General features: G+C 36.6%; 4 protein-coding genes across 4 annotated transcripts; 2 read left to right on the forward strand and 2 right to left on the reverse strand.

Moving 5' to 3' along the window:
- Positions 1 to 21259: 21259 nt before the first annotated feature.
- Positions 21260 to 26094, forward strand: LOC107798576 (glutathione hydrolase 3). The gene is made up of 7 exons (XM_016621589.2): positions 21260 to 21464; positions 22506 to 22840; positions 23679 to 24197; positions 24323 to 24549; positions 24629 to 24893; positions 25000 to 25137; positions 25476 to 26094. The coding sequence occupies exons 1-7, from the start codon at positions 21350 to 21352 to the stop codon at positions 25749 to 25751; spliced, it is 1875 nt and encodes a 624-aa protein (XP_016477075.1). The 5' UTR covers positions 21260 to 21349; the 3' UTR covers positions 25752 to 26094.
- A 6108-nt stretch (positions 26095 to 32202) lies between these two features.
- Positions 32203 to 40969, forward strand: LOC107801938 (mitochondrial-processing peptidase subunit alpha-like). Its single transcript, XM_075242402.1, has 13 exons — positions 32203 to 32466; positions 33645 to 33881; positions 33990 to 34286; positions 34369 to 34536; positions 34646 to 34813; positions 34968 to 35048; positions 35874 to 35940; positions 37484 to 37581; positions 39000 to 39072; positions 39277 to 39347; positions 39448 to 39497; positions 40230 to 40342; positions 40634 to 40969. The coding sequence occupies exons 1-13, from the start codon at positions 32428 to 32430 to the stop codon at positions 40684 to 40686; spliced, it is 1515 nt and encodes a 504-aa protein (XP_075098503.1). The 5' UTR covers positions 32203 to 32427; the 3' UTR covers positions 40687 to 40969.
- A 2487-nt stretch (positions 40970 to 43456) lies between these two features.
- Positions 43457 to 47440, reverse strand: LOC107801940 (phosphatidylglycerophosphate phosphatase PTPMT2). Its single transcript, XM_016625357.2, has 6 exons — positions 47034 to 47440; positions 45549 to 45671; positions 44656 to 44749; positions 44499 to 44581; positions 44060 to 44149; positions 43457 to 43972 (listed from the first exon to the last, which is right to left on the reverse strand). The coding sequence occupies exons 1-6, from the start codon at positions 47238 to 47240 to the stop codon at positions 43718 to 43720; spliced, it is 852 nt and encodes a 283-aa protein (XP_016480843.2). The 5' UTR covers positions 47241 to 47440; the 3' UTR covers positions 43457 to 43717.
- Positions 47441 to 51866: 4426 nt separating this feature from the next.
- LOC107801941 (uncharacterized) lies at positions 51867 to 58642 on the reverse strand. Its single transcript, XM_016625358.2, has 2 exons — positions 57917 to 58642; positions 51867 to 53164 (listed from the first exon to the last, which is right to left on the reverse strand). Exons 1-2 carry the CDS (start codon positions 58513 to 58515, stop codon positions 52504 to 52506), a joined length of 1260 nt encoding a protein of 419 aa, XP_016480844.2. The 5' UTR covers positions 58516 to 58642; the 3' UTR covers positions 51867 to 52503.
- Between the last annotated feature and the right edge of the window lie 13447 nt (positions 58643 to 72089).

Genomic DNA, 72089 nt, shown 5'->3' on the forward strand with positions numbered 1-72089 from the left:
ACGTGCCTTAACTCTTATTTTCAATTTGTGCAACATGCTTAGTTGAATTACCTGTTTTTCCTTGATTTGAATTAAATCTTTAACTGTAAGATCTTTGCTGTAAATTCGTGTTTCCTACGATTACCTATTGCATATTTACTTTGGGACTACGAGGCGTTTACTCGGGAAATCCCTCTGTACTGCATATTTACTTTGGGACTACGAGCTAGTTCCTCAGGAGATCCCCTTGTACTGCATATTTACTTTGGGACTACTAGGTGGTTCCTCGGGAGATCCTCATGTATTGCATATTTACTTTGGGACTACGAGACGTTTACTCAGGAGATCCCCATGTCTTGCATATTTACTTAGGACTACGAGGCGGTACCTCGGGACTGCCCCTATTGTTACTTCTATTAATTGTGCTGATATTTTCTAAAACTTCTTATGCCTTACTTTCTTTTAAACCAGTAGGGCCCTGACCTGACTTCGTCACTACTCTACCGAGGTTAGGCTTGGCACTTACTCGGTATCATTGTGGTATACTCATACTACACTTCTGCATATCTTTTTGTGCAGATCCAGGTTCTTCCCACCAGACTAGATACTAGTGAGTTGGACCGCACATGGAGACTTCAAGGTATATCTGCCAGCGTCCACAGACCTCGGAGTCCCCCTCTATCCTTAATATATTATTTTCCTTATCTTTCTTTAGACTCTGACGTATAGAGACACTTAGTATTTGCTCTTAGAAGCTAGTGACTTGTTTCCACCGGGTTTTGGGAGTTGTAATTATTGAATGGCAGTTTTATATTTATATTTCATGTGTAGAGATTATAGTTTAGTTTATTATTCATTGATTCCGAGAAGACGAAGAAAATAGTATCAAGTTAATACAAGCCAAATGTCTCAGAATTATCAAATAAGATCAAATAACTGAATAAAAATAAGCATCGTCCCCAATGCTTAACAAAATAAGAGTAAAGGTAGGAAAAGAGTGAAGAAGACTCCCCATGTCTCCTTGGACATCTTTGTGTCCCCAGCAATGTCACCACCCTCAGTCTCTTCCAACTAGATCTCATCATCCTCAACTCTGGGAGTGACTGGGTTGGTGAATATCTGACGCACTACCTCGATAGTGTCGGCAGCAGAGTCTGGCTCCTCAGACTGGCCAGCTGGTGCCACCGGTGCTGTTGGTGTTGTAGGATCTGGGCTTGGGTGGTGTGGGTCAATCAACATGTCGAATGGAATATCTCCAGCTGCAACAAGCTTAGTAACCTGTCTCCGGAGCTTGTCCACTGACTTCTTGGAGGCCTGGGACTTTCTCATCTTCTTTACTTCGTTGCCTAGCTCTTCGATCACTGACCCATGCTGCACCAATATAGCCATGATTATGTTTTGGTTCTCCGGGAGCTTCTTCAGAGTTTCTTCCACTGATAGGGGCATCTGAGGGGCCGAAATAGAAGACTGCACTGCAACAGTACTGGATAAGTCAGACAGCTTTGCAGTGGTTGTCTGCATCTAGTTGTTGAGGCTCGCCAATATCTAGGAGACTCACAGCGTAGAAAGTGGAGCGATAGGCATGGACACCGGCTTCAAAGCCAAGGTGGAACCTGTGGCAGGAATTGCTGTGGGAACTGAGGATAGTGGTGGAGGCATGGTTGCAGCACTAGATGAAGGCTCGACCAAAGTGGATAGAATATCAATTGCCTCTGTAACTACCACCGACGGCTCATTAGACAGGCATGTGGTGGTAAACAGCTGACCCTTTTTCGTAGGGTTGTGTACATCCATCAGTGAGTACCATGAGAAGAGTTTCTTCGGCCGCACCTTTGTGTCAAAATCCCTCGGCTCTACCCTCGCATATGTGAGATACTCTACAATGGTGTTGGGATACGGGTAGGATGTGTCAGCTTGTCGAGCGACCACAGAGATGTTGGCCGACATCACGGCACCTACATTGATAGAGTACCTGGCCATGATGGAAGCAACTAGAACAACTCGAGGGATCGGAAGATATGTCTCGTTCTGGCACGGGTCTAGTCTGTTGCATACAAAGGTTTGCCACCCCTTTGCCTCAAAGCTCAGCGTACTCCTGTGAATGGAAACCCCTGTTGTGATCCATGGTGGTGGTGGCCCAGGAGATGCTAGAATCTCTGCTAGCCAAGGACGAGTTGCATCCCCAAGTGCACATTTATCTAAGTACTATGTGGGCTCGACGTCACCAAACCCCAAGTAAGTGTTCAATGTGTGCTGATCAAATTGCACCTTGAGGTTCCTCACTTTAGTTACCTTTGTCCCTTTCTTGATATGCGCCACATTGGCGTAGAATTCTCGGACAAGGTAATCCTTCGCATCCACTATGCTCTGGGTAAACCACATCCATCCTTTGCGTTCCCGAAACTGCTCAGGGTTATACTTTTCTAAATCTTTCAACTAAAATTGTCGCTCAAGAGTGAGTGACCTCACTGGCCACCAATCACGGAAACTGGAGAAAGCATCCAAACCGACAAACTGGTCCTCCCACACCTCTTTATTCTTAGACCGCTCAAAGCCGTCAACTGTAGCATCTCCCTCTCTGCCATTATCGGGGATGTCCTGAACTGATGTCTCCGATACCTAGGGGACAGGTGTAGTAGAAGGCTCAGAAGCCTGAATGGCACTCTCCGAACCCTCGGAAGTGTTGTGTGATGTGGATGTCTCATCACTGAGCTGATACCTCTCTGGCAGCTTTGACCAGACAGTCGGATGCTCATGTACAGAGGCTGAGTTGCCCTTTGATGCTTCCCTAGATGGGGCATAAGAACTGGTCTCGGAAAGGTCTACACCTCTCCCTCTACCGGCTGTTGTTTTCTTTCTGATTTCAAGTTGTTGGGCACTAGGTAATGGTCTCTTCCCTCGTCCCCGAGAAGGGTCAGCTCTGCCTCTAGATCGAACTATTTTCTGTACCAAGCAAAGGCAATTGTTAGATGCAATTCAAGTTCAGACATGCAATGAATGTAAGGATACACTATAAGATACAATGAGGAACATAGTTGAAACATGTTTGCAGAGTAGGAATTTGCGGTCCGCATATTTTTCATTGTGGCCGCAGAATGGGACTTACGGACCGCATAATTTTCATTTGTGGCCGCAGAATTAGATAGCGGTCCGCACATTTCTCATTGCAGTCGCAACTCGGATACCACCAATATGTCAACTCTCTGATAACAGATAATTGACTCTTTTGCGGCCGCAATTTATTTTTTGCAGTCCGCACAAATTGTTTTGCGGCCGCACATGTGAGTCAACAATTTTGACAACTCTTTCATAACAGGAAATAGGCTGTTCTGCGGCCGCAATGGGATTTCTGCGGTCCGCACAAATTTCTTGCGGCCGTAGACCCATTCCTTACTAAAGTACCCTAGACTCAACTTCTGCGGACCGCACAATTTCTTATGCGGCCACATATTTCAAACAATGACGAACACGTGGTGCGTTTATTTAGGGCTTGCAATTTTTGCACAGTTTTGACATGGAAACAACATATAAGCATGAAAATCTATTGACACATTCCCCCTAGAGCATTTTCCAGGTTACCCACTACAAATTTACCCCACATGGTGGTTCAATTAGACTCAACAGTCAAATGGTCTAAGTTTTTACTAAAAATCTAAAAATTAAAAGAAATTAACAAGATTATGAAGCACACCAGATATGAATGAGTGCAAGAAATGAGTAATCAATAGTTGTTAGGTGTGTAAGCAGACAATTTAAGATGAAATTTCAAATTTGTACATGGTGTGAGCTTAGAGAGGGAAAAGGGGAACAATGCCCTAGCCTCTCTATTTATATTGTTCGATGTTTTCCAAGGGAAGGGGAAGTGAGTGCGGACGCAAAATTCCAATTGCAGTCCACACTCCGTTATCTGGGGGCTCAGTTTCCCTTTCATTTTGCGGTCCGCATAATTGTGCATGCGGCCGCAGATTTTGTTGCGGACTGCAGAATATTTGGTGCGGCTGCAGAATGGCCATTTTTCTGACGGACCAACTTCATATAGTTGTCATTTTCCACCTTCAATTTGTGCGGTCCACAGTGTAATTGTGCGGCCGCATAGCACCTTTTGCTATAGCAACCATAATTGTGTTGTCCGCACAATACAATTGCGGTCCACAATCCTTTTCACAGTTAACCAAATTTCTGGGCACAATTCATGTAAAGTGCACTCATACCTGCAACACACTTCAAATCCAGTTATCACAAAAATAACACCTAACTACAAAAGAAGAAAAGAAAAGAAAAAGAAACATGGGTTGCCTCCCAAGAAGCGCTTGATTTAACATCGTGGCACGACGCAGATTACCATCATTTGAAATGAATCACCACCACGACGTGACCATCACCAATTTTTCCCAAATTGTGCTTCACCCGGTGACCATTGACTCAGAATACCTCATTGATTTTGTTCTTCAAGTCCAATACACTAAAAAGTGTCACACCCACAATTTCAAAGGGACCACTCCATTTAGATTTTAGCTTTTCGGGAAACATCCTCAATCGTGAGTTGAACAACAATACAAGATCACACACCTTGAACTCTTTATTCCCAATGTATTTGTCATGAATATATTTCATCTTTTATTTGTACAAGGATGAACTTGCATAAGCATGGTACCGGAACTCATCCAATTTATTCAAATGTGCAACCCTCAAGTTAGCGGCTACATCCCAATCTAGATTCAACTTCTTTAGAGCCCACATGGCTTTGTGCTCAAGTTCCGCTGGAAGATGACAAACTTTGCCGAACACCAACCGGTATGGAGACATTCCGATCGGAGTTTTGAAAGCATTCTGATAAGCCCATAATGCATCATCATGCTTCTTGGACCAATCCGTCTGGTTAGCATTCACTGTTTTGGACAGGATATTCTTTATCTCCCGGTTGGAGACTTCCACTTGACCGCTAGCTTGTGGATGATAAGGAGTCATAACTTTATGAGTAACATTGTACTTGCTAAGTAAAGTGTCAAAAGTATTGTTGCAAAAATGCGACCCCCCATCGCTTATGATAGCCCGCGGAGTACCAAACCTGGTGAAAATATTCTTCTTCAAGAATGCCACCACACTCCTCACTTCGTTATTAGGTAGAGCAATTGCCTCAATCCATTTAGACACATAATCAACCACGGCCAAGATGTAGGTGTTTCCACAAGAACTCACAAAAAGACCCATGAAGTCAATACCCCACACATCAAAGATATCAATCTCCAAAATGGTAGTGAGAGGCATTTCATTCTTCTTCGAGATTCCACCGGCCCTTTGACATTCATCACATCTTTTCACTAAATCACTTGCATCCTTGTAAAGATTAGGCCAATAGAAACCGCAACTTAGCACTTTGGTCGTTGTTCTTGCTCCACCATGGTGACCACCATATGGCGAATAATGACAAGCCCCAAGAATATCACTTTGCTCTTCTTCCGATGCACATCTTCTAATTACCCCATTCGTACAAATCCGTAAAAGATATGGCTCATCCTAATAATAATCTTGACAATCCCGTTTGAGCTTCTTCCATTGGTTTGAAGAGAACTCATCCGAGATAATTCCACACACAAAGAAGTTTGCTAGATCCACAAACCATGGCACCTCCTTCATTGAAATATCCAAGAGTTGCTCATCGGGGAAGGAGTCATTGATTTCAAGTCCATCTTGCGGCCTCCCCTCCTCCTCCAAACGAGACAAGTGGACTGCCACATGATTTTCACTCCTTTTTCTATCTTGGATGTCAATATCAAACTCTTGCAACAAAAACACTCATCTCATCAACTGAGCTTTAGAATCTTTCTTACTCATAAGATAACGAAGTGTTGCATGATCCATGGGGACAATAACTTTCGCACCCATCAAATATGGGCAGAACTTCTCAATTGCGAACACAATGGCAAGGAGCTCTTTCTCTGTAATGGTGTAGTTGACTTGGGCACCATTCACGGTCTTACTAGCATAGTAGATCGGATGAAAAATCTTGTTGATGCGTTGTCCCAAAACAGCTCCAACTGCTACATCACTAGCATTGCACATGAGCTTAAAAGGGATACTCCAATTAGGAGCGGTGATAATGGGAGTGGTTGTCAACTTGAAATTTAACAATTCAAAGGCTCTCATGCAATCATCATTGAAGTGAAACTTAGCATATTTCTCTAAAAGCTTGCACAACGGGTTCACCACTTTAGAGAAATCCTTAATGAAGCGCCGGTAAAACCCCACGTGGCCTTGTCGACTTCAATGCCATTCTTTGAAATCCTGTGGCCAAGGACAATGCCTTCCTCGACCATGAAATGACATTTCTCCCAATTTAGCACCAAATTCATTTCTTTACATCTTGCCAATACTTTATCTAAATTTGCCAAGAAATCATCAAAGGAATCCCCAACCACCGAGAAGTCATCCATGAAAACTTCAAGGTAGTCCTCCACCATGTCCGTGAAGATAGTCATCATACACCTTTGAAAAGTCGCAGGTGCATTACATAAACCAAATGGCATCCGCTTGAATGTGAAAGTATCATAGGGACATATAAAAGTTGCTTTCTCTTGATCTTCCGGAGCAATAAGGATTTGATTGTAGCCCGAATATCCATCTAGAAAGCAATAGAAAGCACGGCTGGCCAACCTATCAAGCATTTGGTCAAGGAAGGGAAGTGGAAAATGATCATTCCTTGTAACTTTGTTGAGCTTGCGATAGTCCATACACACTCTCCACTCGGTCACTGTTCTTTTGGGAATCAACTCATTCTTGCCATTTGTGACCACCGACATGCCCCCCTTCTTTAGGACACACTTCACCGGAGAAGTCTACGAACTATCGAAAATGGGGAAGACAACCCTGGCATCCAACCACTTAATATTCTCCTTTTTGACCACTTCTTGCATAGACTCATTGAGTCTCATTTGATGTTCAATAGATGGCTTGGCGTCTTCCTCCAAGTTGATCTTGTGCATGCAAAATGCGGGGCTTATTCCCCGAATATCCGCCAATGTCCATCCAATAGACTTCTTCCTCTTATGTAGCATCGCCAATGTAGAGTCAACTTGCACGTTAGTCAAACAAGAGGAAACAATAACCGGTAAAGTAGAACAAGGGCCGAGAAATTCATACTGAAGATGTGGAGGCAATGGCTTCAACTCCAAGGTCGAAGGCTCTTCAATTGAAGGCTTTGTAGGAGGAGTTTTTCTATTTTCAATATCCAAGAAGAGTTTTCGGGGTGCATAGTTGTACGACCCCATTCCTTGCAAAGAGTTCACACATTCCATGATGCCATCCATCTCGTCATCATCAAAGTTGAGCAAGACGGCCTCCAACATATCACCCACATTGATCGTGGCCCTTGTATCATCAACAATCACATCGGTCACCAAGTCCACAAAAGAACACACTTCATTGCTATTTGGTTGCCGCATAGATTTGCACACGTGGAATACCACATTTTCATCACCCACCCGGAAGGTGAGTTCCGACTTCCACATCAACAAGAGCCTTCCCCGTAGCAAGGAAAGGTCTTCCAAGAATAATCGACACCTCATAGTCCACTTCACAATCAAGAATGACAAAATTCACTGGAAGAATAAATTTATCAACACGAACCAATACATCTTCAATCACTCCCAACGGTCTCTTCATGGTACGATCGGCCATTTGTAATCTCATAGATGTGGGTTTTGGTTGCCCAATTCCCAAGGTCTTGTAAATCGAATAGGGCATCAAATTGATACTTTCCCCAAGATCATAAAGAGCTTTAGCAAACTCGGCACTTCTAATGGTAAAAGGGATTGTGAAAGCACCGGGATCTTCCAATTTAGAAGCCATTGAATGCATAATTGCACTCAGTTGATGAGTGACTGATAGTTTCAAAATTCATCGACTGCTTCTTTATCACCAAATCCTTCATAAACTTTGCATAATCAGGAATTTGTTCCAAAACTTCAATTAATGTCACATTGATCGAGAGACTCTTCATCATGTCAATGAACTTTTTGAATCGATTCTCATCATTTTGCTTTACAAGCCTTTAAGGATATGGAGGAGGAGTCTTAGGCAATGGTGCCTTAGCTTTTTACACTAGCAGTTCTGGTATCTCAATAACTTGATCCCTAGACGGGTTCACTTCCTCTTGAGTCTCTTCCACATTGTCATCAATATTAATCTGAACTTCATCATTTGATTGCATCACATTTCTCGGGACTTCTTCTTCTTGTACCACTTTCTCATCATCCACAAGTTTCCTTTGACTTGAGGTGGGTTCATTCCCACCCCTTCAACTTCTTGTAGTAACGGCCATGTCATGCCCCGTATTGTTCCCACCCTTTAGGTTCACCACTGTGTCACTTGGTAGTACCCCCTTAGAACGAGAATTTAGAGCTTGAGAGATTTGCCCCATTTGAACTTCTAAGTTGCGGATCGATGTGTTGTGTGAGGCAAGTTGGGCATCGAAATCGAAATTCTTTTCCATCATTTGCTTGAACATGTTCTCAATATGCCTCATCTCATTGGTTGAAGAACTAGGACCATGGGAAGAATAAGGAGGCAGATTGCTCAGTTGTTGATACATTGGGGGCCTTTGAAAACCCGACCCCCCGGTTGCCTTGATTATTGTTCCATCCACCTTGATTGTTACCTCCCCAATTACCTTGATTATTGCCATTTCAATTTCCTTGATTGTAGTTATCCAATTCCCTTGATTGTTTCCATCACTCCAATTACCTTGGTTGTTAGAATTCCAATTGCCTTGATTGTTTTGAGGTTGCCATTGTTGTTAATTTAGGCCTTGTAAATTGTTTCGTTGTCCTTGAAAGTTGTTCACATATTGCACTTCCTCTTCTTGGTCATTGTAAGAATCATCTTGATCAAACCCACTATCTTCTTGTACAAAATTGTCCACTCGTTGTTGAACTTGTGGACCCTTGGTTTTCTGTTTGTTCACCATCATGTTTACTCCCTCCATGGAATTGACTTGCCTAGAATTTTGCACTTGTTGTAGTTGAGCCTTTGCTAGTTGATTCATGGTGGTAGTCAATTAGGCTATGGCTTGCTCGTGGTCATGCAACAATTTGTGGAGGTGAATCACATTAGGATCACCTTGTGGAATATTAGCCCGAGATTGCCATGCCGATGACGTGTATGTCATTTTATCTAAGATCTCGCACGCCTCCGCACAAGGCGTAGTCATGAAGTTCCCACCGGCAAGTTGATTCACTACACATTGATTGATTATGTTGATCCCACGATAAAAAGTTTGTTGAATCATGTTCTCCGTCATATCATTGTTGGGATATTCTTTAACCATTGTTCAATATCGCTCTCATATCTCATGTAGTGGTTCATTGGGCTCTTGCTTGAATGCCAGAATCTCATCCCTAAATGTAGCCATGGGACCTGGAGAGAAGTACTTAGAAATAAACTTTTCCGCCAATTCATCCCAAGTGTGAATGGAATGGTTCGGCAAACGCTCCAACCAATCAAAAGCTTTACCCCATAAAGAGAAGGGAAAAAGCCTTAGCCTCAAAGCATCCTCGGAGACATTTGTTTGTTTACTCTCCCAACACGTGTCTGTAAACCCCTTCAAATGTTTGTATGCATTTTGACCTAGAGCACCGATAAAGAAGCCTCGTTGCTCTAGCAAAGTGAGCATCACATTGATTATTTGAAAGTTGCCCGCCCTAATACGGGGAGGGATTATTGCACTTGCATATCCTTCATTGTGCAACACCCGGTGTGGAGCCGCTCGTGGTGGAGGTGGGGGTGGAACGGGTACATTGTCATGAGGCACTCGGCCTCTTCTATTGGCTTGAGGTTTAAGAGAAACCCCATCCACTTGATCATCCTCAATGTCCAGATCCCCCAAAGTAATATTTCAAAGCTCATTGTTTGCCATGGTTGCACTTACAATTTCTCAAACTCATTAATGACATGAAAGGAAAAGAAGATATTCCAAAAACACACCCAAATATATAGCTAACACCATTTTTAACTCCCCGGCAACGGCGTCAAAAATTGATCGCGTCCAAATGAACACCTCTAAACAGGGTATGAAACGGTCAATTGCAATTATAGTAACCTAACAAAGAGTCGGCGTCAAATCCACAGGGAGCTAGATGGGAGTTTAGGGTATATATTCTAATGCGTGAAATTGAATTATCTTAATTTGCACTTCCACAAAAAAGGTTTTGTTTCTAATTCTAATTTTTACACTTAAGTTTGGAGAATAAAGAAATAAGACTAGGATGATTGTTTTTTATTTTTTTCAAATTGGTAAAAAGCCTAGGGATGTGACCATTACCTAGGTATTTGCCTAATGGAATAAAAATCTTAATGCTTGTTTTACTGATTAGGGTGTATTATAGCTATCAACTCTCAATTACCCACTCAATACCTCTCGGTCAGAGAATAGTTTTGCCTAATTTGGCTTTCTCAAGACCAAATGGGTATCACACAATACAGTTGATAACAGCTCAAATCGGGTTATTACTATCTCTTAGTTGAACCCTTTAATTGGGTTAATCAATCGCTCGATTGACCCAATTCCTTGTTAGCCAAGTTTTCCTAGACTAAGTCTCTCTTTCTCAAGTAGAGACTAAGTCAAATAGGCATGAACTAATATTTGCAATCATTAATTCCACAAATTAAAGTATAAACTAGGCTAAATAATAAACACTCAATCATAAACAACCACTAATTTAATTACCTATAAGGTGAACACACTAGGGTTGGGTCACAACCCTAGAAAAAATCAAGCTACTCATGCTTGAAATTGAATAAAGAGAAGAAGGAATAATAATTAAACTCATAATGTAAAGTTAAAATGATAAAATCTTTAGTAAAATACACCGAAGTATAGAAAACTTCCAAAAGAGGTAAATAAAAATGGCTACAGTACTTGTTGATGTCAAAGCTTGACCTAATTTTGTGAAACGCGTCTATTTATACAAGGCTGGAAATTTCGGATAAAAATGCCCTTCGGGAGGTTCTGCGGACGCACAATTCCATGTGCGGTCCGTAGATTTAGCATTGCGGCCGCAAGGCCCTCTTCTGTGGTCCGCAATAGTATGATTGCGGCCGCAAGAAAATCTTATGCGGTATCAGAAATCTTATGCGGACCTCAATTCAATGAAGCTCTGGACTTGGCTGTTTTATCATCTCTCTGATCTTGGTCTTGAGCCCTTCTTTGCGTCCGCACAATTCATGTGCAGTCCGCAATTTACACGAAAGTCGGCTGGGTTTTTCTTCTTTGGTTGCGGACCGCAATTTCTTTTGCAGCTGCAGAATTTCTTCTGCGGGCCGCACTTTGTATGCGTTTGTGCCTTTTGTGGCCTTGTGCTCGTACTACCTCTCTTTGAGCCGGATTTCATCTCGGGAGTCCAACTTCCAATATTCCTGCAATTTTTCACATTTCATTAGTTTCGGGAACACAATTCGATGTTTTTAGACTAAAACAAAAGCTAAAAAGAGCTAATAAGTAGTCAAAATCCCACTTATCAGTTAGCACATTCCATCCAGGTGCAATAGCTTTTGCAATCCTTTGAGCATTCCGTTCCTTCACTTTAGTTTCTATGAGTCCCACCAGCTTAATTTTATTTCCTCTAATATACTCTCTTACCTCCTTTTGTTTATACCTTTTATTTATACCCTTTATGTTCCAAAACAACCAATTCATCATAGTTGCATGGTATTTCCACCTCTATCCTCGGGTGGCATATGATCCTCATATCTATTTGTTGACACAACTTCAAATCTATTCTTCACTCGGATAGGGGTCAAAGTTGGGAAGTTGATGAAGTTAAGTTCAGTGTTATTCTGCATTGCTTTGCCTCTGTCATCCTGTTTCTCCTTTGCAGCTACAGGTACTGTTGTGTTGTGTTGAGATGGCTTATTAGGCTCCCTAGGATCAGGTAACCTTGTTATTCCTGTTTGGCCTGCAACTTCCATATTATTACACTCTAGTTGTTGTTCAGCAGGTGCAGTTTGCTTTGGATTTTGAGGTTTAGTTGCAACATATATAGGACCTTTGGTTCTCTATTCTTGTGTGATATTTTTGTTACCCATTGCTCTCCTTATCTGATTTGGTTGTTGCATAACATGGTGTGTCTGGGTAGTGCATTTATGTCCCACAACCAAATATTTGTCAATAAGCAGGTTTCCAGTCATGGGTTACAGACTGTTGAAACTTCTTTCCATAAGGGTCCATAACCATGATTTCAGTGGGCAATTCTTTGGTAACATTAACTTCAATAAGAATTCGAGCGTAGGATACTCGAGTCTTCTTAGTAGTGCACTCATCAGCAAAGACAAGGGTCCCAATTACACTAGCAATCCTCCTTAAAGAGCCAACTCCCCAGCACGACATAGGCAATTTAGGAAACTTTACCCACAGTGGCATAACAGTAGGGAATTCCTCTGTGAAATCAAAGTCTGGAGTTCATGGTTTTAGAATGATGGGCCTTTTAGCAATTGAGTAAGGTCCAGCACATAATATCTCTAGTACATCTGCTGCAGATTGGAATTTGATGATATAATAGCCTTCATTATGATAGAACAGTTCAGGTTTAGTAACATGTGCCCAATACAACTTGATGTATCGTTTCATTGCATTGTACCCTGGGCCATCACCTATAATATATGCTATCAATGCACATCTCCATTTGTTCTCCTCCTCTTCTACTTCTAGCTTATCTAATTGAACCACAGGTTGACCATCAACAATTTGTGGAAGAATATAGGATAGTGACATACCATTGGTGGCAAACCTATTCTTCTGAAACAAAGTTGTCCATGATTCTTTAGGTCTAGTAGGCTCACCAGCAATCGCCATCTCTACCACTGTTGATTTCTCCGAATTTTCTTGGCTACTTGATTTTGAGCTTGATTTACTGTTCCATTGACTAGCACTAGCGGGGAAGGGGCTAATTGACCAATTGTCACTGGGGTGTTCAGATCTAGCCTCTTTGAGATAACAGAGTTCGTCAATGAAGAACCAATTTCACATGCAGTGCCTCCGATAGTAGCTGGATCTACAATGGGGATGGATGTTGGTGTAGTTATCTCTTGCGTAATTTCTCCATCGATGGTTGGTTACGAGTTACCACCGAGCTTACAAAGTTAGCTAGGGGTTGCGTCTTAGGTCTGCCGCGTCCTCTACCTCTCCGTTTCGCCATGGCTGACACAGGCGGCGTATCTTAATTAACGTGCGCCGAGAGCATGAGGAAGGAAGCAATTTCACTTGTATTAGAAATTCTTTAGGATTATTGTGAAGTTGTTACATAAACATAACTAGGTATATATAATATGATAAATTAAAAGGGTTAAATAATAAATAAAAATAATAATAGGGAATAGTGATGGAGTAGATGAATAGTGTCACTCCAAATTTGAAAGTGACACTATTCACCATCCAAAATGGAGGCAAATTTGGAAGTGGGTTGGAGCAAAATTCCTTCATTTTTTACTCCAAAATGGAGTTTGGAGGCAAAAATGGAGGAGGAAAAAACATAAATAGCAAAATTTAAGAAAAAACTTCACAAATCCAGCAGTAAAAGGTATTTTACATATGTGGCAATTAAATAAATACATTCCCTAGCATATAGCTTTAAATCATGGACCCATAATCACGTGACCCAAGCATTAATTTCCTTAAAAAAAGAATTAAGTTACACTATAAAAAAGACTTTTACTTATTTATTATTCACATTTACATTATCTGTTCGGTCTCATTTACAAAAAAAAATGAAAGTATGAGACTAAAAAATCTGGAATATGATGTATAACAATATACATATAGAAGCCTAGAACACAATCTCATAATTGTGATAATATACGTTGTATAATTCATGTATAAATTATAATAAACTATGTATAAATTACAATAGATAACTTATATATGATATAAACCATGTAAAAATTACACCGGATAATATACTAAGTATAAATCACATATATATTTATATTATAGTTGATACATTATTTACAGTAAGTGTATTATTGGACATACTATGTTTCTAGTGAAAATATTGTACAAGTGGTGTTTATATACACTTATACCATATTATATAATACGTATAATTATGTACAAATGTGTATATTTGTGTATAATGTTGTATAATTATATATTTTTTCAGTTTATAAGGATGTATATACATTTTTAGTGTGTAAGAGGCCTCTACGGAAGTTTGACACTTCTTTTTCACAATACTAATGGTAGTTAGTAGTGTATAAATCACAATACTATTTCTTTTGGAAAAAGATAGGCATAAATCAGCGAAATAGAGGAAATATTCTTTGAGATTTTTGGGATTTTTTGGTTTATGGAAAGAGAGACGGAAACGGTACATCAAGATTGTCTAATGGCGGAGATGGCAACGGTTATCTTAATTATTGGTTATTTACATCAAGATTGTTTAATGAAAAAGGTATCCTTAATGTTGGCCTTAAATGGGATTCTCATTGTAGCGGCATTTAATAATTGCCGATAATGCTATATCTGTAATAGAATTTGCCATCTCTACAATAAAAGAATAGTACTATTAGTTATGAGAATAATTTTTATAAAGAGATCATTCGCGTAACAAAACTCAAAATGGAGTGTGGCTGGAGATGGCCTAAGTGAGCTTTATTAGGGTCCAACTAGCCCGTGAAAATCAACTATTTGGTTGGTTTAAATATTTTAAAAAATATTTTTCTCGTGAACTCATTTTCCTCCAATTGAAGGAAAATATTTTCCCTATTAAGAGAAGAGAAATATTTTTCAAAACTCTTTTTCAACCTTATCCACCCTATTCCCTATCTCCACCATCCCACCCCCACCCACCACCCACCCAAAATAAAATATTATTAATAGTTTTTTTTATGTTATAGATATGGTACTTTTTTTCATTTCAACAAATGAGTTTTTTTTTTTCATGGTATAATTTTAACAAAAAAAAGTACTTTCTTTTCATGATGTGGACAAAGTATTTTCTTTCATTTCAACAAAATAATGTAGTAAAAACTATTTTCTTTTATTTCAACAAGAAAAGTACTTTCTTTTCATGATGTAGAAAAAATATTTTCTTTCATTTCAACAAAATGATGTAGTAAAAAGTATTTTCTTTCATTTCAACAAAAAAAGAATATTTTCTTTTCATGATATCGAAAAAGTATTTTCTTTCATTTCAACAAAATGAGTACTTTATTTTCATGTTGTAAAAAGAGTATTATTTTTCAACTAAAAAAAGAGTATTTTCTTTCAGTTATGGAGGATAAGTTTCAACGTTATTTTTTGCATAAAAAAGTAAAGCAACACATTAGTTCATTTGGGTTTGTGTGAATTTTTAAAAGAATAATTAAATTCTTGATTTAAATAGAGCCCTGAAAATATTGGGTCTTTGTTGTTGGGGGGGGGGGGGGGGGATTCACAGGAAATATGGGGACTTGGAGGAAGAGGGTGAGGAAAGTAGTATAAAAAATTATTTTTCTAAAAAAAATTCTACTCTCTAACCAAACACTATAAAATATTTTTCGAAAAACGTTTTTCACTCACCAATCAAATAAAGGAAAATAACTGATAAAGCGACTCATTTTCCATGAAAACATGATCTAGGAAAATATTTTGCCTCGTACCAAACACACCCTTAATCACCTCGTAAAATGAAGGGATCTTTACACTAAATAGCCATCCATATTAATTATTAAAGTTTCTAGCCGGTACACGAATTATACACTGATTATATATAATTACATATATATATTATACCCTGATTGTTTATATATTATACATCAATCGGCTATTTTAAGTTTAAATAGTTGTGTGGATGGCTATTTAGGTTAATTTTCTAAAATGAAGTCCTAATTTGAACTTTTAGTGGGTTAATGGGCTGAGAGCTAAAGGGGATTTTGGCATAGTATGAGAACGTGCCCACATAATTAGCAGAAAAAACTTTATTTATAGATATTGGCATTAGTTGGACAATAAATATATATCACAATAATAACATGTGTATCAAAATGTATATCACAACTTTATTTTCTTCTTTGTCTATATTAAAATATATATTAAAATTTCATTTTCCTTCTTTGTATACCTAAAATATAAAATTATAAAATTAGTTATTTAAAATTTATTGTTGTCTCTAGATCAATGTATATCACAATAAAAATAATTATATTTTTTTGTATATCCAAGTGTATAACAGATCAAATAATGTGTATACCAAAATATATATAACAAGTTTATTTTCTTTCTTTGTGTATACCAAAATGTGTGTGTGTGTGTGTATATATATATAATTTATTTTTCTTCTTTGTATATCAAAATTAATTTTTTTTCTTTGTATATCCCAGTGTATTGCACATAAGTTCTTGTAAATATACACAAATATATATGCTAGAAATACATTGATATATAAGATGAGAATTAGAACTATTTTTTAATTAAAAAAATAAAAAAGAGGAAAGAAAAAAGAATGAGGATGAATTCACCCATCAACACCAAGAATTGGCTGTGTGACAAATAACACAAGAAAACATTTATTTTCAAATTAGTTGGAGGAAATTTCTATTCATTTAATTTGGGTTGTATTGGAGACACGAGAAATCAAATGGGTTCACTTTAGGATTGTGTCTATTATGGCAGCGTCAATCGGTCCCTTTACTACCCGCAAAAGCGTTCGCTCCCCGCTTCTCTTCATCTGCATGAACCCGTAATATTTTTCTAAAAATTATATCAACAATTACAACTTCCCAATCATTATCAAGAACACATGCCCTTCCAAATCCAGATTGAAGAAGAAAATTTGCTAGATTGAAGAAGAAGAAAAAAAGAAAAGATTGGAGAAGAAAATTGAAGAAGAAATATGGGGAGAGAGAATAAATAAGAAACTAATGTTATTTAGATTTTGGCTATATAATGCTAATTTTTTGGGATTACCTTTGCCAAACCTAATATACGGCTAATATTGTCAATTCTCTTTATGTGTTGTCATGCCATTTTTTCAAGCTAAAGTCCAACTTTTTTCCTCTTTTCGGCCCATATTTTGTTTTGGACCTCTGAAAACAAATCCAAAACAAAGCAGGCGAGCCCAGTCAGTTAGGTTGAGGCCCATCAGGAACCGGATTAAGCCCGACTGGACCAATTGGGCGGGCTCTCAGCGAGTTAGGCCCAATTGTCAGGTGTAATTTCGGCTATTCGCTAAATAAAAGTAGCGTTAACACGTACAAATACAATACAATAACTTGTCTTTAATTTTGTGTTGCGTCTCAAGGGACAACAAAGGTTGAAGAGGCAAAAGAAAGAAAATTAATATGACCAAAACTGATCAATAATATAAAGTTGATAGATTCGATTTTAAAGCTTGACTAAACTTGTAAAACAGTTAAAATTATGAGTTTAGAATTTAATATATATTAAAATATTATATATAAGCTTCTTGTTCGCCCCCTGTTCGCTGCTTGCCCATCAATTCTTTTATTTCTCTGCTAATCTCTCAATTAATGATTCAAGGTTGCCGTCTCTGGTTTTCCAAATATACTATTCAGTTTTAATTTGGGCAAATATTCATCAGTTTTAGCTTTTTGTGACAAAATAATGCCTTGACTAATATTCTTCAAATAATTACGTTTAGTTAGTCTGCTAAGGAAAAGTTTATCACTAGTACAGTGGTATTTTTTTGTATAATAATCGGTTAATGTCTAGATTGTATTTTCAAAAAAATAAATTACTTCGTGTTGATTCAACTTCAAAACGTCGTGTTTGATATTTCTAGCATATATATTTGTGTGTATCCATAAAAAATTATGTGTTATACACTGAAATATCCAATGAAGAAAACTATATTTTTGATATACATTTTAATATACACAAAAAAGAAAACTAAAGTTGTGATATGCATTTTGGTATATACGTCATTTGATATGTTATACACGGTGAGATATAAAAAAATATATATTTATTTTTGTGTTATACACTTGGATATACAGACAACAATAAATTATAGACAACTATATTTATAATTTTATATTTTAGATATACAAAGTAGAAAAATAAAGTTGTGATATACATTTTGATATACACAAAGAAATTGTGATATATATTTTGATATACATATTATTGTTATGATATACATTGATTTGCTACCTATTGCCAAAATCTATAAGTAGGACTTTTTCTGCTAATTATGTGAGTAAGTTTGCTGCTAATAAATAAACAGTTATTAGGATTTAAAGGATTAGTTGAAATATAATCGCCTTGATTGTGTTTGTTCTAGAAGATTACTTAAAAAATGATTTAATTTAGACAATTATTGAGTACAATCAAGTTAATATCAAACATAATTGACAGACTTATGAAAGAAACCGCCTTGGAAATACTTCTCGCATCCGTCTTTTAGTCTTTACACAAACTTCAATAATTTAACTATAGGAATTAAATACCAAAATGAGAATACATATTATTTATAATCATAATTGAATCATAAAAAATTATATATAATAATAAATATTTTTTACTGATTTAATGCAACATATATATAAAAATATTCTCAGTCTACTCCAAAGGGAAAATGTCTATTTTTCCTTTGAGGGCAACAACATAAAATATTGATATTCCTAAAAGACAACCTTAGGAAAAGTAATTAAAGCAACAAAAGAAATAAATGGACATAGCCGTAATACTATATTAGATTCCAATAGTATAGACGAATCGTATAGGGAAGATATTTTTGAAAAAGGAACAAGACTAGCCAATCATGTAAATTTACGTCTTTACAATTTTTATTGTTGGATAATAGATTCCTTATTGTCGTTTTCACCAAAATATAACATCAAGTCATCTTTAACTAAAAAAAGTGCAGCTCGGTGCACTAAACTCCCGGTATATGTGGAGTCCGGGGAAGAACAAGACCACAATGATCTATTGTACGTTATACGAGAGTTAAATTTTGAAATATATATGTAATTTTGAACAAGGATTTTGTTACTACTTATGTTACTGTTTCCTCTTTTTTTTTGAGCCGAACGTTTATCGAAAATAGTATATATACCTTTTCAAAGATAGGGGTAAAGTCTGCATATACATTACCCTTTTCAGACTCACTTATGAGATTTCACTAATTTTATTGTTATTGTTATTGTTATTGTTATTGTTGTATCGATAATTATTTGTGTTTTGTATTTACATATATAGAGTTCGATTTGCAATTTTGATTCTTGTCGAACTCACGAATTTGCTGTTAAATCCCTTAGTATTTTGCAAGAGAGACGGGAAAGCAAATATTGGAAGCTCCACTCTTGGACTATTGTCAGGATTTCAACAGAAAGAAATGGGTTTTCGTTCTTTGCTTTCCCTTTCACGTCTTTACACTTTCCTTTTAAATTAAATAATTAATGGAAAAAGGAAACATGTTAAAATATATTATAATTTTCTTAATACAGCATAAAGTTTTTCAAATCAGCCTGTTTGGATAATTGGATCACCTAACGTAATTTTAATTATATCAATGAGCAATTATTAAAGGATTAATTTATTAATTAAGGCACACCTCAATCACCTTCATCGTGCTAGCTAGTTAAAGAAAAATAATTTCTTTTATTATAATAAAGTAGGTATGATAATAAATAAATTTATTAACCTTTTAGAGTGGAAGTCCACCAAAACTCCCAAGAAAAACATGTCATTTCCATTTAGTATGAGGTTGACAACTTAAAATATTAATAAAATCACATAAAGACAAACTTAGAGAGAGAATTGCCAAAAAGAAAAAAACTTAGAGAGAGATGAATGAAAGAAGATAAATGGAAAATGCCGCAATTCCATAGTATTTCTTTTCTGAGCTTATTTGGATATATTTTTGGAAAAGACTAAGAATTGGATAGGCCTATCATGGGATTTTTTGTGCCCCACGTAGAAATGTGAACTTGCACCAAAGAGATCTTTTACAAAATGTAGAGCCCGTTTGGCCATGGATTTTTTTTTTATTTTTTTTTCGAAATCAGTGTTTGGTCATAAAATTTTCAAATTTAACTTAAAAATAAATTTTGAAATTTTTCGAAAATTTAAAAAATTCCAAAAAATAGTTTTCCAAAATTCACTCAGATCATTCACAAAAATTCAAAAACAACCCAAATTATATTCATGTCCAGACACAACTCTAATTTTCACACTTGAATTTTGTTTCTTCACTTTTTTTGGAATTTTACAATTCTTAGGTCCAAACGCCACTTATTTTATTTAAATTGTAATAGGTTATGCTCCTTAACTACTTGGCTCCTATTTGTCTCTAATTTTTATTTTTATTTTTTGGTATTTTTTTTTCAAAAACGTGTTTGTCCATGAATTTTTGTAATATTTTGGAGATTTTTAGGAAATGAGTTTTTCAAATATCAAATAGTAGTTTTGATCACTTTTTCATTTTTTTCGGGAAAACTTTTTCCCCCCTCATAAAAATGTAATATTTTTTTTAAGTGAAATGTATGTTCAAATATAATTTCAAATTCCAAATATAAATTTTCAATTCAACTTCAAATTGTACTATTTTTTTTTTCAAAAATTATAATTTTATATCCAAACGCCAGCTTAATCAGATATCTTTTCTATCCCCATAATTTTGCCCAACAAAATGGAATCATCTATATAATTCCAAATATGTTTGAACCCTTCATCTTAATTGTGAAAGGCAAAAACCTCACTAGTTGAACTAGCTCTCAACCTGTTCATTCACGATAATTATTGAATATTTGACCTAGCTAACTTTTTACACCTACATTAACATTAGTAAATAAATAACATAAATGGACACTGCCGCGATTCTTTATTAAATCCGGTAATCCTACAATGACTCCCAAAAATTCAAAACTAAAGGCAAAAATCCCAACTATCTAAGGTCCCGTTTGTCCATAAAAAAAATTTCCTTTTTTTTTTCAATTTTTTTTGTTAAAAATATGTTTGTCCATAAAATTTTACAAGTTTTTAAAAAATTTTCCCCATTCATAGAACTGTAATATTTTTTCAAGTGAAATTTATTTTCAAACATAATTTCAAATTTAAAATACTATTTTTCAACTTAACTCTAAATACTACATTCCTTTTTTGATTTTTCGCTAGTGTCTGATATAATAAATTCCGACTAAATTCATATTCATACGTGTAAAGCTCATTAAAAATATAGATTCCTTTTGCTATCTAATTTTTTTTATAAAAAAAGATGTACCCGTAACATCAAGTGAAGTCATCATCAACAAACAAAAGCACACTCAACCAAAACGTATAAGCAATTATATAAGCATTGGACCTTTGAGTTTTCTCTCACCTACTCCCCCCCACCCCCCCCCACCCCCCACCCCCCGCCATTCTGTTAGTCGTAGAGAGATGAGGAAACAGAATTTGGAAGCTCCATTGTTGGACCCTTCTCCTGCTAGTTTCAATAGAAGAAAGAAATGGAGTTTTGCTCTTTGCTTTTTATTTGCACTCACTGCCATTTCATGTGAGTTTTTCACCTTTTACTTTTTCTTCGTCTTCTTCTTTGTTTTCTTAGTAAATGCAATTCTGTTAACAGATTATTCAGTTGAATTCTGAAGGAATTTCGTTAATTGGTCTTTAAAAAGCTATGAAAAATGAAGTTAATTAACACCATGATCATGGAATTTCACTCTTTAGCTTTACTTAAGAGAAGTGAAGTGTCATGTTATAATTCTTGAAATTGTGAAAGAATTTGTTGAGTAATTACTGTAGAGGGTAAAATTCTGCTGACCCTTTATTGATTCTGGGTTTTTGCCTAAAAATTGTCAAATTTACAGGCTTTCTTGAATTGAATAATATTTGACCTGGCAAATTGGCACGTACAAGCTTGTGGGGGGGGGGGGGGGGGGGGTTGGTCTAGTGGTAAAAGCGCAACTTGTGATGTGTGAGTTAGGCGCATTTCATAGGTTCCAACCTTATCATACGCAAAATGCCTAGTATTTAAGTGAGAATTTAGAGGAGCGGACCCATTATCCATGTAGTTTAGAACGATACGCTATAGGGTCAATATTGTTAAGGGCAGCTCGATGCACTAAGCTCTCGCTATGCGCGGGATTCGGGAAAGGGCCGGACCACAAGGGCACTTCTCCGGACCCGCGCATAGCGGAAGCTTAGTGCACCGGGCTGCACTTTTCTGATAATTGCTTGTCGGTTATCAAAAAATAAAATTTGGCATGTACATTCCTACTTTTTTTTAACCAAAATTAGCAGTGGAACATTGTTATAGACAAAAATCCTACTAGTATTTAAGTGAGAATTAGAGGAGCGGGCCCACTATCCATTGAGTTTCGAACTATGCGCCATTAGCTCTCGGGGATTTTTCGATTATAAAAAAAATAAAAAATTGGCATGTATATTCTTACCTTTAAAATTAACATTGATTGTCTAATTATCTTCTGAAATAAATTTCAAGAAGCTGATTGAGTTTACACAATTATTTTAGCACATCCATTTTGCACTTCTTTCATTTGATTTTGTAGTTCTTTTTTTTTTCATCTTAATGTAGTTATAGGCCTCAGACACCATGGACACATTGGTATTTGGCTAGTTGGAGATGTTGAGAGATATAATGGAAGACTGCAGCAAAATGCTGACATTGTTGAATCAGAGCAAGCAGTTGTTGCTGCTGATGATGGCCGGTGCTCGGAAATCGGTATATCCATACTTAAAATTGGTGGACATGCAGTTGATGCTGCAGTTGCCACAGCACTTTGCCTTGGAGTTGTCAATCCAATGGCCAGTGGACTTGGCGGTGGAGGTTTTATGGTTGTTAGATCTTCATCAACATCAGAAGTTCAAGCTATTGATATGAGGGAAACTGCTCCTTTAGCTTCTTCACAGGTTCATAATTCTCTTTTTTAGCATTACTTTGTCTCATTCAAGTTTCAACTCATCCAAACTTCATCAAATAACTATTTAATTTAGAGTTTAACTTCTATACATAATTGAAATGAATTTTTATAGTATCAGGCCACCTAACAGAAAATTACATGCAATCGTCCATAAATAGTGGGAATACTAATGTGGAAATTAAGACACGCTGCCTATTACACCAAGTTAAGATATACTGATATTGTACAAAAAATTACATTGTCAGTGTATATAAGTTAAATTCTTTAATTTGTATCTACATGAGTAAACTGTGGCTTAAATGGAGCGACATGAACATTGAGGATTCATATAGCGGATCTCAACTTGCTCTGGATTGAAGTACTGATATTGTAAAAAGACAATTAGGTTGTTAGTGTACATACGTTAAATTCTTTAATTTGTATCGACATAAGTAAATTGTGGCTTAAATGGAGCGATATGAACACTGAGGATTCTTATAACCGATCCCAACTTGCTTTGGATTGAAGCACTGATATTGTAAAAAACAATTTGGTTTGTTAGTGTATATAAGTTAAATTCTTTAATTTGTATCGGCATAAGTAAACTGTGGCTTGATGAAGTGAAATGGACAGTGAGGATTCATGTAGCTGACCCCAACTTCCTTGGAATTGAGGCATAGCAGTAGTAGTTGTTGTACTTGTCTACATGAACAAACTGTTGTTCTGTTCTTATTGGGAATTGGAATTAGTATTTAGTACCTAAACATAGACAACTCGAAGTTGCAAGTTCTGAATTTGATTGGTTTGTCCTCTCTGATTAAATTGACAATGAAATTATACTCAAACAGAACATGTATGATAATAATGGAAACTCCAAGTTAGAGGGAGCATTGTCCATGGGAGTTCCCGGTGAGCTAGCTGGTCTTCACGCCGCTTGGTCAAAACATGGCAGGTTGCCATGGAAGACCCTATTTCAACCAGCGATTAAACTTGCTAGAGATGGATTCGTGGTTGCTCCATATCTTGCACATCATATTGCTTCAAAAGCAAAGGTGATACTTAAAGATCCTGGCTTGCGACAAGTAATTGCACCAGAGGGGAAGTTGTTACGGGCAGGTGAAATTTGCCATAACGTAGAGCTTAGCCACAGCTTAGAGCTTATTGCTGAACAAGGGCCTGAGGCATTTTATAATGGAGAGGTTGGTAAAAGGCTTATCGAAGATGTGAAAAGAGCAGGTGGAATTTTAACAATGGACGATTTGAGGAATTACAAAGTGGAAATTCCAGAAGCAGTTACCGTTAATGCTATGGGCTATACCATCGTTGGAATGCCACCTCCGTCCAGTGGAACACTCGGGATTTCTCTGGTATGTATATAAACCAGCTTAGCCTGTACACACATAGACATATTGGTTCCAATCCTTCCTCAAATATGTCTAAACGTAATATAGCACGATTGTCCGACTAAACTATTGTGATTGGGGAAATGCAGATTCTTAAAATCCTTGAATGCTATAATGCTGCAGAAGGTTCTTTAGGTCTGCATCGACTAATTGAGGCGATGAAACACATGTTTGCAGTTCGAATGGACCTTGGTGATCCTGACTTTGTAAATATCAGTAAAACTGTATCTGACATGCTTTCCCCATCTTTTGCCAAAGAAATTCAACGGAAGATTTTCGACAATACCACCTTTCCTCCTGAATACTATATGCCCAGGTTAGATAAATTCTAGAACTAACGAGCCTATTGATTGCATACCAATGGCTCTAAAGCGCTTTTGGTCCTTGATTCGTAGGTGGAGTCAGCTAAGAGATCACGGAACAAGTCACTTTTGCATTGTAGATTCCGATCGAAATGCTGTATCAGTGACTACCACAGTAAACTATCCATTTGGAGCTGGTGTGCTCTCTCCTTCAACTGGTATTGTACTCAACGACGAAATGGGAGATTTTTCAACACCTAGTGAAATATCCCCTGATGAACTCCCTCCTGCTCCGGCTAATTTTATTCAACCAAAAAAGAGACCGTTGTCGTCTATGGCCCCAATCATTGTTCTAAAGGTATCCAATCCAGAATATAGACGATCCGAACTTGCTCGGGATTGAGGCGTAGTAGTTGCTTAGTATATCTTGTATTGATTGTTTCTTCTTCTTGGAAATTTAACAGGATAATCAGTTGGCTGGTGTAATTGGTGGTAGTGGTGGCCTGAAAATAATCCCCGCGGTCGTCCAGGTTTTCATCAACCATTTCATCTTGGGGATGGATCCTTTAGCAGCAGTTCAGAGTCCAAGAGTCTACCACGAGGTCGGTCCCTTTACCTGATTAGCAATGTACACTACTCCCTCTGTTCCACTTTATGTGAACCTATTACTATTTGGGGAGTCATACAGTTTTCTTTGACCACGTTTTTTGCAAATATTGTGGTTAACTATTAGTATGACTTATAGTACTTTTTATATAGTTTCTAATATGTAAATTTTATTTTAAATTTTTTGAAAATTCTATGTCCAAATTCACACTGTAAATTAGTTAATTTGAATCTCGTACTCCGAAGAGGTTCACATAAAATGGAACGGAGGAAGTATCTTTAACGATCAATTCTGAAACCCCAAGTATTGATTCGTGTTCCTTTCTTTTTGCAGCTAATTCCGAATGTAGTTCTGTACGAGAACTGGACGTGCATCGATGGCGATCATATTGAACTCTCGGACGAGAAAAAGCATTTCTTGGAAGAGAGGGGTCATCAACTCGAGGCACATAACGGAGGAGCCATCTGTCAGCTAATTGTTCAAAACCTTCCAAATTCTCCCTTAAAGTTGGGAAGGAGGAGTGGGAAAGAATATAAAAACGGGGTTTTTCGTGGGATGCTTGTGGCAGTAAGTGATCCTAGGAAAGATGGAAGACCTGCAGCAATCTGATGGACTCATCCTGCGCGATTTATGAGTATGAATCAGTCTATTGTTTGTATATAAGGTTCAAAAAATGGCTAAAAGCCACAGTTTCTGGAGACATAATATAGAAAGGGAAATTCAAGATTTGCCCGAATCAGGCAAATGCTCTCTTCTGTGTGCAACATGATCAAGAAACTACCCTCTCGAGTAATTTTATGTTGATGTAAAAGTTTAGTCTTAAGTCATAAGTTAACAGGAAACATACTGTTTCTCTCCTTTGCTAGGAAGTAAATATTGGGGCAAAGTGAATTAACTTATGATGATTTGCTCATGAGTTTAATCGGAGTCAAACTGTTTGTCTTGCTTGTGTCAACAATAGAACCATTCATGACCATCTCCTTTAGCATGTAGTGTGCTTTCTCAAGATACAACAACTACTACATACGCAGTGTGATCTCACAAGTGGGGTTCGGGGAGGGTGTAAGTGTACACAGACCTTACCCCTACCTTACGTGAGGTAGAGAGATTGTTTTTAATAGACCTTCGGCTCAAGAGTGTGCTATTTCAAAATGAAACATAATATTGAGCTTAAAAACATTAGACAATAAAATCACAAAGAAAAGGATATTTAAGATATTTGCAGATGACTGAAGGAAGTTATGACAATTTATCAACTTGATACTGAACTTAACACATTACCAAAATGAGGATAGGTGGATGAAATTAAAAAAAAGAAAATGGTCAAATTTGCTCATATACTTACTATTTGAAGTTGAGCAGCTTTACCCATTCATAAAAAAAATTCTAATTCTGTCCTCGTCATTAAGGAAAAAGTTTCATCTTTGCTCTAGATCCCTAATGTAGTTCCAACCTCCCATGTAATTTTAAACTAGGGATGGCAATTTGAGCCCAAAATCGCCCAACTCGCCCAGAGATTAATGAGTTGGACTACAACATTTTAGCTCATGAGTCTATTTGGGTCAAGTCTAAGTTAACCTATTATTTTTTATAATCCATTTTGACCCATGAAGTAGACCAAATACAACTCATGAAGCTCACCCCAAAACAAAGGAATATCAACCCAACAACAACATACCTAGTAATATCACACACCGTGAGGTCTGGGGAGGATAGTGTGTACGCAGACCTTACCCCTACCTTGTAAGGATAGAGAGGTTGTTTCCAATAGATCCTCGTCTCAGGAAAGTATAAGCACCACATTAATGAAAATATATACAAGAAGGGACAGTACCAAGAAGCCATATAGAGCAGAATAAAAATAATCAGATAGTAAGGCGATCAACAATGAAAGAAAATAACGGTTAGCCATAAAAACCTACTACTAACAGAAAGCGAGAGTGCGTGCCAATACTACTGCTATGAACACTCTAGACTACCTACTCCACTATCCTAATCATCGACCTCCATACCTTCCTATCAAGGGGCATATCCTCGATCAGCTGAAGTTACGTCATGTCTTGCCTAATCACCTCTCCCCACCTCTTATTTGGCCTACCTCTATCTTTCCGTAGGACCTCCAATGTCAACCTATCACACCTCCTCACCGGGGCATTTGTGCTCCTCCTCCTCACATGACCAAACTACCTAAATCGTGTTTCCCGCATCTTGTCCTCAATCCCACACCCACCTTGTCACGAATAACCTCATTTCTGATCATATCTAACGTGGTGTGCCTGCACATCCATCTCAACATCCTCATCTATGCTACCTTCTTCTTCTGGACATGAGCGATTTTGACTGGTCAACACTCAGCTCCATACAATATTGTTGGTCTGACCACCACTTTGTAGAACTTACCCTTATATTTCGGTGGAACCTTCTTGTCACACAAAACACCGGAAGCGAGTCTCCATTTCATTCATCCTGCCCCAATACAATATGTGACTTCTTCATCAATCTCCCCACCCTCCTGAATAATAGACCCAAGGTACTTAAAACTCCCTCTCCTGGGGATGACCTGCGAGTCCAGCCTCACCTCCCCTTCCCCTCCTTGAGTCTCGCCACTAAACTCACACTCTAAATATTTTGTCTTGGTCCTTCTCAACTTGAAACCTTTAGATTCCAGAGTCTGCCTCAATACCTCTAATTGTGCATTCACACCGTCTCGCGTCTCGCCAATCAATACAATATCATATTCAAATAGCATGCACCACGGCACCTCCCCTTGGATGTGGCGCGTCAGTATATCCATCACTAGAGCAAATAAAAAAAGGCTGAGTGTTGACCCCTGATGCGACCCCATCATAATCAGAAAACGGTCTGAGTCCCCACCCACCGTCCTCACTTGGGTCTTTATTCTATCATACATGTCCTTAATCAACCTGACGCGGGCAACAGGTACACCTCTAGCCTCCAAATATCTCCACAAAACCTCCCTCGGAACTTTATCGTATGCCTTTTCTAAGTAGATGAACACTATATGCAAGTCCTTTTTTCTCTCCCTATATTGCTCCATCAATCTCCTAACAAGGTGGATGACTTCTGTTGTCAAACGCTCCGGCATAAACCCAAACTAGTTCATAGAAATAGACACACTCCTTCTCGCCCTTAGCTCTACCACTCTCTCCCAAACTTTCAAAGTATGGCTAAGCAGCTTGATACCCCGATAGTTATTGCAATTTTGGATATCACCCTTGTTCTTGTATACAGGAACTATCGTGCTCCACCTCCACTCTCTGGGCATCTTCTTCGTTCTAAAAATAATATTAAATAACCTAGTGAGCCACTCCAAGCATGCCTTGCCCGCACTCTTCTAAAACTCCACCGGGATTCATCCGACCTGATCGTTTTGCCCTTGCTCATCTTACGCATAGCCCCATCAACTTCATCAACTCTAATCTGCCTACAATACCTAAAGTCACAACGATTCTCGGAGAGTTCCAAATCACCCAGGACAATGCTCATGTCCCCCTCATCGTTCCAGAGACTATGGAAGTAGGTCTGCCATCTTCGACGGATAAGCCCCATAATCGAACAAAACTCTACCTTCTTCGTCTTTGATGCACTTCACTTGGTCCAAGTCTCGCGCCTTTCTTTCTCGCGCCTTGGCTAACCTGAACAACCTTTTATCCCCACCTCGGCCCTCGAGTTCCTCATACAAACAACTAAAAGCTGCAGTTTTGGCTGCCGTAACTATTAACTTTGCCTCTTTCTTAGCAAGCTTATAATGCTCCCTATTCACCCTCTCCTCCTTCTCGTCTACACTTTTCACTAACTTCAGATACATTGCTTTACTTGATTTTTACTTTTCCTTGCACCTCTCCATTCCACCACCAGTCTCTCTTGTGACCACCAGAGTAAACCTTTGAGACCCTTAATACCTCTCTCGCGGCTTTCCTACTGCATTGCGCAGTCGTAGTCCACATAGTGCTTGCGTCCCCACTGCACCTCCAAGCCCCCATAGTCACCACCTTGGCCCCCAACTCATGCGTTTTAGCTTGCGTCAAGGCTCCCCACTTGATCCTATGTTGGCTATACATCGCCCTCTTCATCCTCTTCCTCGTGATCTCAAGGTCCACGACTATGGGCGTATGAAGGGTCGAGAGGTTCTCACTCGGGATGACCTTTCAATCTGTGCAAAGATCTCTATCGGACTTCCTGCAGAGTAAATAATCAATCTGAGTCTCGACCACCGAACTCCAGAAGGTGACCAAGTACTCCCTCTTATTCGGGAAACTCGAGTTTGCTATCACCAAATAAAATGCTCTAGCAAAGTCCAGCAAAGACGTTCATCCTCCGTTTCTATCTCCAAAACTAAAGCCACCATGCACATCATCATACCCCCCAAACATCGCTCCAATGTGGCCGTTGAAATCTCCTCATATGAAAAGCTTATCGGTATGCGGGATACCACGCACCATCTCATCCAAATCCTCCCAGAAACACCTCTTGACTTCCTCATCCAAACCTGCTTGGGGTGCGTACGCACTGATTATGTTCAAAGTAAAACCTCCGACAACTAGCTTAATAGTCATTAGCATGTCATTCACCCTCCTAACATCCACCACTAGTTTACGGAGGTCCTTATCAAGCAGGATACCTACCCGATTCTTGCCCCCCACCCTCTAGAATACCAAAGTTTGAAACTGCCCACATCCCGCACCTTATCTCATGCTCACCTAGTCTCATGTACAAAAGCTATATTAATCTTCCTTTTTCGATAATCTTCGCTAACTCTACAGATTTTTCAGTCAAAGTTCCTATGTTCCAAGACCCCACTCTCGGCCTAGTAGCTCCCTTAGCCCTCTTACCCCATTTCCCGCACTGACAACTTTGAGGACAAGACCTTACCCTACCATCGTTCACCAATGCCACTATAATCTACGAGTCACTACGCAAGCACTATCCCGAAAACAAGCGACAAAAATAATATAAATTACCGAAAAATAATCTACCACTGAAGGTCGTAAAACAGGTGACGAAATAAAAATAAAGAAACTAACGGGAACTATAATCTACAACTGAAGGTCAGACAAACAGGTGAATAAATAAAACAAGGGGACTACAGGAATTATAATCTACAACTAAAGGATAGAAAAATAGGTGGAGAAATACAATACAAGAGCTAAAGAGGGCTATAATCTATAACTAAAGGTCCCAAAGGATATATGAAATAAAGATTCAAAATACCGATGTAAACAGGTAGATAACAATATAAACAAGTAGGCAAAGCTATTACTAATGCAATTAATTTGACAATGCTAGGAAAAATACTAACTAAAGATTCAAGAACAAAATAGGCATGCAAGGGGATACAATTACGCTAAAATATCAAGACAGGAGAGGAATAATATAACCTGTATTGCAGCAAGGAGGGGTGTAATTCAATCGCAGAGTGATTATTGTCCTCTTCAAGATGCTGAAGAAAATTACAGTCTTTTTTGATTCTCTGATGTAGAGCCAAAACCCATAAATAATCTCTGTTTCTTGATATTCTATTTATTAATGGTAAATCTGATATGTTTATGAAAATCGAGAATCTTGATGAAAGTGGCAGAGAAGAAATAGATTGAAGATGATTATGAAGATGACGATTGGAGTTTCTCTTATTATCTCCTTGACCAAAATCGGAAACGCAAATAATCAATGACGACGAACTTTTCCCTTTCTTGGATTTTCAAAGCAACAAATCAGATAGAGCAACAAATTGGGAAATCACAGTAAATTTGGGGGAATTTAATTCTCACAGCTGAAGGGTGAAGATTATGCACCAAGGTGAATGAAACTCACAAAATCTTCACACAGAATCTCCAAAATAATTTTGAGTTGAAAATGCGATCACCGATCTTGACGTTGATCCAATTAAATGAATTGGCTGCCTAATCCCGGTCAATCGAACCAAAAGCTGTAGTCAATGTCAAAGAAATTACCTAGAAAGAATATTAAGAACAAATCTTTCAGAAGGGAGAAAGAGGAGAAAAAGTTAGAAATTGAATCAACTTTTTTTGATCGATATCAACTCAGCTTATCTAGAAGTTTACTTATTTATCACTCAACCCTACCCCTACCCGTATTTTTTTTTTGTATTTTTAATTTTTTGTACCACCCACCCACCCCAACCCTTCTCGAATTTTTTTTCACTTTTTTTTTGTATTTTTAATTTTCTGTTTTTTGTTTTTTTTATTTTTCTGCACCACCCACCCACCCCAAACCCCCACCCCACCCCACCTGCAAAATATTTTTCAACTTACACATTTTAAATACTAATTTGTTATTTAAGAAAATATATTTTGATTCTCAAAATACTAATGATATTTATTTACCTTTTATACATAGGTGTATAAAAGATAAAAGACTTTGTTTATGCAAGATGATCATGGTTCTAAAACATGGGTCAAGTTGGGCGGGTTGGACTATGACCCATTATTTAACCCATCTTGATCCAGTCCATCTTAGCCCAAGTACACTTTGGGTTGGGTTGGGCAATAACCCATTTATTGATCTAACCCATTTTGACCCGTCTAAATTCAGCCTAATCCGTCCATTTGCCACCCCTATTTTAAACCATAGTCAAAAGTTGAGGGGTAAATTTGGATCTTTTCTCTAAAAGAATCTGACATGTGAAGTACACACATTTCAGGTTAGAGTCCCGTTAATGGCAAGAGAATGTGAGATAATTTGCTACCGATAAAGGTTTCGAATAAACTAAAAGTGTGACAAAGAGCAAATTTGAACAATTTCGGCATATGGAGAAATAGAACAACTTTGGCATATGTATAGTATACATTGGCGAATTTGAATATTTTCCCATTATAAGATAACAAGTTCATTTTGTCATATGAAAGAGGGGATAAATTTTTGAACTGCAGGTCGCATGTACCACCGGCGACCTACTTTCTTTTATTAATTTTTTTTTCTTTAAATTGAAGAAATTTCTTAAACCAGCGTCCTAAGAATTGTCGGAATTTTGCCAACACTGGCTTTAATTTAAATACTCCAGAAAAACTGGATAGAACTTAAATAGCACATGTAATAAAATAGGCTATCAGGTGCAATTCCTACCTCATTTAAGAGTGAAGAGCCCATTGGGTTACATTCTCAAACGTTGTCCAATTCCAATGCCCAATAAACAAACTTAGCTCTTCTTCTCCGCAGCTTTCATCACTGAAACTATAATTGAAAATTCTACAGAAAACGAACTGTTCCTCATCTTTTAGGAGTTTTCCGATCGTCACAGTCAATCATGTACAGAATCGCATCTTCTCGCCTCAGCTCTCTTAAGGTCACCCCCAACCCCTCCTCCCCCCTCCCCCCCCCCCAAAAAAAAAACACATATATAAAATTATTATATTAGAAGTTATATATAAAAACTGTATGTCAATGAAAAGGTAAATCTTTTTTGGGCAATGGTTTTATTGTGTAATGTTTAAGGTAAAAAAATTACTGATTAGGTTCTGCGTTTATTGTACTCGATCTTTTTTTAAAAATAAATGGTTTTTTTAGTCTTGTTGGATCTCTGGATCTGATATTAGGTCAGTTTTTATCTGCGTTCTGTTGCTTTATTAATCTATTTGTATGGATTTATTATTATATTGACTTTTAATCATGTATGTTAGGTTGAATTTCATTTCTCTGTTTTGCTTCTTTGGATTACAGTTGGGAATTTACTGTACTGCTCTGGGATATACAAAAAGATATCATTTTATGGTCAAATTGGAATTTTGAAAAGAATTTGGGGGCATTTATGAAGTAATAGTTGAATAGAGGGAAATTGATTAAAAAAAGATCAAGTTTTTATGCTAGTCTTGCCTCTAAGTAGCTCAAATTAGACTATGGAATAGTTAATTTTTAGAAAGTGGTGCTGGTTTTAGTTTATTTTGATACAATAAGTGAGGGGCGCTCCCATCCGCCTAAGACTTTGTGGGCAGTATTACCCGGTATCTGTACTGGTGGGAGGTAGCAGGTACCTGATGGAATAGTCGAGGTGCACCGTCATAATAAAAAAGAAGATATAATAAGGGAGGGGCACTCAAGTGGAAAGCGTCAGGGTTGGAGGTTGGAGGGTAAACCACTTTGTGTGAGTCCCTCATCCTTCACTATGTGGTGAGGGATCAAATCCCACCAATGTAATATTCCCCATCCCCCTAAATATTAATAATTTTTTTTTAAAAAAAATGGAAAGCGCCTTCCAGCCTCCACCTCCAACCTTGGGGTCGGCGGTTGAGTCACCAACCAAGGGAGTAAAATTGGGGAAGGATCACTGTTGACTCTTGGGATATGGGTTGGGTGTAGTGTAGATGTTGGTTACCATATTCATTAGTAATATAAAAAGAAAAGAAAGTTGGAGTTGGATTCGTACTTTCTCTTTGATCACATTTTGATGTAAGGTTTTGCTATCAGCTTCATGAAAATATAACCAATAGTTTGCACATGTTCTGAATGATTAAAACTATTTTGTAGGCACGTCAAGTCAACAGGGTCTTGACAAGATTTTCAAGTTCAACTGCTGTTGCAACCAAGCCATCTGGGGGCATTTTTAGTTGGCTAACCGGTGAAAAGTCGAGTCAACAGCCTCCCTTGGACTTCCCCCTTAATGATGTTAAACTCTCACCACCATTACCTGATTATGTTGAACCTGGAAAGACCCAGATAACAACTCTCGCCAATGGTCTCAAAGTGGCCTCTGAAACATCAGTGGTATGAGCTACTCTATATTTTTTTTTTGTATTTTTTTTGTATAATCGGATGAACGTTGGATTATCTTTACTGCAATTTCTAATAATGATTCTAATTTATTGAGTTCAGAACCCTGCTGCCTCAATCGGCCTATATGTTGACTGTGGCTCTATTTACGAGACACCAGCTTCATATGGAGCGACACACCTCTTGGAACGCATGGCCTTCAAAAGCACATTAAACCGGAGCCACTTGCGTATTGTACGAGAAATTGAAGCAATTGGTGGTAATGTAACAGCTTCAGCCTCACGAGAGCATATGATCTACACTTATGATGCTTTGAAAACTTATGTACCACAAATGGTGGAGATGCTTGTTGACTGTGTTAGAAATCCTGCATTCCTGGATTGGGAAGTTACTGAACAGGTTTCCCTCTTCTCTGTCATCCTGGCATTTCCTTGAAACTGCTGTCATATTATTTTTCTGAGAATAATATTCGCCTTTGCAGCTTGAGAAGGTTAAAGCTGAGATTAGTGAGTACTCCAAAAACCCTCAGCACTTGCTTTTGGAGGCAGTTCATTCTGCTGGTTACGCTGGTCCATATGGGAATTCTCTAATGGCCACAGAAGCTACAGTAAACAGGTTGAATAGCACAGTGCTGGAACAGTTTGTAGCTGTGAGTGTTAAAACCCTGATTTCCTTACACTGAACATCCTATATCCACTTTTTACTGCTTACTTTTGCGGAGAAACATTTCTTTTTTAAACTGGTTTTCCTTCTTACAGGAGAATTATACTGCTCCTCGGATGGTTCTTGCTGCATCTGGTGTTGAACATGGAGAATTGTTAAAAATTGCAGAACCTCTTCTGTCTGATTTACCTAAGGTGGCTGTTTCTGAGGTGCCGAAACCTGTGTATGTCGGAGGAGATTACCGCCGTCAAGCTGATGCAGAGGTGTGTCTCTGAAATGTCTCTTTTATCTCTCTCTCTCTCTCTCTCTCTCTCTCTCTCTCTCTCTCTCTCTCTCTCTCTCTCTCTCTCTCTCTCCCTCTTTACATATGTGTTGAGTTATGTGTCTAACATGTTCCTATGCCCCCTCTGAAACCAGATGACCCATTTTGCCCTTGCTTTTGAAGTTCCTGGTGGCTGGATGTCTGAAAAGGAATCAATGACTTTAACAGTTCTTCAGGTACTTAAGTTTCAATTAAACTGTTGACTCTTTGCTGTTTGGATTGCAAGATTTTCGTTTAGTTTGTTTGTGGAGTCTTGTCATATTTTGGCAATATTCAGTTTGTTTAGAGGTGTCAGTCAAAGTAGTATTGTTTTTTAACACTTGGTTTATTGACCCTTTAAGGAGTAGGATTGGTCGTTAGAGCTTATAAATAACATTCTAATGCTAACAAGATAATATCTGATTCAACATCTTTTTTGCTTTTTAAGATTGAGTAATGCAATTCCAGCCGTAAACATAGAACAGATTCCTACAGTTTGCTTTTTCTTCCCTTCTTCCTTTAATTTCCATTGAGTTTCTAGTCTCTTCTAAGCTTAAATCTTATCAAGTCATTACCCATTTGTAAAACCCCTTAGCACAACGACCACCTCTCATTTCGCGCTACTTTACCTTCAGCCCTATAAAATGCGGCTTATCTTTTCCTTAATGATTACAGGAGGAAAACTTCATGTGTATTTGAAATCTATTAATATAATTTCATAAATTTCGACAAACTTTTAGGGAACGTATGCATATATGTCTCCATTCATCAATCTGAAAAAGAGAGATGAATGTCCATATGTTAGTCTGTGCTTGGAAGAAGATTACTTGGTATTACACATATAATCAGGAACTAAGGAATTTAATTAATATGTATCATGAATTAAAAGATTAGAAAAACTTGCTTTTTTTATGCTTTGATAGTTTGCAACATTCGTCTGATTTTACAGTCTGGTTTTCCTTGTTTGTCTGTGGGTGGGATGTGGTTTTGGAATGGAAATATTAATTTTGAGGATTTAACAGATGCTTATGGGAGGAGGTGGATCTTTCTCAGCTGGAGGTCCTGGAAAAGGGATGTACTCAAGATTATGTAAGTTTTTCTCATATTTTTTTACTTCTCTTCTTTAATTTCAATATAATTTCAATATTTCATAAATGATAGCCCCTCTATCCTCACAAGGTAGGGGTAAGGTCTGCGTACACACTAACTCCCCAGACCTCACGATGTGGGATAATACTGGGTATGTTGTTGTTGTATAAATGATAGCCCCAATAAGGGTCTTCAAAATCTAAAATACATATCATACAGCTTCAAGCTATCCAAAAGTTCTGCCCAAATGAAGTAGCTCTTTCTAGCTCCAGATTGACTTCTCGATGCTCTCAAAAGCCCACCAATTTCTGTGTTCCTATCGACTGAAAAACACAGAGTAGATTCACTTAATCACTTCCCAAGTTTTCTTTCTACTTCGTCCAAAGACAACCAGATCAAAGTTAACATGCTGCTGTATGCACTTGGTGGCTTGTATGGAACTAAAAAATGTACACTTCGTCCAAAGACAACCCTGTAATCTTTGTGCAATCGTAATGTTCACCTTATCTTGGCAGACGATTGACAACTTGCATTTTTGCACTGCTGATTTCACCGTAACTCTTTTATTGGGATCATTGAGAGCCTTTCAGTTCCACGGCCATCTTCAGCTCCATATTCAACTTTTTGAAGACGCCGATGTTCCTGGCTTCCTCTCCCTAGTCCCATCATGATTTAGAGATGATCTCATTCTCCTGAGTTCCATCCCTTTTTGCCTTTTCAATGAGATGATCTCATTCTCCGATGTTTCTGGCCTTTCTTTGCCTTTCAGTTCCACGGCCTTTCTTCGTTTTTTTCTCCAAAACTTCAAAAGAGATGTCAAGAAATTTCCCAAACATTTTCTGAGCCCAGACGGAATGATGAATCTCTGCATCAATTGCAAGTGAGTCTCAATTCACAAGTCTCCCTTCGATTGCAAGTGGTTTGCAGTTCACTCTAAATGTTGCTGTCACTGAGCAACAATGTCCTCTTGAGTACTCATAAAAAAATAAAAAAAATAAAATACTGTCCTCATGAGCACTATCGTGTTGGCCCTTCTTTGGTTGGCCCTTCTTTGGTGGCACTGTTGTCGTCTTCCCCTTATTGTCCTACCATCCCTTCGTTTTTTTCCTCAAAAAATTCAAAAGAGGTCAAGAATTCCCGAACATTTTCTGAACCCAGACCGGGTGATGGATCTCTGCATCAATTGCAAGTGAGTCTCAATTCACATGTCTCCCTTCGATTGCAAGTGGTTCGCAGTTCATTCTGTTGGGACTCCATTGTGTCTTCTTCTTATGGAGTCTTGTCGACATAGCGCACTGTTTCCATAGACAAGCGTGTTTACCATTTACTTAAACACAAAGGATGCATATCCATTTGGCACTCACAAATTAATAAATTAGATTCAGCTGTTTGGCAATATTTTGGTAATCAGATGGATATGTACTGGTTGACTATTCTGCCCCATAATTGAGTTGTATTTTTACTCGCTTAGTGATGGAAATGTGATTTTCTCCTAGTTTTCCCATTCACATGCTTATTTTGATTTTTCCACAATGATGAGCAGATCTTCGTGTCTTGAATCAGTACCCTCAGATTCAAGCATTCTCTGCATTCAGCAGCATTTATAATGACACCGGATTATTTGGAATTCAAGCAACTACGGTAAACGCCTATGCAGATGCTCTCATTATTGCTCATATATCCCCATCTTTGTTTCATGCAAAGATGCAATGCTTTCAATTCCTATGTCATTCTTCATATTAAATGTTTAATCTGTTAATTCAAGGTTGTTTCTCTCTCTTAGACATCAGTTTCATTTAACCATACCTCTGTCAATATTCTGGATTATTTAGCTAGAGAGAAATAGAGCTTGTTTTGATGGGCAGAGAGATCATATTGCTAGAGTAAAAAATTAAGTGTTTGAATTGTTTCTTTGGTGTAAGAGTAGTCTCATTGGTAGTGTGGATCAATATATGGATTTTCTGGAACTATTAGGGTGATGTTGTAACTGACTGTATGGATATTCCCAGCAGTCTTGTTTTTCCTTGGTACCATCTTGGTACATCAATTAATAAACCTTTACCTTATCACAAAAAAAAAAAATTCATTCAGACCCTTTTCCTTCTTTTCCCTTTCCCCTCTTTTCCCTTTCCCCTCCTACCTTTCAGGATAGGGTAGTATTTATCATTTGAATTATCTCGTCATTATGCGTGACTTGATGTTTCCAGATCTTAATGTGACTAACTACATTCTATGCCCAATGCATATCTGTGTTGCTAGGTTCTGTTTCTTTAATTTGACTAACTATATCCAGTGTCCAATACATATCCGTTGTCTGAGTACATTAATTTTCTCTTCCCCCCCTCAAAAAAAAAACCCCCAACCGAACCGTTGTTTTGGGTGGCGGGGGGTTGTTGATGGGTAAAAGAGGTTTTTTCTTTTGAAAGTTCATTTTTCTTGTCAAGAGTCTTTTTTTGGTTTATTTATCAAAAGATATTTTTTATTTAAGTTCCAGTTTTCTCTACCAAAAGTGACATGAACCACTTGAGACTGTTCTGCGAGAAATGTATCTTCATGATTAATAAGAAACCGTCAACTGAAAATATAGGTTAGAGGTCTAGTTTGCTGAAAATCAATCTTCGGAATGCACATTGCACCTCTGGTCTAAATTGTCTTGTAAGTGTGATCTAACTAGAAGTGTGTTTGAGATACCGAGATATAGAAATGTCATGGTCTTACAACAGGAATCACAGGCATAGGGTTTTCCAAACTATGTCCATATTACCCAAAAGTGCAGATATTGGCAGGATATCACTAATAGCTGTTTTATTACTGTTAGGTAGCTGTTTCCTCTTCGATTTAAGTGGACCGTACTGCACACGTAGATTTTGTTGTGTGAAAATGAATTGAACCCTTGTTTCTCTATTGTTTTGCTATATATGTGGGTGACTTCCGATTGCATATTGCAGCAGAATTCTGGCTGTGAAGCACTTTTGATGATTTATGTTATGTTACTTCTACATGAAATAGTGACTTTTAAACTGTAAATCTTTCTTTCTATTGGGTGTTGGTGCTATCAGACCTCTGATTTTGGGCCACAAGCTGTTGATGTGGCAGTTAAGGAGCTTGTTGCAATAGCCAACCCTGGAGAAGGTTTGAATTATAATTCTGAACTATTATTTTGCTTCCCTGAATCTATGTTAAGTTTTCTACCTAATGTTCTTACTTTCCGAAAGGAAGGACTGTACTCCTTTCAAGTTAAAGAACTCCACCGATGTACCAATGCAATTATTCCATCTCCATTTTCCTGTTACTGATTATTATTTTGTGGCCTTTGCGTCTACTCGTTTCACGCAGTTGACCAGGTACAGCTAGACCGTGCTAAACAGTCAACAAAATCTGCCATTCTTATGAACTTGGAATCTCGGGTATGTAACACTAGCACAAACTCCTATATTGCATTAGCTTGGATTTGCCGGACATATTGTTGTAAAATATATGTGCTTACTGCTGATATCTGACTTGTAGATGGTTGCATCAGAAGATATTGGCAGACAACTTTTGACATATGGAGAGAGGTATACACTTGTTTCTAACGTTTACTTTGCTGACTTAATTATTTAAAGAAGTTTGCTGCTTTGAATCGGGTTGTTCACTTGAAGTCTCTTGCAGATTGTCAATATTATATTTGTTGAATCTGAGAAACTGATGCCACCTAATAAATAGATTAGGTGGTGTACCTTGATCCTTCCATTGAACAGGCTAGTAAAAAAATCTCCCTTCCCATTATATCCCTTTTCAAGAAAATCTGAGGGAACTTTGCATGCAGGCTTTGTTCTCTACATATTAAAAAGTTCAACATCCATATAAAGACCCATTTTGCCTTAGGTTGGGAGGTTTTCAGATGGCCTGATTATTTATCATTATAATGAGCGATGAGTTGTGTTCGACTGTAAGAGATCAAAATTATTACTAGTTTTATTTTATTTGCTACAAAGTTGGAGATTGAACGTGTGCAGACCAAGATAAGATTTAATGTATTCCTTCCATTGTCCCAAAAATGATTTTTTTTGAGAGATATAGACCAACTTTCTTTCTATGCACATCCAATGAAGTGGCGTCTGTAAAGTGAGGTGTAGAAATTTCATGTAAGAGTTTGAATAGGATGTGAAGTACTTAGGTTTTTTCACTTTCCATTTTATATTCTCCTCCTGATCTATGATCATTGCACCTCTGACCCAATTGTTTAGTGGAAATTGACGAGAGTTAGTACTTAGGTTTTTTTATGCTTATTGCTTCTGGGTCCTCAGGAAACCAGTGGAGCATTTCTTGAAAGCTATTGATGCAATTTCAGCAAAAGATATTGCTTCCGTTGCACATAAGCTAATTTCGTCGCCTCTGACCATGGCATCTTATGGAGATGGTAAATCCTTTTTCAATTATTATTTCTCTTTGAACCTTTGAAGGGGAGCCTTGACGTAACTGGTAAAGTTGCTGCCATGACTAGGAGGTACATGGTTCGAGCCGTGGAAACAGCCTTTTGCAGAAATATAGGATAAGGTTGCGTACAATAGACCCTTGTGGTCCGGCCCTTCCCTGGACCCCGCGCATAGCGGGAACTTAGTGCACCGGGTTGATTTTTTTAGTTTTCTTTGAACCTTTATCTGATCCCATTTTCACCTTTGCGTTTGCTCATTTTACTTCAAAATCGCAGTTCTTTCCCTCCCGAGTTATGATGCAGTCAGCAGCAGGTTCCATTCCAAATAAAACACTTTCAGCTACAAAGTACGATCAAAACTTTCATGCTGTCATTTTTTAGCCATTTCGAAATTTTAGCGTGCGGCCGTAACTTGTGAAAAATAAAGGAGGTTACATACTATAGATAAATCAGCTCTATCAAGCTTTGATAAGCAGCATTTTGGCACATGATTTTTGTGTATAAAGTTAGTAATTTATTCATCTTTCTTCAACGTTTGATTACATGACATTAGAGGTATTACTGCTGCATGATTTGAAATTCTAACATGGATTCATAATATCTCATTTTTAGATATAGAATTGTAGACAACTAAGTGTGTTCGGACTATATGGTTGCACTCATTTCACCTTTAAATTTATAATATCTCTTTTTTAGATATAGAATTATAAATTACCAAATATAGGAATTTATCTATTAAAGCCACCTCTTGAAAGATTATTAAAGACTAATTTTCTTAAATAAAAAAAGTAAACTGTCGTCTTGGTCACGTTTAATATAAGACAACAAATAGTATGGTGTAGATGGAGGGGTATCGTTACTTTGATATGGGGTTTTTTGGGTTTAAACAACTACAAACTCTGTGTAATTTCCTCATAATGGGTCTGAGAGTAGAGTGTATGCGACCTTACTCTTACTTTGTAAAGGTAGAGAGATCGGTTTCTAATAGACGGATTTTGGGTTTATAAATTAATGTTTCCAGATGATTGGAAGAAAATCAGCTGAAAAAGATGGACACAAAAATATTTCATGGTCGAGACACTACAATAATATATTAAGATAACAATTTAGTATAACAACAACAATAATAATGATTTAAAAGAAGAAACAAAAATCTGAGTTTTAAGAAGGTTCAGAAAAGGTGCAAACTTCAGTGTTGGCCGGCATAGGAATATAAAATAAGATACTGTTTTTGTACTAATTGATCGACGGGTCAATTATCATTTTGGTTTGACAAAAGAAAATACAGAAAAAATTAGTTGGCATAGCCACTTTTAACCGCTGCTGTTAGAGTTAGGGGTGTACAAACCGAACCAGAAAATCGCACTAAATCGAAAAGTCAAATCAAACCGATTAAAAATCTAATTAAGTTTGGTATTGAGTAAAAAAATCTGAACCAAACCGACACATACATATATAATTTTTATATATACTTTTAAGACTTTTCATAGAATTTTCTTTAAAAAATGTCTAAAAATATTTGCGATTCCCTTATGGGATGTAATACTTAGTTAAATATGAAGTGCTCTATTTTTATTAACTTTAAAAAATGAGTTGTATGATCACTTTCTTATCAAGTGTTAGTGAAATGCGTCAATCTCTTTGTTCTTCCATATTAATGTCACGATCTATTAAATTCATATATCTTTTTCGAATGTGGTATTTTGATAATTTAAAATTAAATAGATTATATCATTATATAAGTATCATATTGATTTTTATGCTTAATTATTAAATTCAGTTAACCTTGAAAGTGTACATTAACGAAAAATTATTGCCAGACAACTAAAAAATTAACTATCATGTATTACTAAGAAAATTCTCCCATAAGAATATATTAATAGATCATATGTTAGTCATTTTTTTCAAAACATATATTTACTTATAAAAAATTTAACAAAGTAAGATTGAAATAATATTTCATTTAACAAAAAAATCTGAAAAATCCGACAAAACGAACCAATTCAAATCGATATAGTTGGTTTGGTTTGATTGTGATAAAAACCAAACCAACCCGATTCATATAGAGATGTTAGAATTTAGCCGGTATTTAAAAAGCTATTACTAGCATTTAGCCACTCTTTCACACGGTAAAATATTTGGACAAAAATAACCCTACCTAAAATCATTCCTGGATTTCAACGCTTTGACAAGTAGAACTACAGTACATTAGATTTCACTTGTATTATTTGTGTAAAAAGAAAAGAAACTATCAAATGTAATTTTTGGTATACTCTTGGTAACTTAATATCGAAATCACCTTATTACCCACCTTAGCTTTTAAGTGTAATGACAAGGATTTGGAAGTGGACAGCAGAGTTCTTTTAAATGTATATAGATTTTACAATAAAAATATATTATTTAATAATATTTATGTTAATGTTAGAGACGAATTATACTCACGGATAGGAATACACGCACAACAAAGTAGTATTAATAAAGATAAAAATAATAATCTAACAGCTAATTCATATGAGTCTCCAACCAACACACACTTTGAGGTGATGTGTTGAATGGATTGTGAACTAGGACACCAGAAGTAACAATTTCATTATTAAATCTTCCTACTTCAAACGACAACAATAACAATAACAATAACAATAATTATTATTATTATTATTATTATTCTTTTTTTTTGGGATTTATCTATGTGGCATACTATACCTTTTATCTTTTAGCTCCAGGAATACAACTTATGAACATATACTTATACTATACCTTCACAACGTAGGGGTAAGGAATGCGTACATACTACCCTACCCAAACCCTACTTGTGGGAATATAATAGGTATGTTATTGTTGTAGTACTCTTTAATTATTATTATTATTGTTATTATTATTTTTTGTTTCCGCGCAATCTTAACATTGACATTCTTCAACTTTAACCGCCCCCCACATGGGGTGAGGGAAAGGGATAGAAATAAGGGGAAGTAAAACTGGGATCTTATGTTAAGAGACTAAGGCAATTGGGAGAAGTGAAAGTAGACTTTGTTGCTGATCTGTTTCTCTTCCTAATTAGAGATGATAAAACAAAGGTATTACTGTTTGCTGGTAGTGTGCTTAATCCACTCTCAGAATAAGTCTGTATTCAAGCCCTTTCTTATGGGAAGAGTATAATTATGCAATATTTACAAATAAAAACAAAAGTCATACTCTGTACATGTTTACACAATGTTGAAGGACTCTTCAACTGTTTTTTTTTCTAATTCATAATCCCTTGATGTTCACTCTGAAACACAGATTCAAAGATATAAAACTCTTTCTGACCTTATTTTAGCAGTGGTCTTCTGTACAAGGTAGCTGCTGCTGATGAGTGTGCGATTAGCAGGCACGTGCCTCGGTCAGTTGCCTGGTAACAGGTCCACAACCACCTGATACTTTCAAGGATGCAAAGAGGCAGGATAATCTAGCTATCATCGGCTGTGTTCTTGCTATTCGAGGCACAAGGGCTAGTTCCTTACCGCGACTATCATCAGAAGAACTATGATATCCTTCAAGATCTGCTTTAGTGATCAATACAGCATCACTAGAGAGCGCAGAAGATGCCATTCTTTGCTGCTTGAATTCTTGAACAGCCTGTTTAACGTAGATATATTAACGTGCAGATAAATATCCTATGTTGCACCAGTGGAGCAGGTAAGTAACTCAAAGATTCTTCTTTACCTTCCACTGAGAAGGAGCCAATAAAACTCTAGGTCTTCTGGAGCGAACAAATTCCAGGGCAGCACGAGGAGTCATGTGCTTATATTCCACCTAAATTAGTGAATGCATCAACCCTTTACACAATCCAAAGATCGCTAAAAGTGTTGAAAGTAAAAAATTACTCCCTCGGTCCCATTTTATGTGATGCACTTTGACTAGACACAAGGTTTAAGAAACAAGGAAAGACTCTAGAAACTTGTGGCCTAAAATAAGTCATAGATATTTGTGTGGCTATAAATCAACTTATTAAAGGTAAAATAGGAAGTTTGAAGTCAAATTGTTTTTTAATATAGAAAGGCATCATTCATAAATTAGAATAGAGGGAGTACTAAATTAGCTTGCCTGAAAAGCATTATCCTCACAGAAAACAAATGGCTTTATATTAGGTAAAGGCAACTACCAAATAGCACAGCACAATGGTTGTGCTCCTTCCCCTTCCGGCTTTGCAATGTACATATGTAGTCTGGCCAATGGACGCATTCCCTGCAACAGAAAAGCAAATAAGTGAGGAAAAGCCACAGTATGACAGAGAAGATATTTAAACAACAATCACTCACTGCGAATAAAATCTACTGCTCGGTTTATATCCACGAAAGAGGGTGCAAAAAGATAATCTCTGGTAGGAATAACGAGATGGTCTATCCCATGGGCCTGAAATCACAGAGTAAAAGAGATGTAAATACACCTAAAGAAATAAAACTATGAATAATGACAACTCTTTTGACTTTTTCCCTCAAAAAAGTAAGTTCTCTACATGCTTTAACTGGAAACACATTTCTGCGACCCATTATCAACAATATCAGATTAAGTTGGAAAAGAAAGAATCAAACAAATTGCAAAGGTTATCATTGAATTTCTCGCAGATATCGCCCTCTACAGTGCAATGTAGGCTCAGGAATGGGCGAAAGGGGAGAAGCTGCTTCATCTCTTTATGTAACACAACGAAAGGTGCTGGAACCCTAGTCTACCTCAGATAGTGGATACTGGAATATCAGAAGAGAGAAACACTTACTGATTGATACTGAATGAGATCAGAAAAGTGTCAAGGATAGAAATTCTTACTACCTACCGACAGAGGATGTGTCAAAATGTCATTGTGGATATTCAGAGCAACTCCCTGAAGATTGTATCATGCCATTGGCAACAAAGAATACTTCTTTTTTGGGGCAAATAACATAACACTAATTTCAGACTTCAGACTAAAAACAAAAAATGATAACTTGCAATATGCACACACAAACTACAACAAAAAAGCTCCATAGCAATTCAAAACTGAGCTATATAAGAAATGAACATCCTTGTCTGAAAGCTTTCCAGGAAGAAAAAGCTTAAAGACAATGTACCAGTCCTATAATGACTACCGATAGCTATCCAATTAACGATACTTGATTACAAATTACAATAATCAAATACAGAAAAATGGATGACATTCTATATAGATATCACTCACATGGTACAATGATGATGGTACCAAAGTTTCATAAGGTTCATTCAGCGTTATTACACCACCAACACCAAGCTGCTTCAACCGAGGGACATCCGAGGGAAATGGAACTGCTCCAAGGAGGAGAAACTGGATAAACCAAGAAACAAAGTCACAAATGCATACGACCTTAACATATTAAGCTTAGTATAAATTTATTTTGGGGGGGTCGGCAGCAGGGCGAGGCAAATTCCTTCTCCAGAGTTGCGAAGGGCAAACAACTAAAAACTAGGAAGAGACATTCAACATGAATTGCCCTTCCATTTGTTTGTTGTCCCTTACGATGCTAATATTATTTTTCTGGTTTCTGTTATTGTTACGGATCTACTGTCTCCCTTTTTATTGAGCCGAGGGTCTCCCGGAAATAGCCTCTATACCCCTCCAGGGTAGGGGTAAGGTCTGCGTACACTCTACCCTCCCCAGACCCCACTAGTGGGATTCTACTGAGTTGTTGTTGTTGTAGACATTCAACATGACTTGCCATATTACAAGCTTCAAAAATCTTATTACACATTAAACTTCTTATTTTATCTGTAATGAGAAGCTTTTACAAGTCACACAAATGTTATGCTTAAGACCACAAACTTCAAAAGTCTTGTTACACATCAAACTATTCATTTTATCGTAAATTAGAAACTTTTATAGTCACACTAATATTATGTTTAAGGCCTTACTACACATTAAACTTCTCATTTTTATCCTTAATGAGAACTATTTTTAGACCCCAATATTAAGTTTAAGACCTTCCATATTAAACTTCTCATTGTACTCTTAATTAGAAGTATTTATAACTACACAAATATTATATTTAAAACTGACCACAACTTCAAAAACCTTATAGCCCCACAAATATTAATGACATATCTAAAACCATAAGTTTATTTCAAAAGTATTCCTTCTTTTCTTAAATCCTGTTTGCAAGAGTCAACCTATGTCATATAGATTATCTCACTTTGTTCCAATTTAAGTGATGCACTTTTTGTTTATCTGTACCAACTTGAATGATATTCCATCCGTCTCAAATTATCTGTCGTGTTTCTCTTTTACACGCCTCTTAAGAAACATTAATTAGGAGGAATTTTAGACTATTTTATCCTTATTTATGTCTTAAGCTATGATATCTCTTCATTGAATATTTACTATATTTATGTGCTATCTCAATTTTCAATAATAATTACTATTAAGGTAAAATAGAAAAAATATAATTTATTTTATCTTGAACTTCCAAAAAATAATTAATTTGAGATTACTATTTTTAGAAATCACACAGATAATTTGAGATGGAGTAAGTAACTTTATATATTTAAAAATAATTTAACTTTAAATTTCTAAGCTTATATAGTAATATAATATTTAAAACCAAAAGTTTCAAAATTTTATTTCTTTCTTAAAACTCTATGCAGAGCAAACTATGTCACATAAATCGTAACGAAGCGCAGGAAAAAGTCAAACCTGATCAATTTGATCCCACCATCTGAACTCCGATTGAATTTTGTTGCGAAAAACATTGTATAAAAGGGTCGGGTAAAAAAGGATCCGAGCCCCCGCTCCGACCAACGCTCTTTTAGCATCAACACCAACAACAATCACCCGTTTCTCAGTATTTACACAATTGCCATCACCTTCCATTAACGACTCATCCAAATCCACTATCTTCATTTCCACTAATAAACTGATCAAAACAGCTAAAGATCAAACCCTAAATTGATCAAATCGAAAACTTGCGGGGCAATTTGGTGATTATTGGAAATAGAGAAATCGAGAAGAGAGAGTTGTACGGACCATTGATCGTGTTTTTTGAGAAGAAAAAAAAGGATCAAAGAGCAGAAGCTAGTCAAAAGTGTGGAAAAGAAGAGCAGTGGAAAAGTTGATAATTGAGGCCTGGAATTAAGGATAATTACAGAAATAGACAAATTAGGATCTGTCACGTGAGTTGCATGTGACTAAGAAGAATTGACAAGTAGATAAGAGGAATAAAGTTAATTTTTAAGAGAATTAAGAATAATATCTTTAGGCCTCCTTTGTTTCTTTAAATATTAAGACGTCTTAATCTAAATACATATCTAAATGTGAAGATGTGTATTAAGATTAAGACATCTGAATCTGAATACACATTTTAATATTAAAATATAAATTAAGATCTGAATACTAAATGATTAACACTGTTTTTTTTTAACATCTGAATATATAAAATTTATCGTTATTTAAAAAATAATAAATATAAAATTTAAATAAAATACTAATTAATCTAATAGTGGTGATTCTAGGCTGTAGCTAGTGGCGATTGGTAACGATTGCAATTATAATTGAGGATGATGGTGGTGGATGGTGATAGTTAATAATGGTAGATAGCGGTGGTGGTTGTGGTTGTGATTGAGTAAGGTGATGGTGGGTGGTGGTAGTTTATAATGGTAGACATTGCCGACTATGATTATTGACGGTGATAGGTTGGTTGGTTGTGGTAGTTGAGTTGGGTGGGTGTGTGGTTTATGGTTGAGGTTGATGATGGTTGAGGTTGATGGTGGTGGGGGTGGGGGTGATGGGTGGTGGGGGTGGTAGCGGCTATGGTTGAGGATGGTGGTGGTGGTAGTAGTTGATAATGGTAAGCGGTGGCGGCAATTAATTATGAATGTGTATGATAGCATCTTAATGAAAATAGGTCTTTGCTATAGATCTTAATCATACAGACCTATTCAGACTCGTTAAGTGATTGTGAAGTAAAAAAAAAAAATACTTAATGATTGAGATCTTAATGGTTAAGACCCAGACTTTAAAAACAAACGCACTTAATGTCTGAGATCTGAATGATTAAGATTCAAACCTCCATTAAGTGCAAACAAATGAGGCCTTATTATCATGAGAAACTTGCGGCCATTCAAGTCAAAGTCTTGGAACACCTTGGTCTCGGGTTGGCTCGGGGTTAATTTTTTGTTAACTTTTATAATTTTAATAAATATCGAAGTTTTATTGTTTGGAGTTAGTTTTTATAGTTTTATTTGACTTCCTTATGAGTAGTTAATATGGCAATAAGAAAGATCAAATTCATTAGTATTTTTTCATTACGAGTAGTTAATAGGGAAACTTACACAAATGTCCAAAATAAGTCTCAACTTACCAACCTCTAGCCATTAGTCATAGACTTACCAAAATTAGTCAAGTACATATAAAAATTAGAAAATCAAATAAATAAGGTTCTTTCTCTCAAAGAACCACATGCAAAAATTATCTTCCATATTTTTAAGCGTGATTAGCAACATTAGGTGCAAGATGGAAAGGAAATTTTATGGATGAGGTAGCAAATAAGGTAATAAAATATAAAAATAATATATACAATATTCCAAAAATCTAATAAAAAAGGAAACTTTTTCAATGGCTATAGTTGAAATTCATTGAAAACATATAGATAAGTCAATATACAAAATTTGAGGAAGATTGGAGGTGATTTGGACTGGTTTTGTATCAAAATTCGTAATTAAATCGAGTTAAAAAAATTCTTCTGCGACACATGTATCAAACATGTATCACGCATGTATCTCACACACATGGATATACATGTGATACACAATTGATACAAATATGCTACATATGTGATACACAAATGATACACAGTGTGATACATATATCATTTTTTTCATGTTCAGTTTTTACTTCGAATTTTCAATTCAAACCACCTCAAAACTTCACCAAATCATCCCAAAACTGAGATTCAAGCTCCTTAAGATGTACTCAATCTATTCTAATAACACCACTCAAAAGAAAGCAAAATTTTGACATATTTTTTGCTACAAATAGCTAATTGGCTAATATTAGTAATATTTGGCTAATATTAGTAATATTTTATGAATTGATCAATTTTTGTAATGAGCTACTTATAAATGGACATAGCTGGTAGTTTCCCTAGTTAATAGGGGAATAAGAAAGATCAAATTCATTTATATTAACCGCAATAGGGGGTGTTAATGAATATTTTAAAACCGATTAAACCGACCGAACCGATTTTTAGGTTTGTTTTAATAAAACCATAAGTTTTTATATAAATTTATAACCGCACCGAATAAATTTAGATGTAAAAAATATATTTATATATTAATTTTAAAAATAATAAAATATTAAATTTTTTCTTGGTCTTGGAATTATGAAAACAGTTACAAGCCAAGAAGTAATAAAACTCAAAATTCTAATTTCTAAACCTATTATGCTACTCCTATTGAAAGTAAATTATTTCCAACATATTCAATAGCAAGCTAAGACACAAGTTATTGTAGCGATTATGAGTAGCAAACGACAATGTATTGAATATGTTTCCTTTCGTATGATTTAGATTTATCTTTTTGAATATTCAATTTTCTATAGACTTTATCATTGAGTCTCAGTCCCACCTTGGTTAATATCTTTCCACTCGTGTGATTTATATTTTCTTTGTATTAATTTGCTTAGTTTCTTTTACGCTGATGTGGAATAGTTGATGGATCTATACTCTAGCCATCTTTCATATTTTCTTAATACATCACCCTTTCAAATGTAGAAATGTTAAGAAAGTTTTGCTAAGTCTTATAAAAGTACGTATGTTATTGTATTCTACTCATACTAGTGACTTTTATATCACATTTAAAAAAAATACCAAAAATTAACCGAACCGTACCGTACCGAAGAGAAACCGATATGGTTAGGACGGTTTTTAAAAGTCCAATTTTGGTTATACATAATAAAATAACCGAAAAATTGGTGTGGTACGAATTTTACAAGATAACCGGTCGAACCGAACCATTTACACCCCTAAACCGCAAGACGCACATATTATCTATTACAAATGTTCTTTTAGTTATTAATTTCTGATCACACGGATCAATTAGTATAAACTTTTTAAAACTTAAATAAATATTATTATAATATGTGTGTGATGTATGAAATAAAATATAAATTTGAGTTCAAGTTGGAAAAGAAGAAGCTTTTGGGCCTAAATGGCCTAAACTGTTGTCAGATTAGCTCAATACATAGTACAAAAATGAAAGGTTTGTATATAACATACAAAATGTATATATATACAAAATATATATATATTTTTGGCTATTATTTTAAGAGCGGCTATACAATGTCATTTTCCCCCCAAAAAAGTAGTTCATGGACAGTGCTGTTGCCGGAGGTTAATAATTTTTGTCCATCTGGTAGGGCTTCCATTTTTTTCTAGGGTTTTTTAGGATTGTGGTATCAATTCTCATTTTGCAATATCTTTTTGTAGATATAGACATTATAAAAAATATATAAATTTTAGATACTTTTTTTAACTATCGGATATAAATAGTTTTGATCACGGGCTAAAAATATTCTTTGCCCGAAACGAAACAAGCCCATGATTGGGCTTTGGTTGTCCACTATTATTGACCACGGACTAGCTTAATACAAAATATTTTTTTCGACATTTTGAATATGTTATATTTAACTTAATTCTCCTAATAAATAATTTCGACCCAGGTTAAAAGTGATCTTTGGACAAATAAAGTGTTATTGGGTTACAACTTACATAGTCAGGCATAACAAACTTATCTACGGCTTTTGACTCTTGATGGAGCATTACCATCTCCATTTTCAAATATAACTCAGAATATTAAAGCATGTACATAATTGATGTTATGGGATTCAGTAAAATATCATCCAATATATTTGGGTCAACTTAATATGTAGATATCAAAACTTTAGATAAATATTTCTACAAAAAAAAAAAAACAATAAGTAAGCGAAAATTTGAAACAAAAGAAATTTTTCGTTTGACGTACAAAAGTTCTACTTATATATATTTGTTATTTCGGTTTAGCTTGATCATTAGTTAATAAGAAGTTAAAAGTATATCTTTGGTTGCCAGAAAGAATACGGTAGATTCTACTTATATATTTGTTGTTTCTGCTTCGCTTGATCATTAGTTAATGAGAAGTTAAGAGTACATCTTTGCTTGCCAGAAAAAGTACGATTCCATTTGTAGACCGGGACTTCAATCACTCACCAACTCACCTATCATCAAATCACCAACTTCCTTAATCTAACGACATTGGACAATGTCAGCTTGGATATATGAAATTTCTTGCTTGCAATAAAATTAAGAAAATTTCTAATGATAATAATTAATATTAGGTTGGCAACATCTGTAAAAAGAACTAAACAAAAATAAAGGGGTTGGGGTGGAGAAATACTTGTATTGGGAGAGCACAACCAACTTGAAAATTACAACATATCCCGTATAATTCCGCAACTTGAAAATTATGAATATAATAAAAGAATGAACAAATATTAAAGAACAAATCAATCATTTGTTTATACATATTTATATCTGTAATAAAAAAAAATTATACAAATCAACATGGTTGAGAAGTAACCAAAGAAAAAAGAGTACCCCTGAATGGTTATCTATTAACAGAAACCATCACCTTAAGAAACTGAGCCTGCAAAAGGAGAGTTGATTTCCAAAGAGGATTACAAAAAATAAAGAATGTTTTCTTTCTGAAAGAATAATAAATATATAGTATGTGTTACAAACTATGTTGTCCGGATTCTCCAAAATGCCGTCAATTATGTCCAAGATCCATCAAAAGTAATGCCTTTTTTGAAGATTCGACATGTGTGCGGCGACATTTTGAAGGATCCAAGCAACATAGGTTAAAAATCAGCTATAGGAAGAAAAAGGGTATCTTTCATGCTCAAACCAGGGTATTTTTTTGGTCATCACTGCAAGTGAATAAAAGAATGTATAGTAGGGTTAGAGTGCTTCCCCTGATTCGAGGGTCTATCAGAAACAACCTCTCTACCTTCACAAGATAGAGGTAAGGCTGCGTACACACTACCCTCCCCCAGATCCTACTTGTGTGATTACACCGGGTTTGTTATTGTCGTTGTTGTTATATAGTAGGGCTAGAGCTTTGTCAACCAAGTTTTAGAAGTATGAATCTTGATCATCATGGCAAAGTTCCTTCCTAAGTTTTTGAGAGAAAAGCCTACAAGCATCCATACTAAGATCAATGGCAGCTGAAAGAGCGATAAATAAAGCAGCATCAGCCATACATTTTACATGTTGCACCCCAACTTGAACCGTCGGAACACTGGTCTTGCCTTCACCTTCCACAGTTGACACCATCACAAATCCGCGAATTGGCGAATTTGAGCTCAGTACAGAGTCTTTCACTGTATTGTCAATGCAAAATTGTCCACCTTTTTTCATGCTCATTGTGCCTTCAGCTATTGGTATAGCAGCACTAGTAAGGCCAGTATCAGTAACAAGTTCAAATTTGAAACCAAGTCCATCAACTGGTCCTCTTTCTCTCCATGCCTCGAGTCGACCCCATGGCTTCCAGCTACTAACAGAAGCACCATTTGGCCTGAGGATGAGCCATGCACCGGCGTTTGATCGCGAAACGCGATCAGAACCCGGAGATGGTACAAATGGTGTGATCATTGATGCTGCTGCAACAGCAGATCCTGAAAGGTCATAGATTATTATCATCCACCCTTTTCTTTCCCTTCCTGTTCTGTCCTTTTCTCCAGAAAATGTCCTCATCCAACCTCTATTGTTTAAGTTAAAATCAGATGGGAGAGATCTGTACAGACACAACAGAGAGAAAAACTCAGCTTAGAGACCACTTAAGAACAAAGTTAATAACTAGAACATATTTAAGAGTTAAATTTCTGTGCAATATAGAGTGACAAGTTTATAATTTCTTTATTCCATTAGATTAAGATGACAATATGACATGTAACAACAAGTAGGAGCAGAGCTACAACTGACGAAGGCAGAGGCGGACTCGGAATTTTGAAGGTGGCGACGGCACATGAGTGGACTACCCAACTACTGTCCCCATCAGACTTTTGATCATAAGGGTTTCAAACAAAATATATGACGGTTTTCAACATATAAACACATCGATAATTTTGCCGAGGTTAACGGATTCCGATAACCCCTCTACTCCATACATAGGACCGCCTCTGGACGAAGGATGTTCATTATTTCTGTATTTTATGAGATTAAGATGACATTTAACAACAGATAAAGAACGAAACTTCAGTCGGCGAAAGATGGTCAGTTTATCAGTCAAATAATATTTTTACAAATATGTTAAATCTTAGACACCCTTGGTGAAATTCCTGACTAGACAGTAAGGTAGGTAAATGTTACTTATAACATGATAAAAAACATTGATAGTAAAAAAAATTAAAACAAAAGTCAGTGTATTTAATAAATCCATAAATTGATGCTAAAACAAATGGTGGATTGATAATCGGCTTAATGTATGCATATTTTGATATATACCGCCTCACATTTTGCTCATGTCTCGATGATTTGAGATGTTTAATATGATTATTTGTGCTAAATTTTGGTATTTCTATGTGTAGGGATCATTCGGATGCAATTTGGGACGAAAGGGCGCGAATTGGAGCGAAATCGGGACAAAAAGGCAAAAAGTAAAATTTGAGGGCCACAGCGAGCGTGGGGCGCTGGCTGTGGCGCAATTTACAGCAGCTAAAATATTTGAGCGCCAGGACTAGCGCCCCACGCTGCCCTGGACGCTCAAGATGGGAAAGTGTCCTTTTTCGACTAGGACTCGGTTATTTCGATTCCTAGACGCCCCCAACTCATATAAAAGCCAACATAAACCTATTTTAAAAGAGGGAGGATGTTTTGAGAGAAAAAACACAAGCACAAAGCCGCCGTGGAGGCCGAAATTCATCAAGTTCCATCTTTCTCTCACCAAACTTAGTAATTTTTATGTTTCTTTGTATGATTTGTTGTTTGGCTACCATGTTTATGTGGAGCTAAACTTCACGTTCTAGGGTTGTGGTTCTTTCATGACTATTGTTATTCTGATATTGATTTTGCCTTTTTGATTTATCATATTGGTTTATTTATTCAATCTTGCGCTTAATTATTTAATTGCTTGATCACCAATTGAATACTATCTACGAATCTAGAATTGAACTCGAAAGTGGGAATTCTAGATTGCATATAGGATTGAGTAGAGCAAGTTCTTGAACTCGGGCATCGGGGAACGGATTCGTGGTTAGGATAGACATATACCTAATTGCCTTGCTTGGTTGATTTACAGGAATTATAAATGCGTTCTTGTTAATTCTAACTCCATAGACATATAGGCGTTAGGTTAGCTTGAATAGGCGAGTAAGAACTCGACAGATTCTTATGAGCAATATTAACCCTGTCAACCAATAAGCTAGATAAATTAGTCGGTCAATTCAATTGAAGAATACAATAGGATTGTTAGATAGCCCATAACCCTAGATCGTTTTCATTACATTGATATCATAAAAATCTGTTCTTTCTCTGTTCAAAGTTCATTATTTATATTTTTTTATTTAATTAGTTTAGAGTCAAATATTTTTAGGTTTAATTCTTGTTTAGATAATTAGGATAGTCTAATTTAGTTAATAGTTAATCACAAGTCCTCGTGGGTTCGACATCCGACTTTTAGTCACTTTATTACTTGACGACCGCGTATACTTGCGTGTGCGTTTGGCTGCAACAAATTTTTGGCGCCATTGCCGGGGACTTAGAAATTAGCTATTTTTCTAGAATTTGGAACCAAATCTTTGCATATGGGAAGGGAATCAATGGTGGTTAACTTTTGTCTGTTGATTAAACTAAATCTGCTGACTGGGAATTATCTAATCTCTGTCATTAATGCATAATCGAACTTGATAAAAAGTTAATTGGTTGGACCGACAATGTGTTATAAGTATAACATAAGGGAATAAAATCGTAAGATATCTTTAATCAGCTTTATAATATCTCTACATGCCAAGGGTCAAGACAAAACCTAATAAAGAATTGTCCATTAAAAAGAACATAATAATTAATCTAGTGTATTAGTAAATGCATGAGATGATTATTATAGCAAACAGTTGTACAAACGACAAGAGGACTAATGGGATCATCACTTGGAAGTCATGGTGTAGATCTAATTGGTATAAGCCTCACCAAAACAAAAATAAAATAAAATAGTACAGTGCAATTTCAACAAACAGTTTGAACTTTGAAGTGATTTTAACTTCTATACACTGTAATAACAACAATATTATACCCAGTATAGTCTTACAAGTGGGGTCTGAAGGTTGAAAGATTGTTTCCAATAGAAACCCGGCTCAAAATAAGTATAACTTCTTTTACACTGACCTTTTAAAAAATATTAAACTATAGATAAATGCAGGTAACTAACTATGTTAAGTAAGTTCACTAACCTGAAAAATTAGTATTTGTTATTCCCTCCGTTCTAATTTGTGTGAACCTGTTTAACTAGGCACGGAGTTTAAGAAAAAATGAAGATTTTTGGAATTTGTGGTCCTAAACAATTTAAAAATAGGCCCAGAGTATTTGTGTGGTTATAAAAGCTTCTCATTAAGGGTAGAATTGTAAGTTTAAGCAAAATTGTTTTCAAATTTAGAAAGGGGTCATTCTTTTTGAAACGGACCAAAAAAAAAATAGGTTCACATAAACTGGAACGAAGGTAGTATAACATATTAAAATGCACCGATACCATAATTTCTTATTACGTTGTTAGCGAGAATAACGTAACGACTATTTAGCCGTATGTACGTTAAATCCTTCCAACAATACCTTCCCCTTAGAATTCCTACCAAGAAATATTTATTCTTTTTATTATTTAATATTGAATTACTTGTTTGTTATCTCAATTCCATGACAGTATACAATGACAAAGCCTTGACAAAATTGACCAAATACTACTATGTGAAAGTAGGATTTACGAAAATATTACAAGAATCCTCTCTGTCCAAAGACAGTTTAATTATTCGATGGTCCCATATTTTACAGTCCCCACGACAAATTTCCCCAAGAAAGCGTTCTTGTGTCGACCGTAAGTATGGCCAAATATATACTTCTACTTTCGAAAATAATTTAAAAATATTCCTCGCTATACTGTTGGGTTATCTATATTCATGCAGTCATACTTTGAGTTCAAATATACCCCTCGTTTAAACGGAGGGATACATGTTATCGTGCTGGTGGTCAATTCTAAATATCTCCTAATTAATTAAAAAGACTCACTACCCATATCCGATTTTTTTTTTGTTGTAAAAACTGAAAAAAACTTAAATTATTTTTACTAAAAACTAAAAAAAACGAAAATATTTTTTTTTTCCCAGTTTTTACAAAAACACTGCTTTAGAAAAAATTGGAAAATATTTTCTAAAACAATATTTTTGTAAAAACTGAAAAAAAGAAGAAGATGAAAATCAACTTTCTAAAGTAATTTTTTTTGTAAAACTTGGAAAAAACTGAATTGTTTTTACTAAAAACTGAAAAAAATGAAATTTTTTTTTCCAGCTTTAAAAAAAGTTGAAAAATATTTTCTAAAATAATATTTTTGTAAAAACTGAAAAAACCTAAAAAGCAATTTTCTAAAGCAATTTTTTTGTAAAAACTGAAAAAACAAATATTTGCTTTTTTTCAGATTTTAGTTAAAAATATTTCAATTTTTTTCAGTTTTTAATTGCTTTAGAAAATTGCTTTTCAGTTTTTACAAAAATATTGTTTTAGAAAATATTTTTCAGCTTTTTTTAAAGCAGTTTTTTTTGTAAAAACTGAAAAAAAAAAATCATTTTTTTCAGTTTTTAGTAATTTTTTTAAAAGTTTTTTCCAGTTTTTATAAAAAAAAATATTATTTTTCGGGTATGAGTAATAAGTCTTTTTAATTAATTAAAAGATATTTAGAATTGACCAACAGGACGATGACAAGTGTCCCTCCATTTAAATGAGAGTATATTTGAACATAAAGTATGACTGAAGGGGTATAAATAACCTAATAATATAATGAGGGATATTTTTAGACCATTTTCGAAAATAGAAAGGTATATTTGACCCTTTGACGTAAGTATAAGGATGTTAAGTAAAAAAAGACAAATGAAATAATTTTTGTACACATAACTTCTTTATAAATGACTTAATTATAAAATATTTTACAACCCTTCGGGTTTTACTAGTTGGTTTGGAGTGCGGTCATTCATACGAATGACGTGGGATCGAATCCCCTCAATGTCTTCTGGTACAACCCTGTCGCACGTGGTTTGACCCAGTGGCTACACCAAATAATGTAGCGGATGTGAAAATGATAACTTATAACTGACAATAAAAAACAAAAAAATTACACCAGTATACTTGAACTTATTTTTAGGTTACAAATTCATAATACACTGTTTATAAAACTTAAATGTTCGTGAAAAAACAAAGCAGTAAGTTAAAGTGAATTAGTATAATCTTTATTTTAATATAAGTTTTAAGTTAAATCCAATAAAAAATGCATAGTGTTGAGACGAAGACTTACCGCGAACGATTATTCCGATCAGCACTAAACTTGCAGCTAAAAACCGGCTGACTTCTATTCCCCTGAACCTGAAAAACCACCGGGCTACACTCCGGTTCACCACCAAACTGAAAAACAAACCGCGGGTCCGGTTCAGCTCGAACCACCAAATGTAACATCGCCACCGGTTTTTCTCCCGTACCTAACTTCATCCACCCATTCTGAAACACACGCGCCTCCGTATGCCCCCCAGTAAAATCAACACTCACCTGAACAGAACCAATCAACTTCCCCGAACTAACCCCGCACGTGCGACCCATACGTCCAGTAAAAACAGACACGTGTAAAGTAACCGGTTTGGCTGAGACACGACGGAGAGCGGCAGCGTCGAGGTGGAAACCGGCGGCGACGGCGGAGGAGTCTGGAGGAGAGGAGTCGGTTGAAGCGGGGGAGAGGGGCAGAATGGTAATTTGGGAAGGGAAGTTTTTGAGCTTGAGTTTTGCGTAACAGGGAGTTGTGGAAGGGTGGATTACGTGATGACCAGATGGTTTAGTTGCTGCTAATGGTAGTTTAAGAGCTAATGATTCGATTATTAAACGAACAAAAGGACATGGATCCATTGTAATTAACTTGTTTTCTTGTTTAATTCTGTTTCTTTGGTTTAGTGAACAGAAGTTTGAGGAGAGGAGTAGATGAAAATGGCAATAGTAGTATGGAGCTTGGGAAACATCTATGTTTTCTGCGGTGGATGCATATAAAGTTATATATTTGCAAATTCCCCCACGCCCCCGCTCCCCCAACAACACCCAACCCACTCACCCTGGCTTCTTGTATCTAATTTTTTTAATTTAAGTTGATTAAAATTATTTGTAATCGTATATATCGTCTACTATTAGTCACGATATGATTTTCATATCACAACGTACTCTATTAGTATTGTTACTGTTTTTCAATATTATTATTCTCTTTGTTTTGGTTATCTTACTATTGTTACTATAGATACTTTCTTTTTTTCAGCATTTTAATTATAGAGTCTTTATTCTTGTATTTTTTAAATTTGTTTTGAAAATAAATTTTTTAAGTCGAGTGTCTATCAAAAATAAAATATCTCACACGAAATAGGGCTACAGTCTATATATACTTTACCTTTCACAGACTTCACCCGTGGGATTATATTATGTATGTTGTTGTTGTTATTGTTGTCGTCTTTGTTGTTGTAATGTAGTCTATTACGGTACTATAAACAAGTCACAAACCTCTGAATTTTGTACTTTTCAATATGGTATGACATTTACGTGGTTATAAAATATTAAAAATTTATAGTATTAAATATTTGTGTGACAATAAAAATTTGCCATTAAGTATAAAATGCAAATCGTTTCCAAATTTAAAAAGAGATTATTATTTTCTATACATATCAAAAAAGAAAATTGGGTCACATAAGTTGAAATTGATGAAGTTATATTTTCAATGTTGTCAAAGTGATTGATACAGTAGTATTTTTATGATAAATATTTACTTTCACCCGATATTTACACCAAACAACATTAACTTAGCATGATTAAGTAATTTAGCCCTTTATATTTTAGTTTGCTAAAGTTATAGAGCTTAATTGAACATTCACACTCCCCAAAAAAACATGCCTTAGCTTTATTTCACTTTATCTATCTTTTGCTTGTATTTAATCGGATTATCTTGGAAAAGGTTGACAACAACATTAATTTGATTGTGGTAGCTACTAGTTATAATATAAAGTACAAATTGGAAATTTGAGCACCAAACGAATCGGCGCATTATAAGGATCATGAATATTGTTCCTATAATACCAATAATTAAAAGTAAATAATGGTTTCTCAACACACATAAGTTATTCTAAGATCACAATAATTAAAATTGAGAAAGTTTATTTAGAGATTCTTCCAAATATAAATGATTATATAGCAACTGCGCAAGTATCTAGTGAAGATATGGAATGTATCTTCATAGCATTTGATTTTTGACTAAATAATTTAGTCCTCAAATTAATAATAGCTAATGATTAATTTTCTCTAGAGTCTCAACGATTCTCCACCAAAAAACAGTTGGTAAAACATAGAATTATGATATTGGGCATTATTTTAAAAATGCACAGCAGTTCAATCATTGTTTTTGCACAAAAAAATTAATGACATTTGAATAACTAATTGAACAAATTTTCCTTAGTAGTACAAGAACTATACTTATAAGAAGACGTTTGTACTCGAGTACTAATCCTTAATTTCTTATACCTTAAGCTTAGGGGTCTAATTATATTATCTTAAACTTAAAGATCTAATTGGCATTCGAATAATTCATAGAGTGGCCACGAATACCATATTACCATAATTGTGGCGGCATTAAATAAATACTACATTTGAAAAAAAAAAGAATTGCTGAAGTTTAAAAACAATTTATTGGTATTATATATAATAATAATCTCCACATAAAATTCAACATTAACTTATTACAACATTTGATTGCTAATTTTGTTTTCCTCATAAAACGAACCCTCATGATAGCAAACGTATCAAACTGAATATTCAACAAAATAATTCATATATTATAATGTTATTATTACTAATCTTTACATTACTTATCCTTGCATTACAATCGTGAATTATAAATACCATAGACAGAACTATCCTTGTTCAAGGAGAATTAATTGCTACCCTTCGCCAAATAATAATATTTACATTCTTAAATTCTCGTCGACCAAATAACATGAAAGATCATTCCATTATATGACATAATATATTTTTTTTCAGAAATTGTTTTCAAGATTTTTGCTCTTGTTTTGTATATATTGATGAGTTCTGAAATTGACGATAATTTGCAGAGGAAACGGACATGAAATTGAAGTCCCCTTTGGTCTTTAGTTATAGGTCCCATAACAGTTTGGCAAAGGTTGTCACCAACTTTTTTTCTTAACTAGTCTTAGAACTGAAATCCTTTTTTTTTTCTTCTTCTTTCAGTTTGGCCGTTAGATATTTAACGGAAAAGTTTATGACGTGTCATTTGTGTGCAAGCTCAGATTATCCGAATTTTTTGACGGCTGTTAAGCGGCGGCTCTATCAATAATTCTAAATCAATTATATGAAAAAAATAAAATGATAAATCGGTGCACTAAACTCTTGTTATTATTCTTGGGTTTCGGAAATGGCCTGAACATATAAGTCTTATGCATGCAATCTTATTTTTATCGTTAGATTGTATTCGCGACTTGAACTCGTTACTTTATGATCACATGACGATAATTTTTATCGTTGCACTAAAATTTAGGGGCGTATATACCGCCAAAACTCCAGGGGCATATACACCTTGTCCTATGTGGTATCACGAGTCGTCGAAATCTTTTACTAGATATGCATAAAATATTAAAAATATTAAAGATAAAATAAAAAATGACATCGCTTATAACTTAAATAATTTATATATTTATGAAAAATTCTGGGTAAGCCGCCGCAAAACTCCTTTCCCATTATATGACCAGAATAATTAGCGATTATTATTTTTTGGGTTAATATTAGGACATCAGCACTTTAGTCTATGTCTAGTGACTTAGGCACAGCTATTTTGCAACAATAAGATTTGTTTTGTCATAATGAAACTATAGAGACTTTTTTGTTCAATCTCTTACCAAATCTTGCTAATTAAGACCCTTTACCACCAACCATATATACTAGCTTTATGCTAATCATTCACAGTTGTTATTTAGCATTTTTTTCCTATTTACAACTGTTATTTGATAATGACATTGTCACTTTGCTACCTTACTATATTTCTTAATGCATCTCTTTTATAGTGCATTTGTTAGTTTAGTTTGTACGTATTTTGCTTATTTCAGTAAGCAAAATACTGATATCTTTCAGTAACACAGGCGGTAGTCATAGTGATCAGAGGCGGACGTACTTAGAATTCTAAATTTATGGATTCTTAAGTAAATCTCAAATTAATATACAATAATAACTGGATTAACGGATTGGATTCCAAGCAAAATATTCTTATACATTTAATGAATTTTTCATTAAAAATACCGGATCTAGACAAAAGCTACTAGGTTCACGGGAACCCGTAGCTAATGCACTATATTTGCTCCTAATAGTGATCCTCATATTTAACTACTTTGACCATTTTCGAGCACCTATATCTTTTTCGGAGCGTTCATCATTTAAACATAGACATCTAAAAATAAATTACCTAATATTTTTTTGTTCGTTGAAATTTGAATATAACAACATATCCAGTATTATTCCATACCGTGAGGTCTGGAGAAGGTAGTGTATACGCAAACCTTATGCCTATCTTGTGAGGGTAAAGAGACTATTTCCAATAGTCCGTCGAAATTTGAATATTCAAGCATAATTTTCGGTCATTTTATTTTGCAGGAATTTGAATGCACTTTTTCTTTTCTCTTCTATTTCTCTTTATCACCCTTTTCTAATTTTCCCCCCCAATCCTTTGTCCCTTTGGACCCATCCAGTTGTCTTTGGAAGATGACCTATCATTTTGCAGCATAATGTTTGTGTAGGAACCCACCCCCCCCCCCCACACCAAAACCCACCCCACACACAGAACCACTCCCAAAACAAAAGCCCCACACTCTAGCCCAAACTTGAGTATTGACAGGTCCATTGGGCTGGGGTCCAAGGACTATTTTGTCTTTTTATATTTCAGATTTGGGTAGGCAAACAACTTCCTGGTATCCCACTCAATTATGGTTGTTGTATTGACACGTTATCAAGCTATATATATATATATATATTCGCACACATATATGGTAAATTTGTTTTTGTATGACCTATAAGTTACGGGTTCGAATCGTGAAAACAGCCATTAATGCTTGCATTATGATATGCTGTCTACATCATATATCTTAGGGTACGATTCTTCTCGAACCCTGCACATATGTAATGCGTTGTGCACCTGACTGCACAGAGACACGATCAACTAGTATGTTTTCCTGATGGCAGTTAAATAGGTTTAGTGTGATTTGACTCACAATGCTAGCTAGGCCAGCATATATTCTCCCATTAAAATTTCTGTGAAGTATATAGTTTGATTCAGCATAGAGTTAAAAAGAGAGAAAGATCTCTAGATGTAAGTTTAAGTGTATAGCGAGGGACATATCCTACGTTTGTAATGTTATAGCATTACGTGGAATTAGAACGGCTTTACAAAAGCTTTTGTTTCAATGAAAAAAAGTTAGTTGTCAAAAAATATATTTGTGCGACTACAAGTTACTTTAGTGGTGAACACCTTTCACTTCCAATCAAGAGGTTGTGAGTTCGAGTCACCCCAAGAGCAAGGTGGAGAGTTCTTGGAGAGAGGGAGCCGAGGGTCTATCGGAAGCATCCTCTCTACCCTAGGGTAAGGGTAAGGTCTGCGTACACACTACACTCCTCAAACCCCACTAGTGGAGTTATACTTGGTTGTTGTTTCCTTTCATTAGATTTTTGTTTTGGTCCACTAGAGCATCTCATTTTTAAATGAAGAGAAAAATTCAGCTAGTGCATGTTAAAAACATTTATGAAGGAAAATATTATATTAAGTAGTCCATAGTGTTAAATTGAGTCCATATATGAGTTACTAAAAAACTTGGTTCTTTACCGTATTCCTTAAATGTGAAGTAAAATAAGCACTAAAATAAACACAATGATTTTTACGTGAAAATTCACCCGGCTCAAAAGGTGCAAAAATCACGACCTACTATGTAGGCTTTTCAACTCCACTAGAACAATAAGCCAAAATGTATCAATTACAAGACGGTAATTCAATACTCTCTAGTACTCCTATTACGACTATTTGATTTACAAGTTACTCTAACTTGTAAAGCAAACACTCACTCCAACTCACTAGTTATTTTTGACATTTGATTACAACTCGATTTCCTAAAATACATTCACTAGACTGACTTAAGAAGAACACAATACTGGTACTCGACTAGAGTGAACAGAATGTAGTTCTTCAGTTGATGTGTAAAAGGATAATCTCATAAGTCCAAAATAGATAGTATTTAAACGCCTGGACTTCAAGATCTTCTAGGAGTCCTATGCATAGTCAGCTTCTTGTTTGATAGAACTCTTACTATTTCAAGGACTCCACAAGTTTTGGAACTCTTGTCTCTCACTGAATTATTCGTATCTTCTTGGGCAACAACCCTTATCACATATAGCATCCTTCTTCCACCAAATTCGGACCTGGATAACTTTGAAATAAAGTTGTTGTCTTGCACATATGTACAATCATCAATCAGAGGAGCTAGTACTTTGCCCCGAGGAGCTGGTTCTTAGAACAATGAAGCAGCTTCGTTGAGGACCCGAGTTTTCAAATATTGCATCTAAACAAAACTTTGTTAATCATCAAAATCTCAATACTCAACAAATTTTTTCTTTTTAATGATGACAAAGTTTGTCCACACTAGAACATGTAATCACATCAAGTTAAATTTATTCACCATCTTCACCACCATAGACAGACATATTCATCACCCCCAACTTTATCTTCCCTAGGGCCTTGTCTTAAACCATTAGAACAAAATAAACTAAACATACTGCAAGCTACTCAAACTAAAATAGAAGAAAAAAAAATTAAAGCATCACTGTGATAGCAAAGGAAACTAAGGATATTGGGAAGGAACAGGTTCATGGGTGAGAGGTAGATGGGGTCAATGCTTTCACAAGAGTGGCAATCTGTTGGGCATGAGCTTCCCTATCTCTTCTGAGCTCTTCCCTAAGTTGCCTGGTTTTATTTCTCAGCTCATCATTGTCTTCACGAAGCTTGGCATTCTCTTTAACAGTCAACCCCAACCTCTTACTGAGCTCTGCTGCCCTGCAGCTTCCAGGTAGAATAGCAGATCCTGAGAATCCCCTAGCCTTGATCTCCTCATAGCCACACTGCTTGAGGGTAACAACATCCAAAATATAATTGTGATTTCCATACTTAAGCTCAGGCAAGACAATGTTGAGCTTGTCAAATAACTCAGTCAACATGAAGCCATAAGGCATAGCATGCTTAGGCTTGAAAGTGTATGCATCTCTTGCTATATGCTGAATCATTAGGCTAGGGATATTGATAAGTCTACCAGTATCAAGCAGTTCCATTATATCCATGTCCAATGGGGTAGCTTCATGCCTTCTATTAGACCTCTGAAGAATGCATGAGTTGACAAAATGAAACAACAGCTTGTGAAAATGAATCATATCAGTCTTGTACACCTTCTGGGGAGCATCTAGCTCCAACTTTTGGGAAAACTTTCTTGTGACCACAATTTTAGTATTAACATCATTGTCTATAGATGGCCATTTTTTCTTCCAGTAATTGTCAAATCCTAAAGAAGAAATATTCAAAAGCATCCCCAGCTCCTCAACATCAAACTCCATTTCAAACCCCCTTACATTACTTTTGACTATCTTTTTATCAAATTAAAATTTTGCATAGAACTCCACCACAACATGAACACATATAGGGGGGGGGAAGCTTTGACAAACATGTGTTTCCATCCCTGTAGCTCAAGTTTTTTCAACCAGTTGAGCTATCCCTTTTTCATCAGTGTTTGCAAAAATCTTCCCATTAAGCACTTTTCTATTCCGAACTCAGTGAGTCTATCAACCACAACTGGCACATTCTTTCTCTTCTTTCCTCTACTGGCCCTTGCAAATGGGGTAGCAGTTTTTGTAGCTTTGGCAACCTTTCTCTTTTATGTAGAGAACATTTCTAGCAAAGCAGACTTAAACTCATCTTCTCCATCCAACTCAACCATAGATTCCACAATTAAAACTTTCTTCCTTGGCTTCTTGACACTTCTGAACTCCTTAATGATTTGTTTATCAACAACCTTTCTTTTACTCCTTGTAAGAGGAGTCTTGGCAAGAGGAGCCACTTCTTTACTTGTTGGGACTGCAGACTCTGTTGCTTTCACATGAGTCTTCCTGGGTTTCTTCCCTACCTCATACAGGGGCAAGTGATCTTCAACACTGCTGACCTCTTTATCTCCAGTGAAAGGAGTTAACGATAAGAAAGGCTAAAGGCTCGAAGAAGTTGAATAGGGATGACATCATTGGTAGGAAATAGAAAACTCAAACGGGCCAAGAAAAGCCTATAATCACTTCTCAAGCCAAGCAAAACTTAGGATTTTGCCTTGAAACACATTCGGGGCAAGTTCTAGACCTTTTGCACGGGTACTTGGACTAACAACAAAGCAACTCACCTCTCACGCAACCGGATTGTTAAAGAGGATAGAGTCGAGGGCCTATAACGATCACATTCAAGATTAAAAATCATATGGTTCTATTAAACCACTTGATGGTTGCCTAAGTCAATACAAGAGTCACAAAGTTACTAACTAGAGTTATTTCTTTCAAAAGCCTTGTTTCTAACCATAAGCACGTAGTTAAGTGTGTTGGTACCAAATAAAGTACGATTGAATCTTCGAGCATGACTCAATTAGGTCTTTTTATTCATTATTATTACTATTATTACCTAAACACAAAACAGACTCATTCTCTTAAGAAGGTTGTCACGCCATCCATCGTTGGGATGAGTCACCCGGTTCACACAATAACTAACTTTGAAAAGAACCATGGCATTAATAAAACCAAAGGCTTATTATCTACTGAAACATAATAAGAAGCTACTAAATCAAAAAGAAGCTACTAATTCAAAAAGAAGCTACTGAATTAAATACTAACTAATAAGAAAACAAACATAAAGAAGCTACAAAGCAAAAACTATCGAAAGCATAACGAATATACATAATGAGGGAGAAAGAGAAGATGCATACATAATGAGAGAAGAAGAAGAAAAAAATAGTATAAAGTTATTACAGGCCAAATGTCTCAGAATCATCAAATAAGATCAAATAAACTCCACCCCCTGAATAAAAATAAGCATTGTCCCCAATACTTAACAAAATAAGAGTAAAGAAAGGGAAAGAGTGAAGAAGACTCCTTATGGCTCCTTGGACATCTCTGTATCCCCAGCAATGTCACCACCATCAGTCTTTTCCAACTGGATCTCATCATCCTCAACTATGGGAGTGACTGGGTTGGTGAACATGCACTACCTCGGCAGTGTCGGCAGCAGAGTCTAGCTCCTCAGACTGGCCAGCTGGTGCTACTGGTGCTGATGGTGTTGCAGCATCGGGTCCTGAAGGGTGTGGGTCAATCAGCATGTCAAAGGGAATATCTCCGGCTGCAGCAAGCTTAATAACCTATCTCCGGAGCTTGTCCACTGACTTCTTGGAGGCCTGAAACTTTCTCATTTTCTTGACTTCTTTGCCCAGCTCTTCGATCACTGACCCGTGTTGTACTAGAGTAGCCATGATGATGTTCTGGTTCTCTAGGAGCTTCTTCATTGTTTCTTCCACAATAGGGGGAACTTGAGGTGCATGAATAGAAGACTATGCTGCAACAATACTAGATAAGTCAGCCAGCTTTGCAGTGGTTCTCTGCATCCAGTTATTGAGGCTCGACAATGACTGGGAGACTCGCAACGTAGAAAGTGGAGCAGTAGGCATGTGCACCGGCTTCAAAGCCGAAGTGGAACCTATGGTAGGAGTTACAGTAGGAACTGAAGATGGTGGTAGAGGCATAGCTGCGGCACTAGATGAAGGCTTGGTCAAAGTGGATGGAACATCAACTGCCTCTGCAACTACCACCGATGGCTCATCAGACTGGCATGTGGTGGTAGACGGGTGACCCTTTCTCTTAGGGTTGTGTGCATCCATCAGCGAGTACCATGAGAAAGGCTTTTTCGCCCGTACCTTTGTATCAAAGTCCCTCGGCTCTACCCTAGCATCCGTAAGATACTCTATAATAGTGTTAGGATACAGGTAGGACATGTCAGCTTGCCGAGCAATCACAAAGATGTTGGCTGACATCACGACATCCACATTGATAGGGTACCCGTCCATGATGGAAGCAACTAGAATTTCCCGAGGGATCGGAAGATAGGTCTCATTCTGGCACGGGTCTAGTCTGATGCATACAAAGGTTTTCCACCCCTTTGCCTCAAAGCTCACAGTGCTCTTGTGAATAGAAACCCCTGTTGTGATCCATGGTGGTGGTGGCCCAGGAGCTGCTAGCATCTCTGCTAACCAAAGACGAGCTGCATCCCCAAGTGCACACTTTTCTAAGTACTCTGTGGGCTCGACATCATCAAATCCCAAGTATGTGTTCAATGTGTGCTGATTAAATCACACTTTGAGGTTTTACACTTTCGTCACCTTTGTCCATTTCTTGGTATGTGCCATATTGGCGTAGAATTCCCGAACAAGGTACTTCGTAGCATCCACCACGCTCTGGTAAACCACATCCACCCTTTGCGTTCTCTAAACTGTCTCAATATTGCAGGGTTATAACTCTCCAAATCTTTCAACTGAAACTGTCACTCAAGAGTGAGCGACCTCATTGGCCACCATTCACGGAAGCTGGAGAAGGCAGCCAAGCTGACAAACCGGTTCTCCCATATCTCTTTCTTCTTCGACCTTTCAAGGCCGACAACTATAGCATCTCCCCCTCTATCATTATCGGGGATGTCCTGAACTAATGTCTCTGGTGCCTCAGGGATAGGTGTAGTAAAAGGCTCAGAAGTCTGACTAGCACTTTCCGAACCCTCGGAAGTGCTGTGTGATGTGGACGACTCATCCCTAAGTTGATACCTCCCTGGCGGCCTTGACTGGACAGTCGGTTGCTCATGTACAGAGGCTGAGTTGCCCTCCGATATGTCTCTAGATGGGGCGTATGAACTGGTCTCGAAAATGTCTGCACCTCTCCCTCTCCCGGCTGTAGGTTTCTTTGTGAATGTTCTTTGTTAGCCGACAGGTAAGGCAGTCTTGCCTCGACCCTAGCACTACTAAAAATTCGATAAAAACCGACCAAAAAAACATACCAACATTGGTCGGTAATGGCAAAAAACCGACCAAAATGCGACCATTTACGTGTGGACGATATTTTTGTGGTCGGAAAGGAATACCGACCAAAGTTGGTCGGAAATTACTAACCAACTTTGGTCGGTCAATTAAATTCAAAAAAACAAATATTGCAAAAAAACCGACCAAAGTTGGTCGGTTTTTTCCGACCAAAGTTGGTCGGTATTTTAATTATGTAATAAAAAGATTCACCATCTGGGAATCGAACTGGGGTCTGTACTGTGGCAGGATACTATTCTACCACTAGACCATTGGTATATTTTATTTTAAGACTGTCTTTTATTTGATTTATACTCTTTAATTGTATTTTCGCACGAAAATAACCGGCCAAAGTTGATCGGTTTTTTTAAATGACCCGCCGAATTAATCGACCAATTTTGGTCGGTTTTTTTAATATTAATTTTTATTTATATTAATTGAAAAACCGACCAAAGTTGGTCGGTTTCTTGAAACATAAATTTTGCAGGACTCAAAAATAGTTTCCCGCATTTTTGCGCCAAAGAAAACCAACCAAAGTTGGTCGGTTTCGTAAAAAAAAAAATTAAAAAAAAAATATTTTGAAAAACCGACCAACTTTGGTCGGTTTTTTTACCGACCAAAGTTGGTCGGTCGACCTTGGTCGGTTTTTGCCGAATTTCTAGTAGTGTAGAAGGTTCACCCCTTCCTTTCGACGTATCACCTCTGCCTCTCGATCGAACCATTATCTGTATTAAGTAGAAGCAGTTGTTAATGGCAATTCAGTGTTCAATCAGATACAGGAGATACACAAGAAAACAACATAAGACACAATGAAGGTCACAGCAAAGTCATGCTTGTAGGGTGAGGACCTGCGGTCCGCATATTTTTCATTGCGGCCACAGATTGGCTCTTGCGGACCACAAAATTCTCTATTGCGGCCGCAGATGTGAAGTGCGGTCCGCACATCCTTCATTACGGATGTAACTCATAACCCAAAAATATGCGAACTCTGTGATGACAGAGAATTGGCTGATGTGCGACCGCAACCCATTTTCTGTGGACCGCACATTTTTTCTTGCAGTCGCACATTGAATCACAAATATGTACAGTTATTTTGCGGCCGCAATAGAAATTCTGTTGTCCTCATAATTTTCCTTGCGGTCGCAGACCTATTCATTCCTAGACATCCTAGACTCAACTTTTGCGGACTGCACAATTGCTTGTGCGGCCGCAGATTTCCACAATTACGAACAAGCCAGTATTTGCTTATCTAGTGCTTGCAATTTTTGCATAAATTTTGACATGGAAACAGCGTACAAGCATGAAAATCGATTGACCTATTCCCCCTAGAGCATTTATCAGTTGACCCACTACAGATTTACCCCCACATGGTTGTACAGTTGAGTTCTATGACAAACGGCCTAAACTAATTAAAATAAGATCTAAATTAAACTAAAAATTGAAAAAATTTAACAAGTCATTGAATCATACCAGATATGAATCAGTGCAAGAAATGGGTGATCAATATTTCTAGGCGTGTGGGCAGATGATTTTCCAAGAGCTTTCAAACTGATGCAAGTTTTGTGCTCACAAAGGGAAAAGGGTAACAGTAGCCCTAGCCCTCTTATTTATACTTATCGATTTTTTAAGGGAAGAAGGAGTGAGTGCAGCCGTAGAATTCCAGTTGCGGACCACACTTTGTTACCTTGTGAGTCTAAACCATCATTATGTCTTCGGTCCACAGAATTTTGTGTGCGACCGTAGATCCTTGTTACGGACATCAGATTTTGTATTGAGGCCGCAGATCGGCCATTTTTCTGACAGGCCAACTTTAGAGAGCTGTCATTTTTCACCTTTAATTTTTTCGATATGCAATTTAATTGTGCGGACCCTGAGCACCTTTTTCTACAGCAACCATAATTGTGCGATCCTCACAATGCAACTGCAATCCGCAATTCTTTCGACACTTAACCATATTTCTGGTCACAATTCCTGTAAAGCACACTCATCCCTGAAGCACACTTCAAATCAAGTTAGCACAAAAATAACACTTAACTAAAAAAGAAATAAAGAAATGAAAGATTTAACGTCGCGGCACGACGCAGAATACCATCAGTTGAAATGAATCACCACCACGATGTGGCCACCACCAACTTTTCACAAATAGTGCTTCACCTGGTGACCATTGACTCGGAATACCTTATCGTTTTTGTTCTTCAAGTCCAATACACCAAAGGGCGTCACACCCACAATTTCAAAGGGACCACTCCATTTAGACTTTAGCTTTCCGGGAAACATCCTCAACCTCGAGTTGAACAACAATACGAGATCGCCCACCTCGAACTCTTTGTTCCAAATGTATTTGTCATGAAGATATTTCATCTTTTCTTTGTATAAGGACGAACTTGCATAAGCATGATAATGTCACGACCCAAAACTAACCCCTGTCGTGATGGCGCCTATCGTAGAACTAGGCAAGCCGACTCATTTCCAAAACAAATCGATATTTTTATTTTAAAGATAATTTCAAGTTTACTTGACATAAAACCTCCATTAAAAGAGTTCAAATCAAAGAAAAATATAAGTGCGGAAAATAAAAGCCCGATATCGGGGTGTCACTAGTCATGAGCATCTGCTACAATCTGTCTAACAATATCAAGGCTAACTCATCCCGAAAAATTGCTAAATACAACTAGAGGAAGAGAAGAGGGAGAAGAGCAGGGGATGCGATCGCCAAACAGCTACCTTGCTATCTCCAAGAAAAATCTGCAACTAGAACACTCAATAACTGCTACCATGTGCAGCTACACCTGAATCTGCACACAAGGTATAGGGAGTAACGTGAGTACGCCAACTCAGTAAGTAACAACAATAAATAAAGACTGAGCAGTAGTGACGAGCAATAAAGCATATAACGTTCATATCAGGAAATCTCAGTAAAATACCACATACTTTTAAAAATCAGGATTTGAATCAAATTATCTAGTTTAAACCCAGTTCCAGTAAAATCATTTAAAGACATTTTTCTAACAATTTTTCAAACAAAGGCTCAATGCAAAGGTGAGCAAAAAAAATGATAAAATCATTAGCAGCCCCTCGGGCAAAACCTCACAGTCACTCATGCCACTCGGGCATACCTCACAACCACTCTTGCTACTCGGGCATACCTCACAATCACTCATGCCTCCCAGTCACTCAGCACTCGGCACTCAGCACTCGCACTCAGTAGGTACCTGCGCTCACTGGGGGTGTGTACAGACTCCGGAGGGGCTCCTTCAGCCCAAGCGCTAT

This window comes from Nicotiana tabacum, chromosome 21 (genome assembly GCF_000715075.1).
Source record: "Nicotiana tabacum cultivar K326 chromosome 21, ASM71507v2, whole genome shotgun sequence".
Taxonomy (NCBI): domain Eukaryota; kingdom Viridiplantae; phylum Streptophyta; class Magnoliopsida; order Solanales; family Solanaceae; genus Nicotiana; species Nicotiana tabacum.

What these genes read in the sequence shown, in the direction of transcription:
- LOC107798576 (XM_016621589.2), top strand. Translation starts at nt 21,350, where the DNA reads ATGAGGAAACAGAATTTGGAAGCTCCATTGTTGGACCCTTCTCCTGCT. An exon ending in TGCACTCACTGCCATTTCAT is followed by an intron (nt 21,465 to 22,505) that starts GTGAGTTTTTCA and finishes ATCTTAATGTAG; the next exon opens with TTATAGGCCTCAGACACCAT. An exon ending in GTCCAAGAGTCTACCACGAG is followed by an intron (nt 25,138 to 25,475) that starts GTCGGTCCCTTT and finishes TTCTTTTTGCAG; the next exon opens with CTAATTCCGAATGTAGTTCT.
- LOC107801940 (XM_016625357.2), bottom strand. Translation starts at nt 47,240, where the DNA reads ATGAAGATAGTGGATTTGGATGAGTCGTTAATGGAAGGTGATGGCAAT. An exon ending in AGCAGTAGATTTTATTCGCA is followed by an intron (nt 44,582 to 44,655) that starts GTGAGTGATTGT and finishes TTTCTGTTGCAG; the next exon opens with GGAATGCGTCCATTGGCCAG. An exon ending in TGGCTCCTTCTCAGTGGAAG is followed by an intron (nt 43,973 to 44,059) that starts GTAAAGAAGAAT and finishes TACGTTAAACAG; the next exon opens with GCTGTTCAAGAATTCAAGCA.
- LOC107801938 (XM_075242402.1), top strand. Translation starts at nt 32,428, where the DNA reads ATGTACAGAATCGCATCTTCTCGCCTCAGCTCTCTTAAG. An exon ending in TGGCCTCTGAAACATCAGTG is followed by an intron (nt 33,882 to 33,989) that starts GTATGAGCTACT and finishes TATTGAGTTCAG; the next exon opens with AACCCTGCTGCCTCAATCGG. An exon ending in TTGGAATTCAAGCAACTACG is followed by an intron (nt 37,582 to 38,999) that starts GTAAACGCCTAT and finishes TGGTGCTATCAG; the next exon opens with ACCTCTGATTTTGGGCCACA.
- LOC107801941 (XM_016625358.2), bottom strand. Translation starts at nt 58,515, where the DNA reads ATGGATCCATGTCCTTTTGTTCGTTTAATAATCGAATCATTAGCTCTT. An exon ending in GATCGGAATAATCGTTCGCG is followed by an intron (nt 53,165 to 57,916) that starts GTAAGTCTTCGT and finishes GTGTCTGTACAG; the next exon opens with ATCTCTCCCATCTGATTTTA.